General features: G+C 35.4%; 10 protein-coding genes and 1 long non-coding RNA gene across 29 annotated transcripts in view; 6 read left to right on the top strand and 5 right to left on the bottom strand.

The window, feature by feature from the left end:
• Positions 1-2,320: 2,320 nt before the first annotated feature.
• LOC140991779 (auxin-responsive protein IAA13-like) lies at positions 2,321-10,500 on the bottom strand. Of its 2 annotated transcripts, none has more exons than XM_073461939.1 (5): positions 9,951-10,500; positions 3,654-3,946; positions 3,126-3,261; positions 2,733-2,794; positions 2,321-2,633 (listed from the first exon to the last, which is right to left on the bottom strand). In XM_073461939.1, exons 1-5 carry the CDS (start codon positions 10,316-10,318, stop codon positions 2,584-2,586), a joined length of 909 nt encoding a protein of 302 aa, XP_073318040.1. In that variant the 5' UTR covers positions 10,319-10,500; the 3' UTR covers positions 2,321-2,583. The 2 variants fall into 2 exon arrangements, with proteins under 2 accessions (XP_073318040.1, XP_073318041.1); XM_073461940.1 differs by having other exon boundaries at positions 3,654-3,943; positions 9,951-10,494.
• Positions 10,501-15,686: 5,186 nt separating this feature from the next.
• LOC140991768 (pre-mRNA-processing factor 39-1-like) lies at positions 15,687-24,892 on the bottom strand. 8 transcript variants are annotated; one of them, XM_073461925.1, is made up of 16 exons: positions 24,746-24,892; positions 24,080-24,141; positions 23,903-23,980; positions 23,661-23,798; positions 22,624-22,727; positions 22,162-22,391; positions 21,387-21,554; positions 20,352-20,715; positions 19,745-19,888; positions 18,200-18,352; positions 18,014-18,130; positions 17,522-17,602; positions 17,197-17,346; positions 16,515-16,811; positions 16,259-16,357; positions 15,687-16,037 (listed from the first exon to the last, which is right to left on the bottom strand). In XM_073461925.1, exons 2-16 carry the CDS (start codon positions 24,123-24,125, stop codon positions 15,948-15,950), a joined length of 2,259 nt encoding a protein of 752 aa, XP_073318026.1. In that variant the 5' UTR covers positions 24,126-24,141; positions 24,746-24,892; the 3' UTR covers positions 15,687-15,947. The 8 variants fall into 8 exon arrangements, with proteins under 8 accessions (XP_073318026.1, XP_073318027.1, XP_073318020.1 ...); XM_073461926.1 differs by having other exon boundaries at positions 23,661-23,786; XM_073461919.1 differs by having other exon boundaries at positions 23,903-24,141.
• A 201-nt stretch (positions 24,893-25,093) lies between these two features.
• LOC140991915 (large ribosomal subunit protein uL14x/uL14z/uL14y-like) lies at positions 25,094-27,064 on the top strand. Of its 2 annotated transcripts, XM_073462082.1 has the most exons (5): positions 25,094-25,159; positions 25,252-25,505; positions 25,796-25,800; positions 26,443-26,479; positions 26,848-27,056. In XM_073462082.1, exons 1-5 carry the CDS (start codon positions 25,098-25,100, stop codon positions 26,928-26,930), a joined length of 441 nt encoding a protein of 146 aa, XP_073318183.1. In that variant the 5' UTR covers positions 25,094-25,097; the 3' UTR covers positions 26,931-27,056. The 2 variants fall into 2 exon arrangements, with proteins under 2 accessions (XP_073318183.1, XP_073318182.1); XM_073462081.1 differs by lacking the exons at positions 25,796-25,800; positions 26,443-26,479 and having other exon boundaries at positions 26,848-27,064.
• Positions 27,065-27,650: 586 nt separating this feature from the next.
• Positions 27,651-31,647, top strand: LOC140956388 (protein PHOSPHATE STARVATION RESPONSE 1-like). Of its 2 annotated transcripts, XM_073413119.1 has the most exons (8): positions 27,651-27,868; positions 29,076-29,611; positions 29,693-29,855; positions 29,952-30,028; positions 30,120-30,159; positions 30,249-30,306; positions 30,558-30,627; positions 31,090-31,647. In XM_073413119.1, exons 1-8 carry the CDS (start codon positions 27,850-27,852, stop codon positions 31,363-31,365), a joined length of 1,239 nt encoding a protein of 412 aa, XP_073269220.1. In that variant the 5' UTR covers positions 27,651-27,849; the 3' UTR covers positions 31,366-31,647. The 2 variants fall into 2 exon arrangements, with proteins under 2 accessions (XP_073269220.1, XP_073269219.1); XM_073413118.1 differs by lacking the exon at positions 27,651-27,868 and having other exon boundaries at positions 27,875-29,611.
• Positions 31,648-32,945: 1,298 nt separating this feature from the next.
• On the bottom strand, positions 32,946-39,943 carry LOC140956387 (probable inactive histone-lysine N-methyltransferase SUVR2). Of its 4 annotated transcripts, none has more exons than XM_073413114.1 (12): positions 39,815-39,943; positions 38,361-38,591; positions 37,985-38,020; positions 37,794-37,829; positions 37,037-37,658; positions 36,290-36,448; positions 35,232-35,980; positions 34,871-35,136; positions 34,428-34,494; positions 34,278-34,328; positions 33,797-33,893; positions 32,946-33,303 (listed from the first exon to the last, which is right to left on the bottom strand). In XM_073413114.1, exons 2-12 carry the CDS (start codon positions 38,547-38,549, stop codon positions 33,281-33,283), a joined length of 2,295 nt encoding a protein of 764 aa, XP_073269215.1. In that variant the 5' UTR covers positions 38,550-38,591; positions 39,815-39,943; the 3' UTR covers positions 32,946-33,280. The 4 variants fall into 4 exon arrangements, with proteins under 4 accessions (XP_073269215.1, XP_073269217.1, XP_073269218.1 ...); XM_073413116.1 differs by having other exon boundaries at positions 35,232-35,977; XM_073413117.1 differs by having other exon boundaries at positions 35,232-35,968.
• Positions 39,944-40,581: 638 nt separating this feature from the next.
• On the top strand, positions 40,582-45,193 carry LOC140991838 (BRCA1-associated RING domain protein 1-like). 2 transcript variants are annotated; one of them, XM_073461998.1, is made up of 13 exons: positions 40,582-40,812; positions 40,917-40,970; positions 41,057-41,127; positions 41,301-41,396; positions 41,481-41,863; positions 42,068-42,322; positions 42,472-42,572; positions 42,802-42,988; positions 43,098-43,207; positions 43,603-43,699; positions 43,878-44,043; positions 44,126-44,244; positions 44,744-45,193. In XM_073461998.1, exons 1-13 carry the CDS (start codon positions 40,724-40,726, stop codon positions 45,044-45,046), a joined length of 2,031 nt encoding a protein of 676 aa, XP_073318099.1. In that variant the 5' UTR covers positions 40,582-40,723; the 3' UTR covers positions 45,047-45,193. The 2 variants fall into 2 exon arrangements, with proteins under 2 accessions (XP_073318099.1, XP_073318097.1); XM_073461996.1 differs by having other exon boundaries at positions 41,481-41,866.
• A 1,309-nt stretch (positions 45,194-46,502) lies between these two features.
• On the top strand, positions 46,503-51,079 carry LOC140991862 (BRCA1-associated RING domain protein 1-like). 2 transcript variants are annotated; one of them, XM_073462026.1, is made up of 13 exons: positions 46,503-46,698; positions 46,803-46,856; positions 46,943-47,013; positions 47,187-47,282; positions 47,367-47,749; positions 47,954-48,208; positions 48,358-48,458; positions 48,688-48,874; positions 48,984-49,093; positions 49,489-49,585; positions 49,764-49,929; positions 50,012-50,130; positions 50,630-51,079. In XM_073462026.1, exons 1-13 carry the CDS (start codon positions 46,610-46,612, stop codon positions 50,930-50,932), a joined length of 2,031 nt encoding a protein of 676 aa, XP_073318127.1. In that variant the 5' UTR covers positions 46,503-46,609; the 3' UTR covers positions 50,933-51,079. The 2 variants fall into 2 exon arrangements, with proteins under 2 accessions (XP_073318127.1, XP_073318126.1); XM_073462025.1 differs by having other exon boundaries at positions 47,367-47,752.
• A 2,442-nt stretch (positions 51,080-53,521) lies between these two features.
• LOC140956330 (protein NPGR2-like) lies at positions 53,522-57,557 on the bottom strand. Its single transcript, XM_073413043.1, is given in 6 exon segments — positions 53,522-54,071; positions 54,186-54,339; positions 54,893-56,103; positions 56,812-57,064; positions 57,290-57,478; positions 57,480-57,557. Coding segments are annotated over 6 exon segments (2,190 nt in total). The 5' UTR covers positions 57,546-57,557; the 3' UTR covers positions 53,522-53,754.
• A 160-nt stretch (positions 57,558-57,717) lies between these two features.
• Positions 57,718-58,317, top strand: LOC140956331 (uncharacterized). Its single transcript, XR_012171442.1, has 2 exons — positions 57,718-57,781; positions 58,114-58,317. It is a non-coding gene; the product is annotated as an uncharacterized lncRNA (long non-coding RNA).
• Positions 58,318-61,694: 3,377 nt separating this feature from the next.
• Positions 61,695-66,936, top strand: LOC140991124 (succinate--CoA ligase [ADP-forming] subunit beta, mitochondrial). Of its 2 annotated transcripts, XM_073461074.1 has the most exons (13): positions 61,695-61,785; positions 61,902-62,049; positions 62,589-62,699; positions 62,864-62,975; positions 63,396-63,460; positions 64,350-64,427; positions 64,837-64,911; positions 64,994-65,146; positions 65,297-65,431; positions 65,541-65,705; positions 65,942-66,064; positions 66,414-66,485; positions 66,571-66,936. In XM_073461074.1, the coding sequence occupies exons 2-13, from the start codon at positions 61,948-61,950 to the stop codon at positions 66,646-66,648; spliced, it is 1,269 nt and encodes a 422-aa protein (XP_073317175.1). In that variant the 5' UTR covers positions 61,695-61,785; positions 61,902-61,947; the 3' UTR covers positions 66,649-66,936. The 2 variants fall into 2 exon arrangements, with proteins under 2 accessions (XP_073317175.1, XP_073317174.1); XM_073461073.1 differs by lacking the exon at positions 61,695-61,785 and having other exon boundaries at positions 61,792-62,049.
• A 286-nt stretch (positions 66,937-67,222) lies between these two features.
• Positions 67,223-67,472, bottom strand: part of LOC140991123 (long-chain-alcohol oxidase FAO2-like) — a 3,649-nt gene continuing 3,399 nt past the window's right edge. For all 3 annotated transcript variants that reach the window (XM_073461070.1, XM_073461072.1, XM_073461071.1), the window contains exon 3: positions 67,223-67,472. This exon is cut by the window's right edge and continues 1,528 nt beyond it. In XM_073461070.1, the coding sequence (XP_073317171.1) occupies positions 67,261-67,472 (212 nt within the window). In that variant the 3' untranslated portion in view covers positions 67,223-67,260.

The raw sequence follows: 67,472 nt of genomic DNA, 5'->3' as shown, positions 1-67,472 counted from the left end.
TTTTTGCTGAATATCTCACAAACATCACAATAAAATGAAATACGAAAACGTATTGGATGTATTGGACATGAGTTGAGCGAGAGAAACTGAAAACTCTATTATTGCTCAAGTGAAGTATGAAGACTTGTTTTGTACAGATATATACATCCGCTAGTAAACTAACTAACTAAAATCAGTGAACAACTAACTGAGATACTAACTGATAATTAGCTGACTAAGCATTAATTAAAAGCTAATACGCCCCCTCAAGATGGACGGTATATGTCATGAATAGCCATCTTGGACATGAGATTCGATAAGGATGAGAAGGGGAGTGGTTTTATAAACATATCGGCAAGTTGTAGGTGTGACCGGATGGGAAGAAGCTTGATGACCCCAGCAACTATCTTTTCCCGAACAAAGTGACAATCTATCTCGATGTGTTTAGTGCGTTCATGAAAAATCGGATTGTTTGCAATGTGAATGGCAGCATGATTGTCACAGAAGATGACAGCTGGAGAAGGCACAGCAACATGGAGGTCTTTTAACAGCTGCAAGATCCAGACAAGTTCACTCGTAGTTCCCGCGAGCGCTCGATATTCTGCTTCGGCAGAAGATCGAGAAGTGGTGGTTTGTTTCTTGGCTTTCCAAGATATAAGTGAATTGCCAAGAAAGACGCAGAAGCCTGTGACAGAACGACGAGTATCCGGACATGACGCCCAATCAGCATCCGAAAATGCTTTAAGTTGAAGTGATGAAGTAGCTGAAAAGAAAATGCCTTGGCCAGGTGATGATTTAAGATATCGAAGAAGATGATGAACTGCTGTCAAATGGGCGGAACGCGGTTGAGCAACGAATTGACTCAGCTTGTGGACAGCATATGTGATGTCAGGACGTGAAATGGTGAGGTACAGGAGGCGACCAATGAGACGTCTATACATAGAGGAGTCTGGGAGCAACTCTCCTTGATCAGCTGATAAATGAATAGTTGGATCCATGGGAGTGGTAGTTGGCTTTCCAGCAAGAAATCCAGTATCCTCCAAGAGTTGTAACGCATATTGACGTTGACAAAGGGAAATCCCGTCCTTTGAACGAGCAATTTCCATCCCTAGAAAGTACTTCAAGGACCCCAAATCCTTCAATTTAAAATGACTGTTGAGGAAGTTTTTGAGGGAGTCAATGGTAGGCCGAGATGGGCCAACGATGATGATATCATCAACATACACCAACAACGCAATAAAGGATGAATATGTTCCTTTAGTAAACAAGGTGTAGTCTGACCAATCTGCCGTTGCCTTTCTTCTTTGATGATCATAGAGAACACCTTGTTAATTGGAGGCAAAGGATCAATCAACAGAACTTGGCTCCTGACCTGGGAGAATGATTCATTAAGCCCCATCAGAAAGGCTAGCACATAGTCCATCTGATGATGCAGCTCCAGTTTCTTAATTCCTTCACAACAGTTCCCACAAATGCATTGAGGTCTGAAATTGTTGAGCTCTTCCCAAATGGCCTTGAGCTTTGTGAAATATACACTTACAGACGATTCACCTTGACGATGATTGATTAATTCACGCCTTAGTTGAAATATTCTCGGACCATTGCTCTGCTGAAAACGATCTTTGAGATCTTGCCAAATATCCACAGCAGAATCTGCGAAGATGATACTTGCTGATATATCCTTTGAGACGGAATTGAGTATCCATGAAATCACAATGTTGTTATTTCGCTTCCACGAAGTCAACAAATTCGGATCTGAATTATCAGGTTTTGGGATTGATCCATCCACAAACCCCAGCTTGTTCTTCACAGAGAGAGCTATGATCATAGCACGATACCAGGAGGCAAAGTTATCTCCGGTCAGTAGTTGAGAGACAAGAACAAGCCCTGGGCCATCGGAGTGATGTATATAGTAAGGATTCATGGAATCATCAAAATTAGCCATCGCTTGTGCCATTGCAGAAATAAACCGTGAAGTTGGATTAATTCAGCTTCATCGTCGGAGTATGCGGAGCGGCGAGCATCTCAACTTGATCGGAGATCGGAGATCTTCAATCGAGTGAGCAGTTATGCTCTGATACCATATTGGATGTATTGGACATGAGTTGAGCGAGAGAAACTGATAACTCTATTATTGCTCAAGTGAAGTATGAAGACTTGTTTTGTACAGATATATACATCCGCTAGTAAACTAACTAACTAAAATCAGTGAACAACTAACTGAGATACTAACTGATAATTAGCTGACTAAGCATTAATTAAAAGCTAATAAAACGTATAGTAAGATTTAATTAAGCAAACAGAACTTAAATGAAACAAAACAAGCAACCTAAGATGTATCAAAATGAGAAAAGATGCTTTCATTAGCACAGAAAATTTGCCAGTTGTGGTGCAGCAAACCAAAACACAACTGATACATCCATACTTACAATACATAGAAGAAATAAACTGTAGTTATCTCCTGGACAACATATAATACGTCAAAATAGTATTCAGCAAGATATTTAAGTGATTAAAAGCATGCCCGTTATGTCAAAATTATTTGATCATAGGGTAGGTATCTATATCCCGTGTTTCAGTCTGTTCGAAATTCGTGGATTATTGTTAAACGGGCGTTTTCAATTGCCTCAAGTTTCTTTTGTGAGCTCTTGGAGCTGCAACAAAAAATTGATGAAAAAATGGGAGTTTAAAAATTATGAAAATATTACAGGCATGTTCGAGATTCAGAAAAAGACGACATTCGGGAAACATACCGAGTCCATTAGCCTCGGATGTTTTCATGATTTTAAGTCTTCTAACTGTGCTCAGAAACATCCTGTCAATTCAAAGATACTTGGTGAAATTTAATGACCCTGCAGCAGTATATATAGTCTATTCTTCAAGTATTATTTCGACCTAAACAATGCCCCAAAAGTTGATTGGACATGCCTCAGAATCAACAATAAGTTCCAAAGTTCGCCAGACAGGTCTTACTCCCGAACTAAGTTAGAGCTGAGTAAATTTGTGTATATATATGAAAACAATTTGCAGGAAAAACAAGGCAGTTTAAGAATGGTGACAAAGTAACGACGTTTTAATTGTACTGCGTAAGAAGAATGCAGTTCATATCAAAGATCATTTACAAAAACAAGAAGATAGAGACATACTGCCAAGGGACATCTCCAACGAGCATCCAGTCTCCTTCTTTGTCTTCATATATGAGTACGAATTCAGATGAATCGTCCAATAACCTCACAGGGCATCTCGTACCAGCCGTTACAGCTTGCTCCTCCAAACTGGATCCTAGAATAATTCAGAGTTGGCAATTCACAAGCATCCTTAGCACAAACTTGACAATTATGTAAAAAAATTCCTACGTAGTTTATCCCAAAACTAGGATATTAAGAAAATCAACATAAAAGATTTAAAACTTGGGATTAGTTATTGTTTACCAATTTCAATAATATCCATGTTCGTACCAAGAGGAAAAAACGCAATTGTTACTTCTAGCAAACATGAGTATTTAGCGGTGATTTAAAAACATAGGTTAGTCGTACTCAGACACTTTCTGTAAGGTGGAACATTGCTTTTTGGGTGAAAGTGAAAAAAATAAAAGAACCTTCGCCCTCATTTTTTGATGTCATTGGATTTTATGCTAGTTTTTCGTGCAAAACAAAGTACAAGATAGAAAATACTTCTTGGGCCAACTGCTGCACCAGGTCTAAACATGTCATCCAATTTACGAGCCAAAGTCTCATAGCAGCTATGAGCATTCAGATCCACCTTTCGCCCAATCGGGATCCCCTCCATGTTCACCTTAATAAAGAAAGAGGTTCTGGGAAGTCTTTTTTCGAGTGAAATGCTTTTATTCTCATTTTTAGATTTTTCAATGGTTGAGGTGAATTCTTCGACAGCTGGTATTCTTGAATGATTTACCAAGCTGTTCATTCTGTAAGCTCTGATAGGAGGCCACCCCACAACCTGACTGCTTCAACAGATAGCAAAGGAAGAAAGAGTCAAAACTCCATTGGATAAATCACTTGAGTCATTATTTAAGCAGCTGAATAGAGTTCTTTATCAAAAATTACATTTATTATACAAGTTATTTCATGAGACAATATGAAACTTGTTAAAGCCAGTAGATATCTCTATATCTCAGCAGGGCCGTAAAAGATATAAAATAATATGAGAATATTTTATTACATTTCATTAACCAAGTATGAATATATATAGACATACGTTTTCAGCATCCTTCATAAAACAATTGGGTAATAATTACTAAGTGGCTATCAATACACAATAGAGAAGATCAAGGAGAGATCAAGGGAGGAGAATTTGCATCGGATATTGATTTTCCTTTATCATGCACCTCAAGAGGGAGTTCCGTGAGGAGAGTCCAATCTCGTGACGAAGAAGTTGAAATCGAGCACGCGGAAGAGGCTTTGTCCGTGCATCGGCAAGTTGATCAGCAGAGGAGACATGAGGAACTTGGTGAAGGCCACTTAGAACCTGCTCACGGATAAAGTGATAGTCAAGGGAAACATGCTTCATGCGAGAATGGAACACTGGATTAGCACAAAGGTTCATTGCACAAACATTGTCACAGTATATCACGAGTTGTTGTGGAAGAAGTACACCAAGCTCGATTAGTAGAGAACATATCCATCTGACTTCGGTAGCAATAGTGGCAACTGATCTATATTCCGCTTCAGTAGAGGAACGAGCAACACTGCGCTGCTTCTTGGAGCTCCAAGAAATTCGATTGCGAGAAAGGTAAACAATGAATGCACCAATAGAGGTAAAGTCATCTTTGTTGCCCTGAGAATGAATGAAGTGTGAGAGGATAGTGACAATGAAGGACAATACCATGCTCCGGCGTACCACTAAGATAGCGAAGTAACCTCTTAACGGCACATAAGTGCTTGGTGGTTGGTTGGTGCATAAACTGAGATAAATTGTTGACCAAGTACGCAATATCAGGGCCAGTAAGAGACAAGTACTGAAGTCTTCCTACCACAGTGCGATACTCTGAAGGATCGGAGAGATGTGTGCCAACAGTAAGTGTGAGAGTAGGAGAGGTGGCTAGTGAAGTGGCAACCGGAGTAGCCTCGGTCATATTGGTCTTGGTCAACATATCTTGAATGTATTGGCACTGCGATAAGAAAAGCTACTCCGAGAAAATAGTGTAAGGCGCCGAGATCCTTGATTGAGAAGTGATGAGAGAGAGTGGTGATGAAGTCTCGAATGGCTATGTCGTTGTTGCCGGTAACAATGATATCGTCGGCATAAACCAAAAGATATATGGTCCAACCGCTACTGTTTTAGATAAAAAGAGTGGTGTCTGCCGAAGAGTTGCAAAAACCAATAGAGACTAGGTAATGCCGTAACTCATGATGCCAATCACGAGGGGCCTGCTTAAGACCATAAATGGCCTTTCGGAGTTTGCAAACCAAGTGAAGGATATCGCGATCAACAAAACTGGGTGGTTGAGTCATACAGACATCCTCAGATAGAGTACCATGCAAAAATGAATTATTAACATCAAGCTGGCGAAGTGACCACCCTCGGCTTGTTGCAAGACTGAGAATTAGGCGTACAGAGGTGGGCTTGACAATGGGACTAAAGGTGTCATGATAGTCAACACTAAGGCGTTGATGAAAACCTTTTGCAACTAAGCGCGCTTTATACCTTGTCAACAGATCCATCAGATAAACGTTTAGTTCGAAACACCCACTTACAACCGACAAGATTGTACGAAAAATCTGGTGGTACAAGTTTCCATGTCCCATTATGAACCAAGGCATCATACTCGGTAGACATGGCCTGATGCCAATTAGGATCTTTGAGGGCTTGGGTCATCGTGGTGGGTTCAAGATCTGATTGGGTGGATAGTTGAGCGGTGAGGTTGGGTGATAATGACACGAGGTGCGGTTGGGGTATTAGAAATAGAATCAGAACTAGGGGTTGGATTAGTGCTTTGAGTGTGGGCATCGGAATGCTGATGTTCTGATATCATAGTGTTGGGTTCGATGGTGGGATTGGATGCGCCGATTGTGGTTGAGGATTCAGTTGTAATTGTTGTTGTTGGAGTGTTCGTGACCGGGAGAAAGCATACAGATGGACACCAGCTAGATATGGTTTGAGATGATGAATGTCAGGAGATAAGTGAAGATACTGAAAGGGAGATGTGGTTTTGACAAATTTGGCATGTCGTGATGTGTCGATGCGGCCAGACGATGGTTCAAGACACAAATAGGCACTTCGTGTGGTGGAGTATCCAACGAAGACACAAGGTAAGGAACGATAGGCTAACTTTTGGGGAGTATAGGGTCAAAGCCATGGGTAGTTAAGACACCTAATGCTCCAAAGTTTACTCTAATTAGAGGGTTGACCAAAGAGTTTGATGTATGAATATACTATTTGAAGAATTGGAATGGAGAGACGATTGATGAGGTGAATAGCAATTTGGAAGACATAAGACCAATAAGTTAATGGTATGGAGGCATGCGAAAAGAGAAAAAGGCCAATTTCCACAATAGACGATGCCGGCGTTCAGAATATCCGTTGTGGTCAGGTGTACGTGGAGGGGTCGGAAAGTGAGAAATGCCATGAATTGATAAAAAAGATGCAAGAGCTTGATACTCACCTCCATTTTCAGAACATAAGGAGACAATTTTTGTTTTGAAATAAGTTTCAACTAAAGCTTTGAATCACACAAAATACCAGAACATTGGATTTTTGTTTGAATGGATAAAAACATATATATTTTGTAAAATGATCGTCAAAAATAACATAGTATTTAAATCCATCAAATTAGTGGATAGAAGAGTCCAAACATCAGAGAAGAGAAGTTAAAGTGGTGAGTGTGAGACAAGAGATGAAACAGAAAAAGGTAATTTGTGAATTTTATTGAATTGACAAGAGTCAAATTAAAATTAGATGACTCGGATAGTTCGAGATTAAAATTAGACACCATATGCTTATAAATAGACAAGGATGGATGTCCTTATCTGTGATGCCAAACTATAGGTGAAGACTTGGAACTAGAGAATGCAATTATAGATGATGATTTTGATGAAGAAACCAGCCACTCGTACACTTCATCTTTAGCTCGACCGTGCAAGACAGTTGTTCCTGTGTTGAGATTCTTTACACGAAAAGATGAGGGTAAGAACTCAATAGAAGTGTTATTTTGATGACAGAATTCAGAAACAGAAATAAGATTATTTTGCATGTTAGGAACACAAAGAACATTGTTTAACTTGAAGGGGTTAGAGGGTGAAGGAAGAAGTGTAGAACCGCTATGAGTTAGGAGACACGTGCCATCGCCGATCATAATGTCTTCAGGCATAAGGAGTATAAAATGGAAATTTCTAGATCCGAGGTGACATGATGAGAGGCCCCACCAACAAGAAGCCAATTACATGGTGTGGTGTGAGTTGTTTTATGGGCTTGACGTTGCCAATGAGCTGGTGCGCGTGGTTGCAATTGTGGAGGAGCATGAAGAATCGATGGTGGTTGAGCGGTTGGATAAGATTGCTTGAAGAGATTACATTGCATAACTATGTGCTCGGGACCCCAGCACCATTGGCAGCGACCGAGAAAAGATTGAGGTGGTGGGCGGCCATTTCGAGAGCTAGAAAAGGTATGTGCTCATGGTTGTGTGGGTGTAGGAGATCCCAACACAATAGGAGACCGTTGATGACAAGAGCCATAATTTCCTGATCTTGGTCGTTGTGGTGTGGGATTAGCCGATGCACGAACCTGGAAGGAAGAGGAATGATGTTGTTGGAATATGATTTCTTTGTTTATCAATTTCTCATGTAGTTCATCGAGGATATTGAAGTGTCACGCCCATTAACCACATCAATAATAGATTGGTACTCACTCTCTAGGCCTTCAAGAATCTTTTCCAAAAGGTCTTCATGATCCATGGCTTGCCGAGATAGGTTAGCTCATAAGTACGAGCTTTAATGAACTGCATATATTATGAGACGGTTTTGGTGCACTTGGTCGTTAACTTGATTTGTTCCTTGATTTGCTTGATGTGACCCCGAGATGGTCGTGCATAAGTGTTGGCTAAGACATCACATGCCCCTTTGGATGCACATGATTGAGAGATCAAAAGAATGAAATATGATGGAGTGAGATACCCAACAAGTGTTCCAAAATTAAGTTTATCTTGTCAAAGCCATAATCGAAATTCTGGGTTGGGTGATTCATGATTATTGGTAGAGATAGTGGAGGGAGAGGGATGAATTGACCTATCTATGAATTTGTAGGGATCATAGCCAAAAAAGAGGGCTTCAACTTTAAGTTTCTACGCCAAATAGTTGGTAGAAGTAAGTTTGACTAAATTGTTGGTATTGATGATGAGAGCTGTTGTGGGCTCCGATGGTGGGGTTATGATTTGGTCATTCTCGTCAGCCATGTAGTACTGATATGGGAGTCGAGTTGGAATTTCAGAATTTGGACTGGCTCTAATACCATAAAAGACACAAAATAATATGAGAATATTTTATTAAATTTCATTAACCAAGTATGAATATATATACATATATATATATACACATTTTCAGCCTCATGGCACAATCGGAGATTTAACAATAATTACTAATTTGCAATCAATACTAAATAGAAAAGATCAAGGAGAGATCTTGGGAGAAGGATTTGCATCGGATATTGATTATCCTTTATCAGGTCGTACCTGAACATGTATTATACAAGTTATTTCAAGAGACAATATGATATATGGAATTTTGTGTTCTCGAAAACTTGAAACACAAAAGAGAATTTTGAGACTTTTGGTAATGAATATGTATTATTATTTTATCTATTATTTGGCTTCAGCTAACCAAAATTATGCAAGAAATTTAAAAATGACTTTACGTAATGCTCTGAATGCAGATTACACAATTTACACTTGCAATGAATGATGTTCGATCTCAACATTTCACCATATTTTGCATTTTCCTAGAATCTTACTTGCACAAAATTGCAATTTTACTTGTACTTTTTCATTTCATTTTCTAAAAAGATTCCTTAACCTCGATATTTTCTGACCACATATGTCTCGATTCATTCGATGCTACCCTTGCGAGCACTGGATTATCCGGTGGTTTTTTCGTTTGGGATCCACGCTTTCATGTGAAGTCAAGCGTGGACCCATACTTTCGAGTCGAAGTTAGTCATTGAATCTGCAGTGAGGTACAATATCGAAGTAATCCAAATCTTCCCAAGATGGTCACATTCACAGGTTACAGGTAAGTAGTAAATCAGAGAAAAAACAACACAATAGTGCCGTGACAGTTAAAAACAAATATGTAAGAGAAATCTCGTTAGGTAATATTAAATCTTAGATCTCCAAGACTAAGATAAATGATGATATATCTTTCTGTTTTTTTTAATTAAATCTTCCAAAATTAAGTGATATTAAATCTTCCTAGTTACATAATTTACTATTTTGAAAAGCTAACTGTCTCTTTCCACTGAGAATATTACAACAAAATTCAACTATTGCATGCATATAAAAAATTTTGTTGTCATATTGATTGATGCTCATTGCCTCTTCAACTATATATGAGTTTCCATTATGTTTCTAGTCGAAATAGAAATTACATGTATACTAAGAAATTTCCATTGAAATGCAAGGTTGAAACAAAGCTATCAACATATTACACATTATATCAAAACCAATATACATTACCACGGTATCAATTAACAACCAGCAGATTACATTAAAAATATTAGAGGCGCAAATTAGGAACAAATGGAACACAGCAGATAGGAGAAAAAACAACAGATACACAACAGAAACACTTGTAACAAAAAGCATAAAGTTTGGCTCTTGGAAAGACCAAAGACATAGTTGTATGCATCTCAGCAAGAATTCACACAAACATAAACACATCGAACAAATACTAAGACAAAAACACCACTTTTCAAACAAGAAAAAAAATAAAAGCATAAACAAAAAAGTGCCCAATTCATACCTAACTCCAGAGTGTCTGGGAGGGGAAGAGGGCTCCGCAGTTCTCTTTGAACCGCAGCAACCATTGTTTTTATCTTTAATAGTGGACGATGAAGAAGAAGAAGACGATGAACAAGAATATTTATCAGAGAGCACCGAAGGAAAATCTTCGGCCGTCAAGATTCTAACGAAATGATCCAACGATCCTCTCGCCGCCGCAACGGACGGCGTCTTACTCTTAGCCTTTCCACCGCCGCCGCCGCCACCGAAACTGAGGCCGAGACCCAATTCCAACTCGGACCCATCCGGGTAAGAAGAAGACTCCTCGGAAAAAGTCGACATCGATCCACCTGAAATCACACCACCACCAGGAATAACCGTTTTTTGCATCAAAGATTCAATCTTTTCAGCCTGAAAATGTCTGGGAATTCAAGTGGAGGGCTGTCTTTATTTGGCTTCTGTGTTGGAGTCAAGATGAATTTTGGAGTAAAGGACACGGACAGTGGAAGAAAAAGTCGGGGACGAGTGGGGAGAGATGGGGCCCATCTGTCGGCTTTTTCCTAAACAACAGCTATCATAGATTTCTTCGAATCGAAACTCTAAATTCAAGTTGACGGATTTATTGATTTTTAATGATATTTGTTGATTTTAAAAATATATATTTAACTAATATTTTTATATATATGAAGTATAATGTTATTTAAAATATAATTTTATAAAGTTTTAAAAAAATAAAGTGATATTCAACATTTATTTTTTAAAACTCTATAAAAATCTATAGATATTCAAATTTTCAACATACTTTTAATAACTTTCTGAAATTCATTTACATACAAAAATTAAAGCCTAAAGTACAAATATAAATTGTCAAAAATTGTATTTGGTTCAACCCAAAGATTTGGATAGATTTTTAAAACTTCTAACTCATACACAAGCTATTTATTTCTCTCTGTCGCTTCTGCCGCTTCAAATCACATCTCTTCTTATATCTCTCCTCTCATCTATCTTCACCACTCTCTCAAATTTTCAAAGTGTATTTTTATATATATTTTCATCTTTCTTTTTCAAATTTTTCATTTTTTGGTTGATTGTTCATTCAATAATTTTTTATTTTAATGTTATAGGAAATTTTGAATTCTAGAATTGATTTTTTGATTTTTAATTTATGATTTATATAAATTAATGTAATATTCAATAATAATACAAGATCATCCAAAAAATGTCGCTTAAGTTCTTAATAATTGAATAGCCTCACAACAACCGTGATTTTTTAAATTCTTTTGAGCACTTTCAATTAGAATGTAAGCTATGATATTTTTATACAAAATTATATCCACACAATGCTAAATAATATTCTTTTCATATATATATTATCAATTCAAAAACAAAGTTACAGATTAATCAATTTATGTATTTTAAAAAATTTACAAACATACATACAAACCCACATATATACGCATATAAGGATTAAATAATTTAATTTTTAAATAAGTAAATTTATTATTAATATAAATATTGAAAAATTATTTCAAACTGAATATTTTATATATGTCAATTAATTATTGATTCAAAGAAATTAGTAAAAAATAATATGTTATAATTAAGTATAAAATTCTATAAAAAAAATTCACAAAAGTCTATAAAAATTTTGCAAAAAGTCTACATGAATCCATATAAATCTGTTTATAAATTTGTGAGATTATGTAAAAGACAATAAAAATCTATCAAATCCGTAAAAATCTATCATTTGAAAAAATCATTAAAACCATCAAAACATAAACGTGATCCTAGTTTAGCTGTGTAAGAACTACTGTGGCGAAAATAGTTGGACAAACAAATTTTGTTGATAGTTTTATATTTTAATAAAATCGGATCGAAGCATCGGATACTCCCTATTTGGTAAATATACTTAAAATGAATTGATCATTCTAAGTGAAATTTTTTTGTTAAATAAATCAGTAAATATGTTTGTCGACTCGCCGATTGGTAAGAAGACTCGAAGGCATTTGGTAGGGACCAAAAAAAACGAGACTTTACAATACCCAAAGACAACCCAACAACCTGTACGTGGAGACCCCAACCTCACGCAACTCAACACTTAACCTTTAATTAATAAATTCAATCCACCCCCCACCGACTAATTAATTACGAAAACATGTTATATATTTCTACACTTGTTTTTAATAATAATAAAGAAATTTTTTTTCATAGATAGAAAATCAAAATAAGATAAAATGATTGAGAATTTATATAAAATTAAAAGTAATTAGAAAGCATTTTATGAAACTAATTAAAATAAGCTAAAATGACATATCACAAAAGTAATTGTTTTGATGGATATATGTAATAGCAAATTTAACATCGAATCATGATGTATTGCACTGAGTGAGTGGAGGGGGACATAAGAGCCCTTAAGTGTCTTCGTCCTGTTGTTCAGGCTACTTGATATGTTGTAGGATGAGACAGGCCTCAGGTTAAATCCAAGCCTCGCGAGCCTATCTTGAAAAGTATCTGGAATCCAGGAATATTTGCGTAGAGAGTCGAACGAATTTCAAAGAATTCGCCAAGGAAGACAAAGATAAATATGATAACATCACATATATATTGTTGAAGATCGTAATTGGATGTACCAGATCAAAAGGACATGAACTTTCATTAAGAGAATCGCAAGATCAATTAGATGAGTATTGAACTATGTAAAACATGCATATTGTAATTGGGCCCTGGAAAGTAAAGAACCTCGAGTTACGAGAATCCATTAGATGAGTATTGAACTATGTAAAACATGCACATTTCGATATATTTTCCTTTAGGTATTAGATTGAACTAAAGAGATGAGGATGCAAAATCAAACTAGGAACCGAGAGCTATCGCTAACTTCCCACGATCATTTGATTATGATCTCAGAAATATATAATGAACAGTACAAATTTTCGATTATTAGACTGCTTCATGGCTATAAATACATCCTCGTGGAGGAGCTACAAGATTTAACTATCTCATTTGATTGTACACCATTTACAACAAAATTGTCTTCGCTTCGATTTCGGCTATCTGCTCTTGTCAAAGCTCAACACAGATAAATGACGAGGAAAATAGATGCTTCATAGCTCTCCAGTGAAGTTGCTTATTCGAAGCGTGAAGTGTTCCCAGTCACCTTCATGCTTAACATTCTCTCTTCGAGTATCAGAGGGCAAATCTATCCAATACTTCCCGTCATTTGTCTCTCCACAGGGAATATTAGAGCCATCAATATATCAATGGCCTCACGCCGAGAGTTATGGCTACTGAATAACAGTGCTCCGTTTCTGAAGAACCATGAAACAGAAGACGGCAGATAAATCTCATCAGGATGGAAGAAGACTGTGGGACCATAGTGCCGGACCATTGAATGAATATGATCGATATTTATATTTGGCATCGTATGTGGACCCTGATCTAAATTTTTCAAACACGCGACATTTAAATCTTCTCCAAGACCCCAGTAGCTACAGCAGTAGAAAGTACCCACAGACACCCCTCTCCATATATTCCCCAATGAGGAGGTCTCATGCTCAAAACTACAAATGGTGCTTTCAAAAACTGAGAGTGGGTGTTGACTATCAAGCGATAAGCTTCACATCCACCTGTTAAGTCAGCACAAACACATCTGACCTCCTCCAAATCTTGCTTCTCTGACTTGTTGATCACCAAAAAGCCTAATGCTTCATAACCCTCATGGGGTTGGGGTAAGGAATTAAGACTGCAACTGTCATGTGATTCAATCTTAGCTGCTACACGAGCTACAAGGACAAATCCTCGTAGAGGCCTTTCATTCGACTGGTAGTAGTGACCAAAACAGAAAAATCCATCTGGCAAATAAATTAGTTTATAGAAGCTAACACCTTGTTTTCCGTTCAAAGACATATTGCAATTTGCAACGCCCATATATACTGAAACTTTGTCGTTTGGCAAACCTCTGATTCTCCTAATTTAATCGTTGCTGCGGTGCATATTTAAATACTAATTACCACTAAGGAAAAAGAGGAGGCTAGAGTAAGGCCAAAGTAAAATGATCTAGCGTAGCAATCCAAAAAGAACATCACCTCCAATAAATTAATAGGTTTGTTAGCTGAAAAGTAACGTGAAAAAACTAAACAGATATCGATGCATTGTGCCAACCAGAAAATATATAGAAATTCATGTTATTAATCCCTGAAATAAGTGTTGAATCCACAATATTCAAACAAGAACCAAAAGAATAATACTTCACATTGTCGAATATCATTTTCAAGAAGTAGATAATTACAGGAGGAAAAACAGGGGTAAATTCCAACAATGTGCACCTAAAACTTCGATATGAAGACATTTTTTCCATTATCAGGTGTCGAAAATCCCAGAAAAATCCATCACTTTTTAACTCAACATGATCGGGCACCTAATTAATCTAAAAACACCAAAACAATGCTAGAAGGGCACACTTATTTCTGATACATTAGCAAAAATGAACAATTATAATACTAATCCGAAACCAAAAAAAAAACAAGCAAGATTTTTCTTTAAAAATAGTTGACCATATTACAAGGAATTCGATAATTCCTGCTTCAAATTCCGCCGTTGTGAGTGTATATATCTTTCTTCCATTCAGTCATTCATTGCAAGATGTGGAAAAAACAAAACGAAAAAGAAAAATTAACGGAAGATTTTTATGCGGGCCCGAGTCGGATCCCACCCATGAATCATGAAAGTAATTTTTTTAAAAAAATATTTTAATAAATTGAGAGACCGGGGTTTGAAATTTCGGCCCCTCCTTATTTTTTATTATAAATTAATTTATTATTTAAATTTAAAAGATAATACTATTTAATTAAAAAATAAAAAAATGGTATGAAATAAATTAATATAAAAATATTTTAGATTTTTATTTAAATAATAATATTTTTTAAAAATAAAATTTTATAATAAAATTAAGGGGTTGGGGGACTGAAAACTCGGCCACTTCAAATAAAATTACAGGAAACCCCGGTCCCTGATAGAAAGAATGAGATTCAAATATTTTTGGAAAATATAAAAATATTATTAAAATGATTTATTAACATTTGGGAACAAAAATTTAAATAACCATTGCGTGTCCGTGTGTTTAAAATAAATCATAAATTTTATACTATATATTAAGTTTAGGCCAGATAAACAAAAATTACTGTCATCATAAATTTTTTCTATCTCCAAAAAGACTTTTTAATTTTGTATGAAAAATTAACGTTATGCAAAAAAATTAAAAGCTTATTAAAAAAAAAGATAAAGAAGTATGTTAATTTCTTCATGCTCGTTCCAAGTATAAGAACAATAATAAATTTTAGCTCGAATGATTTGCTTTATTTCATTTGATTACTCATGCTTATTCCAAAGCACTATTATTTTCTTTATTTTTTAAGCAATAAAACTTATAAAAGAAACTCACTATACCACGTACAAATAACTGATATATATAAATTATGATGAAAATATATCTTTCGAAGTCTGAAAACGAGACTGCCATTCAACTTGACAAAAAATTTTCCTCAACCATTCGTTAAAAGCTAGCTAGATCCAATATACAAGATGTTCCTATGGCATGACAGTGATGACACCGCTATATGATAATCATATGACTATAATCATGAAAAATACATAATATAAATATAAATATGATAAATCAATATGTTTAGATAAGAAAATAGTTTATTATACAAAACAAAGATGAATAATCAATGTCTTACCTTCTATCCCACGCGGTGTCTAATAGAATTGGATGCTCGTCATGTACCTTAATTATACGGTAATAAGATATTCATCGACATTAAATCACATTACAATTAACATGTCTTCATCATACATTCATCTTTGCAAGTGATCTAGCCGTAGCACCAACAACAATTTCACAACACCTACCATATTCGTCCAGTGTGCAAACAGAAAACTCAAGGTTCTATATCTAACAAAAAGCGTAGAGATGGAATAAGAAACAGAGTAGAACTTGTCGGATATCACCCTTTGTTCCTCAATAGTAAGTGCCGTAATACGTGGAAGGAGCCGCAGCCGGTTGTTGGCCTGCAGGCAATGCTACATTTGTTTCCGGCTGCGCATAAGCCTGAACCAATCAATAGATTGGAGTTTGATATTTCCAGGAAACGAATGTGACAATAAAATACTGACAAAAGCACTGGAAAAGTGGGTGATGAAAGGCGTGTAAAAGGCCAAAGGGAATCGCTTTCTACGTGGGGTGTGATTATTTTCCAAAATATTGTTCATCAGAGAATCTATGCCAGAGAAAAAAGGATATAAATGACAGTACAATACAACACTCACTACCTGTGTTGGATAAGTAGGAGGATATGTTCCATATGCAGCACTTTGGGATGTCGGTATTTGTGGGTGCGTGTAACTCGTTCCGTAAGCACCGTAAGAATCCTAGAAAACCAAAACACGGTATCAGCGGGTTATTTTCCATGCTTCTCAAAACTTTGATGTTGCTCAAGAAAAGACCACAAAATTATAGCACGTAAAATGACGAAGTTTTAGTAAAAACAGTTTCTGGTGACGAAATTTTCAACAATTAAGCAAGCACCTGTTGTGGATAGCCAGGAGTCCACTGTTGTGCCTGAGCTTGTGAGGCTTGAGGCCAAGCCTGAGGCTGCAAACCATAACCTGCTGCCCACTGATTCGGTGTGCTGGTATACGTGCCCATTGCTGAAGGGCCAGATGGTGAAACAAGTGATTTTGCGAGTTTAGTTTTGTCTGAGAATAAAGAATCCTCTGCATAGCGCTTCTTCGACTCAGCTACGCTCTTGTGGGGCAAAAACAGTTTTGTATGTCTATCATCAGCCTTCTTTATGGATTGTGCATCTCCAAAAAGATCCAAGAACTGCAAAAAGTATTGTTCGCAGATAAACTATCAATTATATTTCAATCCACTATTTATAAAGTACAACATATATAATGATTTTTAGTAGATAAATCTAACTTATATTTTTCTTGAAAAATTAGTTGATAGAACCAACTTTTATTTGATTAATTTTTAAATATAACTTAATCATTGTTTTTGTATAAATTTAGTTTCATATAAAACTATATCATGCGTAATTATTTTAAAAAAATATACAGTTAACTACCATATTTTTAATATATATTTGTTTTAAAATCCGGTTAGGGGAAATTCGGGATATGATTGAAATTTTGAAATTTTGAGTTGTTTAAATATGAAATATTTTTTATCAGGTTTTTTATTAATTTTCCCAATTATTTATTACCTCCAAGAAAATGCTCGACATTTCCTCTCTTTCCCCAAGACTTGCAACACTAGGGTTGGTGGGATTCGGCACTATGAATTTATCAACCAAGGAATCCAAGTAATCAATTCGCTTTGGAAGTGTCTGAATTGATTCTAAGTGGATCATTGCCTGCAATATTTCCACATTGAAAGAAGATGAGAACTCCAAACTGGAGAAGACGTGAGACCAATAGACAAACAAGTGTCTTACATATGTACATGCAGTCGTTCGATAAATGTGGAGAGAAAATAAGGGGAGAAATAATGAAGGACCAAAATCAAAGAAAGCCAGAAAAAGGGAGAACCTCCAAAAGGGGCTTTGACAATTGCGCAATCTCCAGCCCTTGATCAAGAATTTCCCTCGCCTCATCCACTTTTCCACAAACCTTCCAGAAAATATAAATGCATACGGGGAGTCACACAGCCAACAAGAATGGCATTTCTTCTTTCATATTTACAAGACCATGACCAATAAATACGTAATATGTAGTTTACCACTTTAAACAATGATAAAATCCACACACAAAGGCCCAATCAGAGGATGCTTAAGATAGTCATAAAAACAGCTGAGTTAACACTCAAAACATGTTACTTAGAGAAACACCAGTTTCCCAATTTTAGCCGTCAATAAAAGAAAGCACACATCCAAAAATCCCAATAACTGATTCCTCAAACAGAAGAACCGGCATAACTTAAAGCAGATCAACCCAAGTTTATTCTTACAAACGAGCACTAGACATCTCATAACATGAAATCCAACAGTCTAGCAGAAAACAATTAAAAATTATAAAACATACCAGGAACATAAACCGTGAGTACTGAGCAAATAACAAAGGTAAAGTCAGTGAGTGTTCCTTTCCTTTCTCGATTGCAATTGCCTGCTCATATAAAGAACAAGCATCTTCTAGGTTTCCCTGTGAAAGAGTTACAAGTAAACAAATATAGCTTTATACAAAAAATAAAAAAACTAATCACAATCTTACAAGGCGGTGCTCCATGTTTGCATGCTTAATTATTGCTTCTTGAAGTCCAGGTGAAATCCCAGTGTGCACAAGTTGATATGAAGCTCGAGCTCCAGATATGTCACCACGCTTTTCTCTAAATCGTGCAGCAAACAGATGGATCTCCGGTTGCCTCTGTTAAGGCAAAACATGATTTAAGCAACAAAAGAAAAAGAAAAGGAATAATTTTTCCAAGCAACTATCTTCTCTAAACACGAAATACCGATTCACCATCAAAACATTCTTTGAGATACACCATCCTATCTGACAATTTGAAGCATGAGTAATGTTGATAGTATGGAGCCGTATATAAAGGAAGAATAAAGTTCCCATCATTGTAATACTTAACAGAGGCGACACTACATAAACTTAAAATCCTAGTAACTTCTATTTTAGATCACCTTTTCAAAATATTTTCTTCAAATCGACTCAATGCAGTCATATCTAGTGTCTTTCAAACCCCTGAAAAAGTTCAATTTAATCTCATCTTTTACACATATAACAGAAAAGCATATAAGAACATCAACTTGGACACTAAAAAGAGCAGAGAACCAGAATGTTTCAATTTGGATTTTTCAATTTGAAATCCAAATTTCCAATAAGCTTCATACACAAATTCAGATATTTGTTCCGGAATTCCCAATCCATTACACCGAATGATAACGGGGGTACTGTTGCGGATGCTTTAGGTAATCTGGTATTCGAGAATCGGTGGTACTAGCTTTTGCAGAAGACTTGGTTGATTCTCATATGAGAGGTCTACATAAATAAAATATGTTTCTTACTTAAGAAATTCAACCACCTCACGTAATTGCTTTCTCCTAACACCCCCTTCTCATCTAATATCTGATTTACATTTAATAATCAGGTAGAGATCCACCAAACAACCCCCCACTCAAAAGAACACAGCAGTTTTGCTTCAAAGCTCATCTATAAACCGTATATAATAAAATATAAGCTTGTAGTAGGAGTCATACATTTCTCAGAACATCTCAGGAAAAAAATAAACAAGTCACCAAAAAAGAACAATGTATGTCTCAACCAGTTAAACAAGAGGCCCAAATTTCATTTATTCGCATCTCAAGCAAGGATACTAAGAGCTCTGAATAAATGAAGTATTCTAGCATGATCAAACATTTATCACAGCTGTCGCCAGAGAAGCAAGAAAGTTAAAATGCAAAAACTGCTGTATTCCTGCAAAATCCTATCAACTTGGTAACCTTTGCAGTTATTATACATATAAACAAGGGCAACACATGGATCACATTATATTTATTGAATTTATGACAACATTTAATCGTTTCTACCTCTTACCAACAAGATGTAACTATGAAACAAATATCATATAAACAAAAGAGCCCATAAAATAAACTGATACATTCTACCTATTTCAACTGAAAGAGTTTGATGTCACCTTTTACCATAAATGTAAACAATACACGAGATGAAACCTACCAGCCTTTCTCAAATGGAGATTTAACCATATATAAAATTTAAGTATGAATATGCTGTTATTGAACCACATACCTTCACGAAGACCTGAGTAGCACGAGCAAGGGCATTATCGGCAAGCTCCATACTGCCACTAGCTTCCATACACAAAACATACCGTATCCAGTATTCAGGATAATTGGCACATGCTATAAGACATCTTTCATATAGCTTGACAATCTGAACATAAAGATAAAATTCAAAACCAACTTATTCAAAGTCACGTAAACGAAAAGAATAAACAAGTACTACAGAGAAATGCACAATTAATATTGAGCCGTTGAAGCAGGAGGCCCTCAAATACGGAGGGGGACCCTCTTTGCCTGACAGGTAGATGGTTAGGAAGATAAGAACACACCTGCATGCATAACATAGGAATTTTAACACAAGCATATTGTCATACAAGGTATCATGAATCCAGAATTTTGACTCGCAGTTTGAGGTACTAAGCCTTACAGATAGCAAAGGAAGGCTCATGCTTTAGATCAAGTTCAACATCCCATTTATGAGATGCTTCTCCAACAAATTATCCAATAAAGCACACGACACGGCAGATATTACTTCACTGTAAGTAAATTTATAAAAAGGACAACTCAAGCTACGTGGCGAGTAAAAAAATTCTGAAAAAACCAAACTTGTATACCTTATTGAATTCATCTTCACCTTCAACAAAATCAAGATAGTCATGCCAGTTTTCGAGCTCTGCAGCATTTAGGGGCCGTACATGAAAGTAGGGCCTCCTAATAGCTGTTTCGAAACCAATTATCTTAAAATCAAACTCTTTAGCCCTCTTATATATCTCTTCCCTAATGGATATGTACTTCTCCAACTCCTCGGCATCTTTTAAGTTTGCGTTAAGAGGCTTAAAAGACTGTTCCAAAGCACCAGTGGGTATCTCTCCCTCATTTTCTTCACTATTAGTTTCTGAATTTGTAAAAGCTGTGGCAGCAGCTTCCTCAGCTGTTCTCAACTCTGATAGAGGCCTATTGGCAACCAACTCTTTAAAACTGTAACATCACAAGCTAAAATCGTCAGTGCTATGAAGAAAGTATTAGAATGATTGTAATAACGCATACCGTCCATGCGAAAAAAACGTGTTATCACCAGTAAAACTATTTGACAAAGAAACAATCTGTTTTCAGATAAACACAAGAAGCAGTTGGTTAAAATTAAATGGAATGCCATTGGCACTCCCAAGGCCTTCTTTTCCTAGCCAGGGTGAGGAAAAGGCAAAAATTGAAAGGAAAGAACTGGCCAAAGTGGAACAAGGGTATGGACATTTTTCAAAAAATGACTACAAAACATACCACTTTGTTTCTTCTCAATCTGGGTAGGTATAAAGAAAGGGGCACTAATACGGGTGGGTACAAAAGATGCTTACAGGGGCTAGAATGAACCAGTGGAAGGAATTTAGAGCACAAAACAAAAGAATGAACAAACTTACACCTCACATCATAAACTAACCTACACAACAACAAATCACAACCCACCAAATACTACTTCAAATCTCACTTCTTAACCATAGAATGGTATCAGGGCAAACAAACAGCAAAAAAACAAAGATGTTACGTGGTCAAAACTCAAGAGTAAAATGAAAGTGATAACATAGTCGAGACTGAGGATGTTAAAGAAATATGAGTTTAGAGAAGAGAGCAAGGCCTGAAGTTTAAAATATTACCCCTCAAAATAGCGATCCAGCTGCTGATTTGGAACTCCTAACACCCGTGTGTATAATGTTGCAATACGAGGCCAATCTTGTTGAGAAATTTCATACTCAATGAATTTGTCCCAAAGAGGAAAGCATAAATAATCACTTCCAACATACTCTAAAGCTCTTTCAAATAACCTGGAACACCAACAGAAAGGAAGAAGTTGTGTTATTCCATAAAGATGCAGGTTAATCCATGATCGACCACATAAGCATCTAAGAGGTATGGTGTTGCGGGGGTGATAATTCACTCAAAGAGCACTTGACAATTCTGAGCTAAGGACAAATGACACTGCATTTACCTTCCTCAAAAGAATCTTACACAGCTCGTCAAGACTCAAGGGAGTAGTCATGAAGGCCATCTTAGCCTTATTGGGGACCATCTTCCTGGCAGCAATTGTATATTGATGCACCTCATGTGCCATGGACAAAACAGCAAAAATTCACGGAGAAGAAAATTACTACAGCAGAGCCCTAATGAGAAGTATAACCGAAGGGGTGATGAGGAAAAGAAAAAAATCGTGATAGCACTTAAAGTAGCCACCGATTCAAGGGTTAACACAAGCAGTTGTTTATCTGAAGTGTATTCTCAACAAACCTTTAAACCTTACACTTCAAAAATGGCTGTTGCGTACAGGCTGAAACCACGTTAGAAAGCAATAAATGGTCACTTCAACAACGAAACATCAAGGAATCATGGATAACCACACAAGCTAAACGTGAGTAAACTGATCCTGGAAATTACCTTCTGATAGCATCTGGATCTCCATAAGTGCCGACTGCAAATACACAATAGTGCAACCACATGTCAACAGAGTAGGTTACGCTTTGAACAGCTCGTTCATAAACCTCCGCAACTTTGTCCATTGAGATTAGGCGTGCCTCATGATCAGCATACTTCTTCCAGTAACCATAGCAGAGAGGAAATTCCGTTAAAAAAGCATCATATACTTTTTGAATCTTCAAAATCTCTCCCTAAAAATTAAAATGAAGACATGCAAGAGTTCAATTTGCTTGAAATAGCTGGAAAAGTAGAAAAAAATAAAAATAGAGGCCCATCGAGTATTATTAAGAGGCATTCATGCAATAGATAAACATCATATTCATTGAGAAAATTTTACAGTTCAATTCTTGTTCAAATCAGTAGCAAAGGTAAGGAAAAGAAATGAGCATCAAGAAAACATAAACTCCAGTCCATCAGCCACACCTCTGCCACTCTCTCTGTCTCTTCAATCAGGGAAGTCCAAGCATTAAAGTCCAAGGAATTAGCCTTCACAATGCTCCACAATCTTTCTTCTTCTGCACTTAGACCTGGCATAAATTCTTTAACATCATAAGCAACAAATTCAATAGAGAGAGAAAAACAAAGAATTTTTTTAATAATATTCTTGACCCTAACACTGCATTATAAGGAAATAGTTTGAAAATCATAAAGTACGCTACCATAAGTAAACATGATTGTTCCACATGCATGAATTGAAAAAAAACCACTGAGGTTCCAAAATCATATGGAATTTGTCAAAACAAACAATCAGCATCAGTTTTGATTATCATAGGGTTTAAGTTAAAAATGTCATAACTCATAAGGGGTGATAACAAAATTCAGTAAAGACAACAAATACATAATACATCACAATATTAGTTTTTCTCTTGTATGATACTACCACAGTATAAGTTCAATGACTGATGCAGTTCAATCTTTTCATTCTACTATAATTAGTGAATGAAAGTGATATTTCCATTTTATCAATGCTTATCCTTAATGCAATCATTGGTATCTACACAGAAATCAAAGACAAATTGCATCAAGACCCCTGTAAAAATTCAAAAAGCAAAAAACCTCGTAAGAAAAAAATATTACGTTTTATAACCCTGTGTTTTGAAAAATCAGGCATAAAACCCCTTACAAATGGGATAAATGTGCTTGAATTGTTTTAACAAAGGGGTTAAATGTGCTTTATTTTTAAAAAAATGGAGAATATATAAGCCTATTAAAATTTTTTAACTTCCAATGTTGTTTCAAAGGACATGCAATGTGCGACCTGACAAGTATATGGTGTCTTTCAAAGCTGTGATTTAAATTTCAGCAAAGGTGAGAAAGCGTGAGGGAATCCATATAGTCATATACTACTTCCTCAGTGTTATTTACAACCAGGAGCCAAAAACCCCATGTGAGTCAATCGATCAAAATGAAAAAGATAGGATCGACAAGGGTCTAAAAAGCAGAATGGACACCAGAACCACCTAGAGGTTGATTCAACAAAGCAGATCCAATACCAGCATTTGAGGTGATCCCGTTTTCCATGACATTAGCTTTTGTCGCGTCCTCTGCTCCATTAACACCATTAACAGAAGAACCATAGCCAGTAGCTTGAGTTGAGTCTATAAAGAATTTGCAAAACCAAAAAAACGTTAATTAGCATCAAAGGCCATTAAATTAACGACTTGCTGCTCAAAAGTTTTAGAAGCTGTAGGTTTTGCATTACCAACATCGAAATTGGAACCACGAGCTTCATTTGGAAGGATGGATGAATCAAGTATGCCTTCCGAATAAGGCAGATTCTCTGGAACATTCACATTTTCAGTAGTTTGAACAGTGGAAGTATCAGCATCCGGTGCAGAAGTGGTTTCACTCAGATCATGGTTATCTATAGAAGAATAACCAGTAACAGCAGATGTCCGTGCCACCACAAACTCGCTGTCTCCCATAGTAGAAACCAATAGCCTACCAAGAAGTAGATAAATACAAAGGAATTACATATAAAGGGGAAAACATTCAGGCAAGAAATATTGAAAACATGACAGCACCGACACAATCCTGAAATTATTCAGTTGATAGTAGCAGAAAATTCACAAAAGCGTAAGTAAATAGCTAGTATTAAGTTCACTACACCATGGTCTGGGGTTGTTTCTTTCGTCCGTATCAATCCCAAATACCACGAAATATATCCAATGATTCGTGCCTAAATACTATGCTAATATTTCCATGGAAGCAAAAAATCTCTATCGTAAATCAGAATCCAATGAAATTCGGTATTTTCCGAACACTACACGTGTAATATTCGAATTTCAAGTGTATAATATGGCTTTCCCATGAGATAATGACATAGCAATATAACCAAAGTTCCCCAATTCCAATAGAAAACCCAATACCACGTAATTGCAGGAAAAAAACTAGGGACAAAACTGCAAAAAAAGGCTTAATCGAAGAACCCTCTCATTAACTAAATAATAATGCTGAAAACAAAATAAAAAAGATGCATAAAGAACTACAGCCAAAGAAAACACGCATGCAACACCGAATAATTCATACAGCACACTAAAACAACCTGAAATCGCGAATGAAGCCGTCCACTAATCACCCAACTTTAGTTACGCAAATTCTTGTGTTTTCTTCTGCTGAGCAGATGTTTCGTATGTGTTGAACTTTGAAGACAGAATAGAAAATTAGGGCACGGATGCCTTCTTTCTTTGTTAACGAATGGATTTCACTTTCTATTTATTTATATAAAATAATAATATATTAAATGACCGTGGCCATATATAATGAATGGGCTCAGCGAGACGGCCCAATACCAATCTGATATAATCCGTCAATTCGAAAACCGGGTTGGGCTCTATTTTATTTTTTCTAAATCCACATGTAAAGTAATTAATTATCTAATGCGAAATTTGATAGCCATGAATTTGGGCCTAATGCTTCCTTCTTCTTTCCCGGAGAGGGCCGATATCAGAGAAGCGAGGTACGATTCCGCCTATCTAGAGCCGTAGTGAATCTCTGTAGTTTTCGATTTTATCCTGAAATATAATAATGTCCAGCGGGTAACAAGTTCAGGATGTCACTTGGTCTGCCCGTGGCAGCGACGGTTAACTGCGCTGACAACACCGGGGCCAAGAATCTCTACATCATTTCCGTGAAGGGGATCAAGGGCCGTCTCAACAGGCTCCCCTCTGCTTGCGTCGGTGATATGGTTACGGCTACGGTCAAGAAGGGTAAGCCGGATCTCCTGAAGAAGGTGATGCCTGCAGTTATTGTCCGCCAACGCAAGCCGTGGCGCCTAAAAGATGGCGTCTTTATGTACTTTGAAGGTTCGAGTTACCTTTGATTCGTAAATCGTTTGTGTGCAGCTTTATCATTAGTTAAATTATGGGTATTCGGTTATTCTTAGAAGAAGGTCGATTGGATAGCTTGTATGGATACGAGATGGGTATAAGCGATTGGTTCTTGGAATACTATATTTTGATATTCATGTGATTGGAAATACACGAACCAATTTCTATATATGTAATTATATACATACGTGATCTTCTAATGCCATCTTCTTGATATTTATCCTGTCTGTTTTATTGCCAATGGCAGCCATTAAGTTGTTATGTAGATAATGTTTCCTGTCGTTCCGGTGGCAGATGGAGCTGTTGTCATCTCTCATAATTTTTCTTCCCTAACCTGAACGTTTCAGTTTTCCATGAAAGGTCTTTCTCAGGCCTATAATCCTATTCGTTTCCTTTCTCCCTAGGATACCTTCAATTTGATGCTCTTTGATCTCTGATGGATGTTCGTTGAATAAAAAATGCTTCCAAGCCGTTGTTTCTTTAGAAAACGGAAAGCATGGTCAGATTATAAGGTATTTTTTTTGTACCAGGAAGCTAGATACTAGAAATTTGACCATGAAAGGTGTCCCAACTCATTTTTCATTCTTGATTTTTGAGCATTTAATGGCGGATGTTCTGATGACCCAATAGTATTATAGTTGTAATAATAATAATTGGCATATATTTTTTCCCTCCTTTGGAGGTATAATGGGCTTGTTGCTATATTATTTTGCCAACAACTGCGCAGACTCGTTATTCTTAGATAGTTCGGTGCTTCAGTGTATACATGCGCTATCCTTATTTTCTGTACCTTGAATCTATTTTTAATTGATCTGTGTGCTACAACAAATTGGTTTTGTATGGGTTCATAATGCTTATTTGTTTTTGCAAATAATACTTTTTTATGATTATATATGCACATAATGCAGTGTAGGGGGGTCTCATTGTTAATCCCATAGGCGAAATGAAAGGTAGTCCTTCAAGTAGCCCCTATTTGATCTGGTTGAGTAAGAATTTTTAGCTCAAGCTCTGAGTCAACAAATTTTAAATAACTCAAGCTGCACAATTTATCTAAAGATCCTTTAATTTCTACAAAATCAAGTACTAAATATGTTATTTACACTTGTAAACTTGTTACTTAGATAAGCTTTTAAAAATGAAAAAAAAAATTATCTCTTGATAGAGTTAACTTGGGTTGAGACGTTAAATCCAAACTCTACTTGAAGTTGGATAAAATTTGATTTGTGTGTAGCTTTGCATGAGCCATGCATTCCTAGTTTATCTGCATTGCTGAATAGCAGGTAAAACTTTCTTCTATAACCTGTATCTCCTTTTGCAGGGACTGCTATCACTGACCCAATCGGAAAGAAATGTGCGGACCTGTGGGCTCGAATTGCCAGTGCTGCCAATGCCATTGTTTAAAAGTAGATGTTGGGTTTTGAAATTCTCGCGCTTTGAAATTTTAAACCAATATTGTCATTTTGGGTTATTTTCTTTGAATATTTTTTATTATCCTAGTTAATTTACATCTGCTAAAAAGTCTCGATCTTTTGCCATTCCTTTTATCTGTTAAATTAATTTACATCTGCTAGTGCTAGATGTCCCTAGAGCCCAAAGTTTGATATAATATGGGTGGTGATGTCCTACTGCTATTGGAGCGAGAAAAAGTTGGTAAGGAAAAATACCCACACACCAGGGATTCTAGTACATAAGCGTAGATATAATTTTTTTTAAAAAAAAACCTTAAATCATGTAAGTTTTAGCAAGTGACTAAGAGTAAATTTTCCAAGAAAAATGTTGCATCCACGTCAAATCTACAGCCCAAAAAATATTTAAACATATAATTTGATTAACTAATACATATATGTTTGTGATTCTATAAATTTATTATTAATGATGGAGAGAAGCAACAATTGTGGTTATAATTAATTACTTGTTTGGCACATATATAATTTAGGTGGTTATTTTAACCAAATTATAATGGGTCATGTGCTAGTTTAAAAATCTCTACTGCTTTATATGATTTTAGAATTGGGTTCAAAATTTAGTGTTATATTTAGAAACACGTCCATAAACTTAATAATTTTATATTTTTTATCATTATTCTCCTAAAAAAATATGAAATATTTCCTTTTAAGATAACAGCGACAGGGGACGCGCGTCGCCTGACAAGCATAAAGTTTGAATAAGAGAAACCCAAATGGAACAGAGTTGCTGAAGAGGCGCAGTAGCCACTCGCCGATGATTTCTTGCATACACTCCGCACGTGCGAATAATTACCACACGTGCACGAACAACTGCGTTTACTTTATTCTCAGCCATCATAGGATAAGGGTGTATAATGATTTTTGTTATTCGAGGTAATAATCATTAATCATAAGCTTTTTTCTGATTTATATCCTGATTTGGGACAGCCTTGTTAATATAATTCTACTTTCTTTGGAGTTTCAAGAATGACCCATGTCGATTTTTCGTTCATTTTTTAAGCCCGTTTGTGGGTTCTTTAAATTTTCGAATTTGGATGTGTATAATTGATATTCAATGGAATTCTCTTACATGGTCTCAAAGATATATTTTTTTTTGTGCAACATTTTTTTTTCAGCAGTTTTAGCCTTTAAGAATATACTGTTTCTTGATTGCCTTTATTTTAGTTTCGTTATCTTGTGTAATTAATTCAGCTGATTTTGTTTTGTTTGTTAGTTGTTTAGAATCAATATAGTAGATTATAGTTTTCTTTCAAGTATAGTGTCTGAGGAATCTATTGAATTAGGTAACTTGCGATAATTATCTGTGTAGAATTATTAGTTATTAATATGTTTAAAAGTTCAAACCTGTCCGTACTTGCCTCTATCATATGCTCTTCCCAATGTCAGCCAGTGTTGTTTTGTTGGTCATTGGAGATCTGTGTTTAGATTTCCAACAAATCGCAGTTCACTGCTAGGAGAAGCAAAGTTCATGAACTCGAGAATCACTTCTGCACTGTTGGTACTCGGTAGTCAAGATTTAGTTCTTTCAGTTGTGAAAATGTCGCATAAAGACTTAGCACAACCGAGAGACCGTGAAGCCATATTTAGATAGAAACGATCTACACAGGATACGGTTAAAACAGTTTTTTGGTCTGGGAAGATTTGTCACCATGTTGCCCTGTATAATAGATTTTGCCTACAATTTTAAGTCGCGTTTCTTCTGAAGTATGGGAAACAAAGTTATAGGTTTAAATTTTGCTTACAGCTCTATTAAAAGGTATATCATGAGCTAGAAGATGAAAGTATGAAATATTATCAGCTATTTGTTTCCGCTTGACAATATGAATGTACCATGCCATGGCATGTGTAGAGAATCATTAGGTTATTTACACTCAAGTGCCTCAGGTTTCGAGACATGGAACCACTAGGATTTGAGGAAGCTTTCCTTTGTGCAAGTTAAAGAGGTGACCGAAGATACGGAGTTTGCTTCATTTCACTGTGAGGTTTCTGTTATTTATGCACAAGTTGATGATGGAAGCAAAACCAGCTTTATCTATTCAGAGATCAGGCGGAAAACAACTAAGTAACTTCGGATTTCCAGGGGCTGTAACTTCTTTTCCTAATATTCTGAATCATAAAAAAGAATCATATCCCAAAATTTCTAACTCCCAGCATGTATCTCTTGAGAAGGACCTGATGCAACGTCCTCCAACTGTTGTTTCACCATTTTCTTCTAACAATACCACTGTTGGGCATATCTATTCTTCATCTTCAGGATTCTCTACCGATCTTCAGTTTTCATCTGACCAAAGACAAGAAAACCATCGCAGACAATCTCCATTCATTTCTCAATCAACAAGTGGTGGGAAATCAGTTGTATTGCCTCATCCTGGTGATCCCGGAGTTCTGCAATCCACCGCATCAAGTCATTTCAACCATCAAAGTGACTCACGGTGTCCCCGTTTTCTTGATGATAATAATGGAGACCCCATTGTCTACCAATCCGAGGATCTCGGAAAAATAAATGAATGGAAAGATTGGGCTGATCAGATTATAATTGATAACGATGAGTTGGCTTCTGATTGGGATGGGCTTCTTGGCGGTACAAGTTTTGCAGATCCAGAACCAAAGTTTGAGGTCAGTCTCTGTGCATGAGTTTTTCTGGCACTTGTTTAACTTTAGTGTGTTTGACAGTCCACAAGTTGCTCAATGCTGCAGACCAATAAATCCGAACAGATCCCAGCTACACCCAAAGATACTTGCGCCACCCCTGGTCGATGTTCCTCGGGAAATGCTGGTCCCACAAAACAGAGAATGCGTTGGACTCCAGAACTTCACGAGATCTTTGTTGAAGCTGTTAACAAACTTGGAGGCGGTGAAAGTAGTTATTCTCGTCTTACTGAAGTTCTTAAATTGGTACAAAATAATTGGCCTTCTACAGTTCCACTCTTTTAGCCATTCTATTTTTCATTCACAGGAGCTACTCCGAAGGGCGTACTAAAGCTAATGAAAGTTGAAGGCTTGACCATTTATCATGTAAAAAGCCACCTACAGGTATGTATTTATTGTAGTGAGATATATTGTTGAAACCGGCATTGGTAGCATTTCACACGCAGATTAATATGGAATGTTTCTTGAACTATAGAAATACCGAACAGCCAGATATAGACCAGAGACAGCAGAAGGTGTGCCTCAAGTTCTACCTTCTTTGTCTGAGCTATAAAATACTATATTCGTCAACATCTAACGAGAGACCAATTTTGTTCCTTTGCAGAGTCTTCGGATAAGAAACTTACTTCCATTGAAGAGCTGTCATCCCTGGACTTGAAAACGTGAGTATTGCAATCTATGTTACTGCAATAGGAAATACTTTTCTTGGGGTATATTTTGTTTTGCTCCCACCTGTTGTGTTCATCACAAAATTGTTCCCAATGTTTCCATTTGTTGGGACATGTCTGTACTTATCAGAACCATGCAAATCTTGAAAATCGGGTGCTTAATATACTCATAAGTTCTGGATAAAGCCAATTTCCACACCACATGTTTATTTGCTGATTTTTATGCATCTGTGCTCTTGAAAAAGGGGTATTGGGATTTCTGAAGCATTGAGGTTGCAGATGGAGGTCCAAAAACGGCTTCATGAACAACTTGAGGTATGACTTTGTGCTTTGCAAAAATGATGCTAATAGGAGTGCCTCTCAGTTTGTCGCTCAGCATGTATGACATGCTATGGAACTTTGAATGAATTAACACGAGCCTTCGATGATGAAGCCAATGATTAATACGCCTACCATGTTGGTGGACACGGCTAATTGTAAAAGGCCGTAAAGCAAATCATCTCTCACTTGCTCTGAGCTAGATCCTGTATATTCTAATAACATTGGGTAAACTGAGTAACGTCTATTCCATATGTTTATTCATCAATGTCATTACTGGGGTTAACATACTCAAGAAGCTGATAAAATAACTTGTAATTGATCTTTTACATTCTTGATTGGTAACCTAAAAAATTGATGTTTTACTTTAGAAGGAATTGAATTGTGCCATCTCTGGTAAACATGAGGCGACACTCTGGTCTTCCCTTCGAAGACTGACACTGATTTTTCTTTCTGCAGATTCAGAAAAATTTACAGCTTCAAATAGAAGAACAAGGGCGATGCCTGCAGATGATGTTTGAGAAGCAGTGCAAGTCCAGTTTAGACTTGCTAAAGGGTGGTTCGTCAACCAGAGACACGGATAACAGCAAACCAGGAGGTGGCTCGATTAGCTTGTCCACAGAAGAGCAAGAAACTGCGCAACCATTAATAGAGCAACAGATTCCAAAAGCCAAAGTTACGAGGAGATGCGATTCTCCATTATCAGAAAGCGCAAAAGCTCCTCATGATCTATAAACTCACTGATCCCCAGTTTCCCAGTAAGATTCCAGTGGTTTTCTTGTTCCTTCTACCAGACACAGACTCTTAAAACGCATTGGCTTCTTTACAGTTCGTTCATAGACAAGGTCAGAATCGCTGAGAGTTAGCTTTGTAAGAATTCTTTTAACCACTAATGATTGCACACTATTGGTATTGGCCGTGTGAATATGTTTTAAAACAATTGGTTTTCTGACATTGGAAATTTTAGACAGTTTGTGTTGCTCTATTTTTATTCTTCTTATAAAAATACATTTGTTATTACATGCATGTTATACATATTTCTTGAATGATCTCTTTATTGTCACTAAATATACCATTTGAAAGGGGCTCCAGCTATATACAAAATAAAATTAATTATATGTTTTACATAAAATCTTGTTTCAAATATATCTTACTCAGATTATCTAGCATTTAGTAGTTATATAATAAGACGCGGGAGATAAAGTAACTAAATTTATTATCTAAATTGATTTTATGAACTAGCTTCAATCTTCATATCCAAAACAACAAAAAATAATATATTTAATTTAATTTTTTTAATTACTGGTTAACAATTAAAAACATGGAAACATCGAGAATTTTACTTCTTTAACTCGATCACCCTTACTTCATTATGCTAAATATAAGGAGCACCTTAAAAAAATTCCCTTGATCTGTATAATAATGTTCTAAATTTTAGAAATTTGTTGACATCAATCTATATTTTTATGAAATAATGGTGTAATAAATATAAAATATACATACTTTTTACTATAACACAAGCCTGAAAAATGAATGAATGATATGAAATTTGCTTCAATAATATTTAACCAGGGGCCGGGATTTCAAACTTTATACTTTTTTTTTTAGTATTTTGATAAATATTATTATTTTTCCATTATTTAAATAAAAAAAACCCTAATAATAAATAATAATAAATCACGTGAAATAAAATAGAAATTATTATTCCTATTAATTTATATCAATGGTATTATCATGTTCTCTTGTTGGTTAATTTCTGTGCGATTGTGCTTTACCCCGTGTGGCTGAAGGAAGAGTACAAATCCCTGTAAGAAACATCATGAAATTCTATATTTACTTTTGTTTGGCAATGATGGCTTTGAAATTGACTCGTACATGCATGCTGTACACTCAAGCATAAATCATGTTTCCCTACTGTGAGAAATTTGTCAGTTTCCCTATTTGTATCGACCCTAGTGGCTCGGGGAGGTAAGCCTTAGTACGAGCTGCTAATTCCTGCGCAACAAAACGCATGTTTGGCCGTGTCTCTGGATTATCTCGCGTACATGCTAGTGCAATGGTGACCACAGTCCACAAACACCACTTCCTCTGCTATTAACAAATACTGTCTATAATTTTGGATAAATTTGATATTAATCGACTAGATCAATTTAAAATATTCCGAAACTATATACATCAGATTTCTCGGTGACTATCATGGTGAGTGCCAGCTCTAACATGTTCATGAGAAATAACATGTCAACAAAGAATAATTAATTTCGTTGAAGTTACAGTAAAGGATGTCTCCACCAACTTAAATCTTAAGAAAATAGATGTAAACTTTTAACAAATAAACAGTAAAGGATGTCTCCACCAACTTAACTGGTATTAGCCATGATCCAGTTAGAGATGGTTTCACACGAATTTAGAAAAGGTACTCTTACAGTACTACCAATGGATCAGAGAATAAGATTATCTTTCTGCCATTCATGGCTCAAATGTAACATGATATCTAAGTTACAACCTCAAAGAAGAGAACAATTGTCAGTCAGCTCGATGTAACTTCAAAAGTTGCAGCTACTACACCTTCAAAGCTAATCGCATGGTTATGCTATTAATTGATTTGCAACAAAGGGCAAGCTCGTAATGGCACCCCAATAATAGCATGTGGTCATCTTCTCGAAGATCTGGACCCTAAGACACAAAACGGGTGGTTAGGAATTATTAATGCCAATAACAAAAGTAAAAAGATATTCCCACAATTACAAACAAAACTCGGAGGACATAATTTGCAAGATAGCATACGTGATCGTGTGTAGGTTCAGTTCCAACATGTGTAAAAAGAAGATCATCCCCTCAAATTAGAAAAAAATGAACTTTTCTTCATTTTTTTTTCTAAAATTGCGAATAGCACTCTTCCTCTCCCCGAGTTCCTAGATCTACCCCCAATCGTGTGACAAGTCGAGTTAACCCTGGATAGGTGAGCAATAATAGGTCTTGAAGAACAACAGAAGGAAACGTGTACCATCTTGCCATTTCACGAAACTAAAGTTTTTCAAACCACAAGGAAAACAAATTAAGATGGTAACAAGCATGGTATCCAACACATGCATGGACAATCATTTTACATACGCAAATCTGCTTTATATAACTAAATAAATAAGTTTCCCTGAAATGTAGTACTTACTACTTGAGCGTTTTATGTTGCGGCAAAACTTGCTGCCGCATTGACAATGAAATGCCTTTATAGGATGGTCATGGTCATCAAAATCAATACCATAATCCTGCAAACAGGCAATACACTTCTTAGTTAACTAATTACTGAATACACTAATTAATGTTTACTTCATGAATGTGCAACTACCGTATTCAAATACATCTTTAATGTGCAACATTATGGTCTGAAGCAGGCAATTAAGTAGACCATAAACCCTACTTCCCCACGAGCATTAAAATTGTGCCTTTTACGTGAGTGTAATTGAGTAAAATACCCTAAGGCACCCTTTAGTGCAAAAGATAAGATTCCTCGTTGTTAAAAGTTAAAGAAGCATATGCCATCATTCACTTATAACATTATCATGAAAAATAAATAGCATTTCCAAGACATGCCTCTATGAAACTGAAAATTTTAAATATAAAGCAAGACCACGTAATGAAAATGTAATTACCCAAGTAAGTTCTTCCATTGCTTTCACTTTTCTTGTAGTAAAGAATGCAAGCTACATTGAGAGAAGAAATCCAGTTCAACTTCATTAGAAGACTTGACTTTAACCAACATAGATAGTGGGACAAGGTGTAGAAAAAAAGTGATCACATACGTGATAATAGTGGTGATCAGGAGTCTCCACTTCCACAGGTATCTCAACCATGTTCGAGTCATAACATCTAAAGACAAGAGGGAAATTAAAGATCATCTGCCATTGATATCAGAACCTGAATCTTTGAAATGAAAACTCTAACTGAAGCTTTCCTGTTAACTGGGACAGGGGAAGGGAAAGAGACGCAAGGACACACTGTTTGTAACGCAACTTGCATAATACAAGTTGATATAATCGAATCCAATGGTCATCAAAATAACAAAATAATAATTGTAGTATACGAGCAACTTCTTATAAACTAATATTAAGATGCTGCACTGTTGAACCAAATCTAGACGCTACAATCACTTGGAAAAATATTAAATAGAGATGAACCGATTGAAGGTTTTTTAAAAAAAAGAAACTATGTCATCAAATGCATACTTCTTAATAAATGAACTTACCTGTGATTGATAAACCTTGCAACATTTCCATAGTAAGTAGCATCCAAACAAAGAGCTTCTTCATCTTTGAGTACTTCTTCTGCACCCCAATCAGCATCAAGAAGAACAGGGTATGAATGTTTCTCCCCTTCAGGACTACGTGAAACACGATCAAAGAGCTCTGCATTCGTTAAAACTTCTCCAACATACTCACAAACAAATGCACCTTTTGGTAGGTCCTCCAGTGTACGTAGACCCCACCCCTTAACTTCAGATATCATAAACACCTAGGGAAACATGACATGGAAAACACCAAAAAAACTAATGAACCCCATGAAAAATTTTCAATAGACTGGAGCTAGGATGAGAGAGAACACACTACCTGTAATTTGCGACTTATTCCTCTCTGTACCACTCGATTTCCACACAGTATATTGCAGCCACATTTCCACCAACATTCTTTGATGAACTTCCTCACTAGATGCCCTTTGCAAGGTTCAATGACATCTTCACTTTTTGATCTTTCAAGAACGCATTCCTTACAGAAAAACTGGCAGTGCTTCTTCGGATCACGATTCATGGAAATACACTCATTAAGAAAGTCCTCTTTAACAAGGCCATCGGAATTGTATGCAAATTCACCTCCAGTTTCATGTGCACAGGCACAGGGAGTGGATAACAACAGACAATCCCCAGAACAAGTACCACAACAGTTGTTATCTCCCATACGTGCTAGAGAGAAATTCAAATATGCATTTTGAAAAACTGCATTTTGGGGTATGTAAAAGAATGATGGAGGACGCTCATCATTGACTTCATTCACTGTTGTGATTAAAACTTTTTCGAGTCCCTTGGCAATATCCAAAACCTCAAGTGAGCTGACAGTGTTTAGAGCCACTAGCGGCTGATGGGCAACCTCCAAGCTCAAATCATTCATTTCTTCAGTACAGCTCACTCTGTTTGATCCACAGTCATCAAGACTTGCCATCTTCTTTAGGGTTGTTACATCATCCATGCTAGTGCAAGTTGGAGGAAGTGGTAATGTATTGGGAAGAGGCACTCCAGAATCAAACTGAACAACTGATCGACTAACAGAACTAAAACCCAAGCATCCAGCACCTAGGCCATCTGCTGCAGAAGATTAACACAGTAGACAATAGTAGGAGTTAAAGCCATGATTCTGGTACTCTCTAGTAGATTTGGATCCTAATTTCTGAAGCTACCATCAATTTTTTTCGGAAAATTCATAAAGTTTGACTAGAGATCTTTGTATGATATGAGACATCTATCCACCACCAATGCTGTAATAGATTAAGATCAATTAGACAATTACATTTAGGCTTTCCGCAAGCCAAATCACAGATTTGAGAGACAGACTTGAGAATATTTCACTTTTCCAAAAAACAAGGAAGCAAATCATCAGTTATGAAGGGCACTCACCTGGGATCGTTGCCAGTGCTCCATTGTTTCTCAGTTCATTAGCAGCAACATTCCCATCAGCGGCGTCTATTCTTTGAGCAGTATGGGATACTGAATGTTCAGGGTGGTCATCTGCAATGGTGCCATTCATACTCAAAGCACCTCCTTCATTCAATGTATCTGTGAATTTTGAACCATGATCGTAAGAATGACTAGTAGAATACAAAATCATGTAATGATTAAGTAATAAAATAGCTGTGCAGGAGAGAACATTAAATGGATCCTGAAAGGGTCGTGTGTATGCTTGATTGACAAGATTTTTACAAATATAATGCTATCATGTAAATCCAATATGGAATCTGATTGGCATAAACCAAAAGCCAACCAAGAAGCATATTCCTCAAAATTCAACAGGTGAAACCGAAAAATAAAATGTATAAAGCAAATGGTCAGATACACCCAAAAAAAAACTACGTACTAACTCCATTTCATCGAGTACAAGCAATTAATATACACTAATGGCAACAGCAAGTGAGTCAAGACCTAAGATATAAACAAGAAACACCCACAAAAATCTGGGAATCAAAAGAAACGAGTTTTCAGTTCGCTGTCTAAGGGAGACCTGCTAAATGGACAAAATGTTACTTACACACAGATAAGTGTTGGTTTGTCAAATCGAGAATATTAACGACAATTCAATTTCAATCAACAAAAGATAGAAAATTTTGGATGCACAGACTGTGAACAACCAGAAGAGGAAAGGTATACCTGGATGGACCTTGGCCACAGGAAACCCTGGACATGGAGTGTCATCAGCGATTGGCTCATCTTTAGGCTTAATCAGAGCATGATTGGCATTGCTCTTTTGTTTAGGCAAGGATGATAAAACAATGCCACAATTATTAATTTGGTCTTTTAGGCATCCAGCATCAGATGAACTTCCAGAAACTGCAATCTTCCCCCCAGATTGCAAAGAGACAGATCCCTTTCCTCTGTCTCTCAGCCTCATTGGATGAGAAGGTGATCTCCTTTCTGTTCCCAACGAGGTATTTTGCTGAATTCTGCCTATGTCACCGAGCTGACAGGGATCATATTTCTCGTTGACAGTCAAGGATTTGGCAGAAGTATGTTGCTCTTGTTTATTGGAACCAAGTGATTGACATGTGTCAACTGGATCCACTGTACCGTGTGAACCATTTGCCTTTGGAAAATGGTCTTTATGTAGTTCATCTGGTTCTTCTTTTGGCTTGACAAGTGGAGTTTTGGGTACATTAATATTAGAAGTACTTGAGGAGGAAGTTTGACCATCTCGATTTCTATGTCGCAGTCTTTTTAAAGGCCGTTCAGGCTCTTCAGAAGCCTGAGTTTCTTCCTCCAAGCAATCCTCTTTCTGTTCGAGAAGTACACCAGCATAACAACATATTGAGTAAAATAAGAATGAATAAAGATATTAGTTATAAAAATACAACCACCAATCAGAGTTGATTTATATTGCATGAAAATAATTAAAGATTAAGTTACTCACTTCACCATTCACAATCTTCTTCGGATGCTCTGCGGCCTGACAAATGGCACAGATCAAATTATCAAATCATCAGCACTAACAAACCTTTTTTTCTGTATATATAAAACACAAAATCACAATTACATTAACTAAAATCGAAAAGCTAGCTCTGAGGACTGATAAGCAGACTAATTATCGAATCAATCACATACTTCGCTATTCAAGATCTTCCTAGAGCACTCTGCAGCCTGAGAGATCAGAAAAACCAATGTCACCGCAGTTCGATCAAAAATAGAAAGATCAACAGCAGTAAGATTTTAACTAAACAAGAATAATACGAATACAAAAAGAAAAAAAAAGAGAGAAGAGAGAAGAAAAATGAAAGAAAAAAAGGATTTTCAGAGTTGTATTGGACCTTGTGCGACAATCCTTGTTTCTAGTTCTTTTACATAGCGATGTCCACTATTTGCGGTACTCAGCCACGTAAGGATACGAAATAAAGAAACATAAAATGTACTATTGCATTAGGTGTCTCAAGAAGTGATAGAAATTAAGGGGAATACACAGTATTCTGTCTGAAGCATTTACCTCTACTTCATCTCTCTCAAAAATAGCATCAGCAAGGGCTCGATAATTTTCCTCTTCAATAAGCGTCCAATTTTTATCAAACAACTTTAGCAAACTTTTCAATACCGGCTTTACCTTATCCTCTGAGATCCCAATACTTTTCATAGCACGAAAGGCATTTGCAACCTTTTCTTTTGTCTCTTTGCTCATTTCAACAGATTTTATAACTCAGAAACTGATTCTTTACTTCCCCTGTAATCCATCATTTGTTATCAAATTGAAAGATAGTTGGAAAACGAAAAACTAAAAAAGAATTACAACCACATCTTAATCAAAATATAAGCTTTTCAACAACTGATTAAGAAAATAAAATTGCAAGTTGATGGGAGGTGAACTCCAGCGCAGCAGATCACAAAATATTTCAACTTTTCTTACCAAATTGCAATCACAACCAATGATAAATAGCAAATTTTCGCACTTGATGTGTGCATTCATGTTAAGTTTTAATTTGAAGTGTAATTTCATATAAAAAATGTTTATATAAATTGTAATTATGTTGCTGTAATTTTTGGTTCAGCTTTTATTTTGTTATGATATGTTATAGAAATTTTAAATATTAAAATAAAGTTGCCGAGAGATGTGTTTTCGAAATTTCGGGGAAAAAACAATTCGAAACATCGAAGAAAGATAGCTATTCATATAGGGTAATTTAACAATAATACATAAAACACAACGAGTGACAAAGTGGCTAACTTTTATGGTGCTCTTGCTCAGGATAGTAATGATAGGCTAAGTGTTGGCATTGAACAAACAACTTACTTTCAAAAGACGAATCTCGATTAACAACTAATCTAAGAACAACAATTTTTCCCACGGCAGGAAACATAATAACATTACTTTACCTTCAGTTGTGATTATCACCTTTCCATATTCAAATTCAAGAAAATCCTTAAACATATGCTTATTTGCATAAAACTGAAAGCAGGTTTTAGGAATCTACAAAAAACATGTTCACAGAAAGATAAACAGAGATCATACAAATGTACCTCACAAAATTTGCTTCTTGACGTGTGTACATGCGTATTCTCAAATTTAAAATTTTATTTTATTTTACTTTTTTTAAAAAAAGGAGAAAATGGCCAGTAAGCTTTTTCCTACGGACAATGGCGGACACGAAGTTGAACAAAAACAACACTTTCCTCCACCAAAAGAAAGATAACAAACACGACAATGATAAAATGTAGAAAAAGAACATAAAAACCTAAAACCCGAAAAATTAGGAAACATAGATACAAAAAGTTAGTACAGAAAACAAAATTATCCGAAACTCTATTTAGTCCCGTAAATTCAACAAGTGAATCCCCCTCCAACAGCGCAGATTGCGCCAGGTGAAGGTACAGAAAAAGGGGAAAAAAGCAGCAAAAGCCGAATTCGTTATCGGACATACAATGCATGGCGGAAACGGAAGTTCTTACCAGGCAGGCAGGTACTGGCGATTATAGCGGAAATAGGGCAAGCAAGCTCTAACGGGTGAATGTCACTCTGACCACGGAGAATCCAAATAGCATATAAAAGTGTGGTGCACTCCACGCGCCTAACTCGCGTTAGCGAACGATAAGAAAGAAAAAAATTGTATAGGAAATAAAATAAAATAAATACCACAACATGTAATTAATAATAGTACGTATCATTCGTGGAAAAAACTTGTGTTTGACGATTTTATATGTTGTATTTTATGTGACGGATCTCTTATTTAAATTATCTATGAAAAGTATTATTTTTTATGTTATAAGTATNATATAGATACTATATAAAGTCAATTAATTTTTTTAAAAAAATCACATATTTAATATTATTAAATTATTTTTATCCAAATAATAATTAAAAAACTGTAACATGACTTTATAAATCAATTCGATTTATTAATAATCATGATTTATATACGTGATAATCATTATTTTATGTACGTAAGTTATTGTTGGTTAGAGAGAATGTTATATCATATGGTTAAATATTTGATTTTGTTGTAGAACGAGCGGATAATTATTCATGTTTCGTGATATTAATATTATGAAAATGTTAGTAACATAAACTTTTGGATATAATAAAATCATGCTTTTATGAAATCAATTCACAAAACTAACATGGACTAAATATTTTTTTTTTTTTTTGGGAACTATGAACATACTCTTGAAATTGGTTGGCAGAGTGCTATTTTTCGAAGTGTTTACAAAATCCACCCGTCCACCTTCTTCACCACCTTTTCAAATCCTTTTCAACTGTGATTATGCATAAACGGAAGAGCGATACCGAGCTTCATCATTTCTTTCCTAAAACATTGCTCCAAAGTCAAAGTTCCTAATCGAAAGGGGAGAGCAGAAGCAATGTCGGATCCTCGGAAAGCCGCGGGGTCTTTGAATCCGTTGGTTTTTAATTTCCGGAAGCTTGGTCTTGAGCTCAAATGCCCTTTCTGGTAAATCTCCATTTTTTAGGTTGTGGGTATCATTTTGTGTATATATCTAGGTTAGCGGAACAATTTCTCAGGTTCCCATGATTTTTCCTCACGAGTTTTGTCAGTTTGAATTTGCTGAGGAAGCCGACGTTGCTTCCATGCAATCATATTTTCTGCAAGTAAGTTCTAGCTTCCCTCTTTTTTATTTAATTATTCCTTGAATGCTGAAATATTTTATTCTCAATTTTTTCCCCGGATTTTGTAGTGTTTGTATCCCCAAGTCTAGCCAGTTCACTGCTGACTGTCCCTCATGCCAGCAACAATTCACGGATCAAGGTACCAGATTTTTCAACAGTTTGTTTTGCAGATATTTTATCCAGGATTTCAGTATAAAGTCTACATTTTGGGGAGTTAACAATTCGTTTGCCTGGTGTTTAATTGCATACTACTTATTATTGTTTCTGATTCCTTGTGGGTTATTCATTGGAAAAAATTGATGTGTTTTGCAGAAATAAGGCCAGCTCCTTACGTGGATAATTTTGTTGCCATTTATAAGAATTTGGATGCTGCTTTCAGCTCTACCTTGTTGCCAATGTTTTCTGCCGGTAAATATGACTCTTAACTGTAAACTGGTGGGTCACATTGCTCAGACTATTGTATGTAATATTACTGATTTGTTATCATTGCAGATATGAGAACTCCGATTTTAATATCAAATTCTGCAGGCCAATTGAGGAAGGAACTCAGTGAAATTGCTCCAAAAAATAAGCACTCTGGTACTTCGTTGGAAGATGAGCTTGATTTGATGAAAAAAATTGAAACATGTGGAGTATCAAAGGATGGTAATTGTGAGAAATTTGATAGGAAATTTGAATGTAGACTGGCACCGAAATCAGATCAGAAATCTCCATTGCATCGATGTCCAATGGAGAAAAATGTGGCAAATTTTCGCTCTGTATCTGAAGAATCAGAAATGAATCATGCCCCAGAATTAACTCCAGGAAGCTCACCCTCTGATGGTGGTAACAAATATAAGGAAGATTGCAACACCGATCCAGGCAGTGGAAATGGGGTGGTTAGTTCAATTCTTAATTTTTCGCACGAGTTTCTGAAAAGTATCTTGCCTCTAGAACTCAATGAGTTAAATCTAGTTTCCAATGGAGGTTGGACTTTGTTTATGAATGAAACCGCTTCATACTTAATCTTGGCCTATAAAATATAAGCTACTTATTAAGAATCTTTTTTCTGTAAAATATTTATTAGTTAAAATCTCCAGTTTACAGAAAAATCTGCAGCCAAGAGTTGTGCCAAAGATGCTCTGGTTACACTTTCTGGTGAAGTGGATAATAAAACTGATCCAATGGACACATTTCATAAAAAGGAAATTAAGAGACAAAAGAAGCTATATTGTGGTTCGTCTGATGAAGTTACTCGGAGTCGTGAGTATAACAAAGATTACACAGTACTTGATGTTGCATCATACATGGATGGAAGCACTTGTGCGTTTTGCCATTCATCTAAGATAACAGATGTAAGTTTCATTTCAATATGGATAGTAAGTTTGGACCTAGATCTTGCCACTTTTCTCTTTGTAAGATTACTGCTTATGTCATTGTCATACATTTTGTGATAAGATGTAAATATGCTAGCGTAATATTCATATGTTAACGGGTGTTGCAGGGTAGTGGACCTATGCAACATTGTGGAGATGGAAAGGAAGTTGCAAGAGGTGAAACTACTCTTTCTAAGGTCATCGCTGCCCACCGTAAATGCGTAGAATGGTAAGTGTGATTTTGGCATGCATCAGAGCCTTAATTTCTGTCAAATCTTTGTTTTTTGGAACCAAACCTCGATTTCTATAAGAATAACAAAAGATAATGTGAAGTTTTGTTCTCCAAATATGCTAGCATTGAAAAAAATTTGTCTAATGACGTTATACGTCTCCTTTATTCTTAACTGTTGTTTGAATGGATAAATGTCTGTCAAATTGAGAAATATTCTGTTGTTCAGGTCCCCTAAAGTCTATTATGTTGGAGAATCTATTAAAAATTTGGAATCTGAATTGGAGAGAGCTGCTAAGCTCAAGTGCAGCAGCTGTGGTGTAAAGGGAGCTGCACTTGGGTGCTTTGCAAAATCGTGTTGTAGGAGTTACCATGTTCCATGTGCAGTCGAAATACCAGATTGCAGATGGAATTGTGTGAGTATCCCATGCCATCCTTACTCTTTCTTTCTTTTTTTGTTTCTTCTACGAATTTATTATATTCGCTCGTTTTGACCCGTTATCCTATAATGTTATGGGTATGTAGGATGAGTTTTTAATGTTATGCCCAGCTCACAAATCTATGAAATTTCCGAGTGAAAAGTCCAACTCTAGAAAGCGTGAACGTGGAGAAAACCAATCCTTGTCCACTCAAAGGTATGGATATTTCTACTGTCATCGTTTGTTGATTTAATTACTCTTCATTATTTGATACAAGTATAGGACTCAAATACAAACCACCATGCATGTAAATCTCTGTTGCCATTTGTTATTTATATTACCTGAAATTTCACCTTCAACCTCTAGCTTTTCTATGACTAAAAAACAGTTACCGAGTTCAAGCCAGGAGGTTTTAGCCAGATGCGTAAAACCTTTGGCTAATATTTGTACTGAATACTGTTTAAAAGAAGGAATCCGCTGGACATTTAGATGGGTGACTGGTCCGTTTGTTCTTTCTTAAATTGAAATGGAAAATGCGTTGTAGTTTCTCTGAGGGTTGAAGTACTAAAATAATGGTGATTGATAGATCATTTTTGTCTTCTTTTGTACAGATCCATTGAACAATCCTTTTGGTCACTTGACTCACTTTCTCCTAGTGGACCTCAACAATGGGTTCTTTGTGGATCTGCTCTGTCCTCTGAAGAGAAGGTTAGTCTCTGCCAAACTTTGTATCGTACTTTTCGGTTACAAACTCAAGTAAAGGTTTCAGGCCTAACTATTCGGATTCTATTTCATTTTGTTGGTTTGATCGTATTCTCACTGAATAACATACTGTACAAAAAATGTTCAAAGTAACTAATATCTTATATTGGTTGTTGGCTTTCAGCATATGATGATCAAGTTTGCCTCGATTTTTGGCGCTGAAGTTTCCAAGTCCTGGAATTCAAATGTTACCCATATGATCGTGGCCACAAATGAAAAGGGGGCATGCAGCAGAACTTTTAAAGTTCTCATGGCTATTTTGAACGGAAGATGGGTCCTTAATATTGATTGTGAGGATGATACATATTCTACTTAACGGGCTTACAATCTTGTTTGAATCATACTATTAAATGTCGTACATCATTGTTTTAGGGGTTAAATCATGCATGGAAGCAAAATATCCTGTGGATGAAGAAAATTATGAAGTTGAGCTGGACAATCGTGGTGTTCTTGATGGCCCACGAACTGGAAGACTGAGAACATTAAATAATGTAAGTCCTTCTAATGCGAGGAGAGTAGTAAGTAGTTCATTTGTTACACTTACTTTTCAGTTTTTTAAGGCATGAGTAAGAGAAGTGAGCCAACAGTCACTATTATATTACACAGAAGCTTATAAGTCAATCCATGCTTTGACGTAGAGCTGTGGTTGAAACATGTAACATTCTCCTCATTGTTATTAACCCAAGGGATTTGTATATTTCTTAGATAACTAAATATATCTGGTGATGTGAATCAGGAGATTCCATCGTTATTTCTAAATCTGTGATGATAAAAATGAGACTCTGGACTCTGGCCAGTAGCCACCGCCTAATGAGCTATGACTCTGGGTCAGTACACTTAATTTTGGGTGTCAAGATTTGTAAAACCAGCTACCTTCTACTTCCATGTATTTTTTTCAAGTATCTTAGAAGCTTGGATTATAGTTAAGATGTAATCTTGAGTGTCAATGTGGCATTACGGATTGATATTATCATATTTGTCGTTGTGCAGGCTCCAAAGCTTTTTGATGGTTTACGGTTCTATTTTCTTGGGGATTTTGTTCCCGCGTACAAGAGCGGTCTTTTAGCCTTAGTTATAGATGGTGGAGGAACCGTTATTGAGAGCTTGGAGCTTATAGCAGCACAAAGAGACAGTCCTGAGATAGTTTCTAGATGTCTTGTTGTGTATAATGCTCAAGATGAAGCGAATACCAGAACCGCAGAAGCCGGTGATTTAGCCAAAGACAATGATGCTCGTGCCATTCCACACACATGGATCTTGGAATCCATTGCCGCACACAGATTGTTGTCTTAAGATTCTATCAAGAAGTTTTAGCTTTTGTTCTTCCTCTAAAGTGTCAATTTATGATGGTGGCTTATTCAAAGTAAGCTGGCCTCATGAACATGCATATAATTTATTGCAGTATCGTATTGTATTTAAATCATATTTAACAATTTTAGTCCAACGAAGATCTATTTATATAAATTTCCATGTTATAATTTGAGACTATTCAAACGTAAAATAGAAAAATATGTTCTTAAAAAAATTAATCTACTAAAGTATAGTAAATAAGGATTTCAAAATACAAATATAGACGGTTATGTATAAAGAGAGAGTTTGTGCGTTTAATAATAAATAATTAAGAGAAAAAATAAAAATCTAACAAAAAATTTAATCGCTAAACTTCCATTTTTTTATTTTAACACAACACTTTTGGTATTTTAAACTTTAAAAATGTCATTAAGTTAGTTATTTCTGTTATCTTCGATCATAAAATTAGGTTGTGTAAATTAACCAAAGTGGATTGAATTTTTAGCTTTTGTGCGGAATATTTCGTTACAATAAACCTAATATTAAACTTAAACCTGATATTGAAGATGGGCTATATAAGTCATGCAAATTTTAGTTTTTCATATCCCAATAAACCATTACCACTTGTGAATTTTTATTTTGAAGAGAAGCTGTGTTTCAAAGAACTACTGTTTTTACTTTTGACTTCTTTCTTTTCTGAGTAATCATTAAAAATAATTATCTTATGTATTTGATGGAATAGGTAAACATGAGATCAAATAGTTGCGATTCGATTCCCTCTATCAACACTTTTTCGATCGAAATTATCGTACATGACTTATTGTGTACGATTTATCCAAAAAACATGATTTGTAAGTTATTACATTAAACTTGATGTATTACTTAATATACATACATCCGAAAGAAAGCAATTACAGATCCCCTAAAAAAATATAATAATTTGATCACATGTCCATGTACATCATTTGTAAACTACATTTTTTTTTTATCAAAGATGGAAGAGAATGTTGTGAGAGTTTGGTACCAATGAGCCAATTTGTAAAGTACGTGTTACATTAATAAATAAATAATGGCTCTTCCAAAAAATTTAAAATAATTATATGATTTATGAAATCTCAATAAAACGAAGATGGAATGAAATAATAAATTATTATTTGTTAAAATAAAAATGATAAAAACATGTGTGAACATATTATTGGAAATTTAAATTTAAATAAATAAATTCATAACTTATAATTGTCCTGAGNGTATTATTTTTTATTATGAATATCGATAGGATTGACTCGTCTCACAAATAAATATCTGTGAAACCGTCTCATAAAAAACATACTCATCATTTAAATTATCTCGTCGTACCTGTATAGTTAATATGGGGTTTTATTATTTTTTAAAATTAATTTGGTTTATATTATAAATTATAAATAATATTGTTATATANCCACCTTTTCAAATCCTTTTCAACTGTGATTATGCATAAACGGAAGAGCGATACCGAGCTTCATCATTTCTTTCCTAAAACATTGCTCCAAAGTCAAAGTTCCTAATCGAAAGGGGAGAGCAGAAGCAATGTCGGATCCTCGGAAAGCCGCGGGGTCTTTGAATCCGTTGGTTTTTAATTTCCGGAAGCTTGGTCTTGAGCTCAAATGCCCTTTCTGGTAAATCTCCATTTTTTAGGTTGTGGGTATCATTTTGTGTATATATCTAGGTTAGCGGAACAATTTCTCAGGTTCCCATGATTTTTCCTCACGAGTTTTGTCAGTTTGAATTTGCTGAGGAAGCCGACGTTGCTTCCATGCAATCATATTTTCTGCAAGTAAGTTCTAGCTTCCCTCTTTTTTATTTAATTATTCCTTGAATGCTGAAATATTTTATTCTCAATTTTTTCCCCGGATTTTGTAGTGTTTGTATCCCCAAGTCTAGCCAGTTCACTGCTGACTGTCCCTCATGCCAGCAACAATTCACGGATCAAGGTACCAGATTTTTCAACAGTTTGTTTTGCAGATATTTTATCCAGGATTTCAGTATAAAGTCTACATTTTGGGGAGTTAACAATTCGTTTGCCTGGTGTTTAATTGCATACTACTTATTATTGTTTCTGATTCCTTGTGGGTTATTCATTGGAAAAAATTGATGTGTTTTGCAGAAATAAGGCCAGCTCCTTACGTGGATAATTTTGTTGCCATTTATAAGAATTTGGATGCTGCTTTCAGCTCTACCTTGTTGCCAATGTTTTCTGCCGGTAAATATGACTCTTAACTGTAAACTGGTGGGTCACATTGCTCAGACTATTGTATGTAATATTACTGATTTGTTATCATTGCAGATATGAGAACTCCGATTTTAATATCAAATTCTGCAGGCCAATTGAGGAAGGAACTCAGTGAAATTGCTCCAAAAAATAAGCACTCTGGTACTTCGTTGGAAGATGAGCTTGATTTGATGAAAAAAATTGAAACATGTGGAGTATCAAAGGATGGTAATTGTGAGAAATTTGATAGGAAATTTGAATGTAGACTGGCACCGAAATCAGATCAGAAATCTCCATTGCATCGATGTCCAATGGAGAAAAATGTGGCAAATTTTCGCTCTGTATCTGAAGAATCAGAAATGAATCATGCCCCAGAATTAACTCCAGGAAGCTCACCCTCTGATGGTGGTAACAAATATAAGGAAGATTGCAACACCGATCCAGGCAGTGGAAATGGGGTGGTTAGTTCAATTCTTAATTTTTCGCACGAGTTTCTGAAAAGTATCTTGCCTCTAGAACTCAATGAGTTAAATCTAGTTTCCAATGGAGGTTGGACTTTGTTTATGAATGAAACCGCTTCATACTTAATCTTGGCCTATAAAATATAAGCTACTTATTAAGAATCTTTTTTCTGTAAAATATTTATTAGTTAAAATCTCCAGTTTACAGAAAAATCTGCAGCCAAGAGTTGTGCCAAAGATGCTCTGGTTACACTTTCTGGTGAAGTGGATAATAAAACTGATCCAATGGACACATTTCATAAAAAGGAAATTAAGAGACAAAAGAAGCTATATTGTGGTTCGTCTGATGAAGTTACTCGGAGTCGTGAGTATAACAAAGATTACACAGTACTTGATGTTGCATCATACATGGATGGAAGCACTTGTGCGTTTTGCCATTCATCTAAGATAACAGATGTAAGTTTCATTTCAATATGGATAGTAAGTTTGGACCTAGATCTTGCCACTTTTCTCTTTGTAAGATTACTGCTTATGTCATTGTCATACATTTTGTGATAAGATGTAAATATGCTAGCGTAATATTCATATGTTAACGGGTGTTGCAGGGTAGTGGACCTATGCAACATTGTGGAGATGGAAAGGAAGTTGCAAGAGGTGAAACTACTCTTTCTAAGGTCATCGCTGCCCACCGTAAATGCGTAGAATGGTAAGTGTGATTTTGGCATGCATCAGAGCCTTAATTTCTGTCAAATCTTTGTTTTTTGGAACCAAACCTCGATTTCTATAAGAATAACAAAAGATAATGTGAAGTTTTGTTCTCCAAATATGCTAGCATTGAAAAAAATTTGTCTAATGACGTTATACGTCTCCTTTATTCTTAACTGTTGTTTGAATGGATAAATGTCTGTCAAATTGAGAAATATTCTGTTGTTCAGGTCCCCTAAAGTCTATTATGTTGGAGAATCTATTAAAAATTTGGAATCTGAATTGGAGAGAGCTGCTAAGCTCAAGTGCAGCAGCTGTGGTGTAAAGGGAGCTGCACTTGGGTGCTTTGCAAAATCGTGTTGTAGGAGTTACCATGTTCCATGTGCAGTCGAAATACCAGATTGCAGATGGAATTGTGTGAGTATCCCATGCCATCCTTACTCTTTCTTTCTTTTTTTGTTTCTTCTACGAATTTATTATATTCGCTCGTTTTGACCCGTTATCCTATAATGTTATGGGTATGTAGGATGAGTTTTTAATGTTATGCCCAGCTCACAAATCTATGAAATTTCCGAGTGAAAAGTCCAACTCTAGAAAGCGTGAACGTGGAGAAAACCAATCCTTGTCCACTCAAAGGTATGGATATTTCTACTGTCATCGTTTGTTGATTTAATTACTCTTCATTATTTGATACAAGTATAGGACTCAAATACAAACCACCATGCATGTAAATCTCTGTTGCCATTTGTTATTTATATTACCTGAAATTTCACCTTCAACCTCTAGCTTTTCTATGACTAAAAAACAGTTACCGAGTTCAAGCCAGGAGGTTTTAGCCAGATGCGTAAAACCTTTGGCTAATATTTGTACTGAATACTGTTTAAAAGAAGGAATCCGCTGGACATTTAGATGGGTGACTGGTCCGTTTGTTCTTTCTTAAATTGAAATGGAAAATGCGTTGTAGTTTCTCTGAGGGTTGAAGTACTAAAATAATGGTGATTGATAGATCATTTTTGTCTTCTTTTGTACAGATCCATTGAACAATCCTTTTGGTCACTTGACTCACTTTCTCCTAGTGGACCTCAACAATGGGTTCTTTGTGGATCTGCTCTGTCCTCTGAAGAGAAGGTTAGTCTCTGCCAAACTTTGTATCGTACTTTTCGGTTACAAACTCAAGTAAAGGTTTCAGGCCTAACTATTCGGATTCTATTTCATTTTGTTGGTTTGATCGTATTCTCACTGAATAACATACTGTACAAAAAATGTTCAAAGTAACTAATATCTTATATTGGTTGTTGGCTTTCAGCATATGATGATCAAGTTTGCCTCGATTTTTGGCGCTGAAGTTTCCAAGTCCTGGAATTCAAATGTTACCCATATGATCGTGGCCACAAATGAAAAGGGGGCATGCAGCAGAACTTTTAAAGTTCTCATGGCTATTTTGAACGGAAGATGGGTCCTTAATATTGATTGTGAGGATGATACATATTCTACTTAACGGGCTTACAATCTTGTTTGAATCATACTATTAAATGTCGTACATCATTGTTTTAGGGGTTAAATCATGCATGGAAGCAAAATATCCTGTGGATGAAGAAAATTATGAAGTTGAGCTGGACAATCGTGGTGTTCTTGATGGCCCACGAACTGGAAGACTGAGAACATTAAATAATGTAAGTCCTTCTAATGCGAGGAGAGTAGTAAGTAGTTCATTTGTTACACTTACTTTTCAGTTTTTTAAGGCATGAGTAAGAGAAGTGAGCCAACAGTCACTATTATATTACACAGAAGCTTATAAGTCAATCCATGCTTTGACGTAGAGCTGTGGTTGAAACATGTAACATTCTCCTCATTGTTATTAACCCAAGGGATTTGTATATTTCTTAGATAACTAAATATATCTGGTGATGTGAATCAGGAGATTCCATCGTTATTTCTAAATCTGTGATGATAAAAATGAGACTCTGGACTCTGGCCAGTAGCCACCGCCTAATGAGCTATGACTCTGGGTCAGTACACTTAATTTTGGGTGTCAAGATTTGTAAAACCAGCTACCTTCTACTTCCATGTATTTTTTTCAAGTATCTTAGAAGCTTGGATTATAGTTAAGATGTAATCTTGAGTGTCAATGTGGCATTACGGATTGATATTATCATATTTGTCGTTGTGCAGGCTCCAAAGCTTTTTGATGGTTTACGGTTCTATTTTCTTGGGGATTTTGTTCCCGCGTACAAGAGCGGTCTTTTAGCCTTAGTTATAGATGGTGGAGGAACCGTTATTGAGAGCTTGGAGCTTATAGCAGCACAAAGAGACAGTCCTGAGATAGTTTCTAGATGTCTTGTTGTGTATAATGCTCAAGATGAAGCGAATACCAGAACCGCAGAAGCCGGTGATTTAGCCAAAGACAATGATGCTCGTGCCATTCCACACACATGGATCTTGGAATCCATTGCCGCACACAGATTGTTGTCTTAAGATTCTATCAAGAAGTTTTAGCTTTTGTTCTTCCTCTAAAGTGTCAATTTATGATGGTGGCTTATTCAAAGTAAGCTGGCCTCATGAACATGCATATAATTTATTGCAGTATCGTATTGTATTTAAATCATATTTAACAATTTTAGTCCAACGAAGATCTATTTATATAAATTTCCATGTTATAATTTGAGACTATTCAAACGTAAAATAGAAAAATATGTTCTTAAAAAAATTAATCTACTAAAGTATAGTAAATAAGGATTTCAAAATACAAATATAGACGGTTATGTATAAAGAGAGAGTTTGTGCGTTTAATAATAAATAATTAAGAGAAAAAATAAAAATCTAACAAAAAATTTAATCGCTAAACTTCCATTTTTTTATTTTAACACAACACTTTTGGTATTTTAAACTTTAAAAATGTCATTAAGTTAGTTATTTCTGTTATCTTCGATCATAAAATTAGGTTGTGTAAATTAACCAAAGTGGATTGAATTTTTAGCTTTTGTGCGGAATATTTCGTTACAATAAACCTAATATTAAACTTAAACCTGATATTGAAGATGGGCTATATAAGTCATGCAAATTTTAGTTTTTCATATCCCAATAAACCATTACCACTTGTGAATTTTTATTTTGAAGAGAAGCTGTGTTTCAAAGAACTACTGTTTTTACTTTTGACTTCTTTCTTTTCTGAGTAATCATTAAAAATAATTATCTTATGTATTTGATGGAATAGGTAAACATGAGATCAAATAGTTGCGATTCGATTCCCTCTATCAACACTTTTTCGATCGAAATTATCGTACATGACTTATTGTGTACGATTTATCCAAAAAACATGATTTGTAAGTTATTACATTAAACTTGATGTATTACTTAATATACATACATCCGAAAGAAAGCAATTACAGATCCCCTAAAAAAATATAATAATTTGATCACATGTCCATGTACATCATTTGTAAACTACATTTTTTTTTTATCAAAGATGGAAGAGAATGTTGTGAGAGTTTGGTACCAATGAGCCAATTTGTAAAGTACGTGTTACATTAATAAATAAATAATGGCTCTTCCAAAAAATTTAAAATAATTATATGATTTATGAAATCTCAATAAAACGAAGATGGAATGAAATAATAAATTATTATTTGTTAAAATAAAAATGATAAAAACATGTGTGAACATATTATTGGAAATTTAAATTTAAATAAATAAATTCATAACTTATAATTGTCCTGAGAAACCAATCAAGAGATACTTATGAGTATTAAAATGAAGTTTATTATAATTATAAATAAATAAAAAGCTAAAATTATTCATCAAACCAAGTTAAAATCACCCATTTAAACCGCCATTTTTCAGGCCACAAAAACGAAGACAACGGCACTCTTGTTTGAACTGAAATATCAAGGTGGATGAAGCTAGTTTACTTCACACAAGAGAGGAAGAATACAAAGTTCTTTTCAACATAATCTATAAGGTGACAACTTGTATCCAGCAATGGATTCCAAGATCCTTGTGTGTGGAATGGCAAGAGGGTCATTTTCTTTGGCTAAATCACTGGCAGTGCCTCGCTATTTGGTTCGAGTTGAGCATTATACACAACAGGACGTGAAGAAACAAACTTCTTCAGGATTGTGACTTTGTTCTGCTATCTGCTCCATACAATTTCAACACCATCTGTAACTAAGGCTAAAAGTTCGCTCTTGTAATTAAGCTGGAACAAAATCCCCAAGAAAATAGAACCGCAAACCATCAAAAAGCTTTGGAGTCTGCGCATCAAACAATGTGAAAACGTCAATCCTTAGTGCCACAGCCCGCATTGCCACTCAAGATTAGGTCTGGACTATAATCTAAGTTTCTTACAAAAAATATCCATAGAAATTATCGGTAGTCTTACATATCTTGATACATCCTGCCATGGCTCGCTCATTAGGCAATGGCCAGAGTCTCATTTTTGTTTAAGCAAATATTCAACCCCCTTGGGTTTATAACAATGAAGACAATGTCATATGCCGGTCCCACAGACAAATCATGAATTTATCCAATCTTTTAAATTCGTAAATCATTTTATTTACAATGCTAATAACTATTATTACTTATTAATTAATCAGTTATTAAACTAAATTTAAAGTGATATATAACATAGAAAAACGAAAATTTATGATCTAATACTGAAATAGTATTTATAGAAAATTTTTTAATGAGTTTTTATCTAATGTCTTCACTAATTAACCACTAATTTTGTATATATATAGTAATAATTGTGCAATGGGCTCAACCAACCCACTAAATGCAACTAAAGCCATAAATGTATTTATAAATATATATTTACTCTTATGTCCTACCTGATATTTATCTTTTTACTTTTATCTTCTTATATATATTTTAGAAAAAGTATGAAGTTGTTGATTCACTACTTCGCTCTATTATTCACAATTGCTAGGTAGGTGATGGATAGATATTCAGCTCATATTAACCAAAAATTTTAGGCATCTGGCTAAACCATCTTACCAAAAATCTTAGGCATCTGGCTAAACTTTTCTTCTGGTTCTTCCCCAGACTTCTTCCTTTCGAGCACAGTCAAAGTTCCTACTTATATTTATACAGTTATTAAACATCATTGACTAATTCACAATCATTCACGAGCCCTCCACAAATTGTCCATCATTCTATGCGTGTTATTTATACTTCATTTGGATTCCAACACATCAATTTTATCGTTGCTAGTCACCTCAAAAATATGAATATTTATTACACTCTTCATCAGTATCTGTGCTTCACTCGATCGTACACAACAGGCATTGGTGGACAGCCACTCATCTGAAGGGCTCTACTGGAGCAGTCTCTTCAAGGAACGCAGCAGCTTTAAAACATTCAGCAGCTTCTGGAGCTAACGAACTACCTCCGGTTTTGTAAAGCAGGCCAAGGTTATACCATGCGGAACTGTTCATCCTGTCATGCCGTAGAGCTTCTGTCAAAAAGCTTCGTATGATCGCAGGAGATAGGCAACCGATCTTTCTCAGCACTGCAGCCTTGGAGACTAGACTTGGGACGTGCGTTGGATCAACTTCGAGGGCGAGTTCATAGGATTTTAGTGCTTCTTCGTGCTGGCCTTTTGCTTCGTGAAGCAAACCTGTTTTTATGACACGGAAATTGGACTGTTGACCAGCTGGTTCATGATCAAGTATGAATATGCAACAGAATGGGAATATGAAGGAGAAAAACTCGAAAAGCAAGCATTTTATACCAGAAGTGTGCAATCTAGAAGCACAAAAAGTACTTATGGCTTTGGATTTTGAAAGACAGATCTCAGCATCTTGCCACTGGGACAAACTTATGTAGACGGAAGCCAAATCATGCCATGTTTCCATCTCTAGATTTTTGTTATGGTTTCTTCTGTCCTGTCATTATGAACATGAAGGATCTTCGTCAAACCATAACTTCATAGCACATACACACCGAGATGAGTAATGTTTGCACCAAAATTAACAATTTTGCAACAGGATGGAAAATGGGGAACATAACAAAGATCCCACATAAAGGTCTAAGAGCAGACTACGTACAATGGCAACTACAATGCCAATAACAAGTTGACCAAGATAAACATATCAGTTTTCAAGCAACATGCGAGTAAACATCATGTCTTGTAACCGGTCCCAATATGAGTCCGCAAAATAGTAGCAAAACTCTTGCGGGAAGTTAATCAGGCAATAAAAGATTTGGTTGACTTGGGTTATCAAGTTTTGCAAGTTTGATTAAGCATTATGATGGCATACATCCTCTCTTCAGCTTTTTAAATGCTGAGAACCAGAAGGGAACCAGATATTGGCTCATTGAGCAACTAAATATCATAAGTGTCAATTAACCCATTCAGGTCCAATTTAAACCTTTTTAAGTTAAAAATATAACGAGGCATGAATACATAAATATGCCATAGAGAGAGGTGCAGCGAACCTTCTTTTTCTCCGAAGCAAAGCTTTTACTCTGAACTTGAAGGACAGCAAAAAGTCGAGAAAAAGTTTCAATGGCCTCCTTCATTAGACCCTGGGCAATTTGGAGCTTCGCTTTAGTTCTAAGCAATTCTCCCTGATTCCATACTCCAGTTTGATCTAGAGCAGCATTAATGATTGTTTCAGCATCTAAATAACGTTTATCAGCAGACAATATTCGACTCAACAAGATCCATCCTTTAAGATTAGATCCCCCTTCCAATTTAACCAAGTATTTGGCGTGATGAAGTGCTGAATCCAACTTTCTCTGTTCAGCATACTGTAAACACAGTTGATAAACAGAGATGGGGTCATTCAGTTTAGTCATTCTTCCAGCAATTTCGAGAGCTGCAAGAGCCTCAGATTGTCCTTCAACCCTCTCACTATCAGACAGAACTGATCCAGATTTTAACGAAAGAGAGATGCCCAACATGCAATTGGCAACACCAGCCAACCGATCACATCTCCTATGCGAGCCTTCAACGGCTCTGCGAGCAAAACTAATCCCATCTTCTATGTGCTTTGAGATTTCCCCACATATCTTTGAAGCAAACAATAATCCTCGTAAATATGTGGAATCGGAGTGACTTTTCAATAATTTTTGCCAACAATCCAAAGCATCCAAGTCATCGCCTTCTGAGTGATGACAGAGAGCTAAGATATCATATCTTTCTTTCCGATCTAAAACTCCAGGAAGCAGCTCTTCCAGTTGATTAGCCAAAGCCCCAAGTCCACCTGATACGGATAATGCATAGGTAAGGTGATCCAAAATCGAAGGATCCAACTCAATCTTCATCAGAGAAGCTTTTCTTAAAAGAATTATCAAAAGAAGAATTGCTTCCTCAATATTGTTTTTGGGAACAAATGAACTGTCTATCTGTGATCGTAGGTTTGGGGGAATTGCTTTGGCTCCACTGTACAAGAGAAAGATTGCAAACTCCTTTTGAATATTTGCTATAGTTTGCGCATCAAGATTCCACTGATGAAGAAGGGCCCGGCGATATGACAAGATAGATTCACGGGGAGACTCAACAAGTTTCCACAATTCTGGAAGCAGCATGACAGCCTTAGTTAGCATCTCCTGCAATTTACAGTCAGCACCAAAGTTTTCAGGTAAGCCTGCTGGTAATGAAGATTCAACAATGTCCAGAATTACTGAGCATGATTGAGCAGCTTCTGCAAAAGGCGATCGGAAACACAAATCAAAAAGCCATTCACATATGCAGGTGTGCCAGACTCAAAGAATGGTTGTCTGCACTAACTGTGAGCCTACAATACCGCCTCTTCCCATAGTCAAAAACAAAATGTGAAGAAACAAGGACTTCTTAAGTAAGAACACAAGCTCCAGGGGGAAGGGACAATATCAGAACTTCTACAAGTACTGAACCGAACCAACAGGAAAGTCCAACAGGATATTACTAAATGCCACATCAGCCATAACAGCATAATTCCTATGGCCAAAATAATTAAAGGACAAACTAGACGTAGGGAGTCCCACTGACCACTAATTTTAACCATTATAGACAAACTCTCAATAGTCAAAAGCCTGAGGAACAGAGTCAATCCAGAAGCCATATGATCGAGAGACTAATAGATTATTCATATGTTGATCACCCATTGCAATGCACGTGCCAAGACCCAAGAGGGAGCAAATCACTACTGCCTTTCTTCGAATATTTAGTTGACACAATTAATATAACATTAAGAAAAAACCCGACAGGGAGCATAATAAATTCCAAAAATCTTTGAAAACTAATGATTTTACGAGAATTCACGAGAAAACAATGAATGATGTCCTAACAAGAACTGCATGACAAGGCAGAATGCAATAAATTTGTATGGAGGATAATAAAGATAAGATTCAATAATACACAGAAAAGTTACCTTTATACCTCCCAAGGGCTTGAAATGATTTTGCTTTTAGAAAAATTGATTCCAAGAGTAAACTAACAGCGTGTATGGACATTGCTGACGTTGCATAATTTTGCAACCGTCTCTTACGAGTTTCCCCTCTTGCAGCAATTGTGATTTTCATCTTTGGTGTCACTGCAGCAATATCTATCCCTTCAAACACACGCAAGGCAGCTTCGAAGTTTCCTTTTTGATACTCATACCTCCCCAACAAGGCCCTGGCTTCCTGATAATTATAATTTTTAAGTTAAGATCATACAAGATTAGAATGAGTTCTGCAGGAACATAATCAAAAGAAACAGCAAATCATGAACTCTAATGATAGAACAGATAAAAGATAAAAACCAAGATAAATATTATAATCATAACCAAGACCGTATCAAATGGAATGAAATTGGGCCAAAAAATGAGGTCTGAAGAAAATTTTATACGAAGAACATGAGAAAACGACCTCATAATTTAAACAACCATTTTCACGCAATGATGTTTCAGCTTCTTCAATATTGCCAGTATCAGGTTTATGTTCAGTTTCTCCAGCTTGAGATGAATATACACTGGCAGAACAATCCTGGACAGCTACAGATTTAGAAGGGATCATTTCATCTACTCTTGTCTGTTCTCCTGAGCAGAGACGCTGCATCAATCTTCCCCAACTGAACTCGAATGTGTTCCAGTCGCCTTTCTTCAATCTTATTCTCATTCGTCATGTTGTTTCAGCCCCCCTAAAACGCTTAAACAAGCAGATTTCCAGTACTTACAAAAATTAGCCCGCTTTTGGATATAACATCCTTGAACGAATAAACACTATAAAAGAATTCTCCTTCTTTAAATTATATTATATAATCCAGTAACTTAAAATAAGTAATACTTAAAAGCACCGTTTGAAGTTAAAGATAAAATAATAATATTGAGATAAATAATTTAATATGATAAAAATATGATAGTTAAAAATAATTTGTTTGATTTGATTTAATTGATTAAATTCAAGATGAAATGATATATTATCAATTTGTCTTTTTAATAACTAAAAAATATTGATAATATTAATTATTAAAGATTATATTGTAATTCAAATTCAATTATTTGATTGATTTAAGAATAATAATTAGTATACGGATAAATAATTCGATGAAACAAATATGTGATATAATAGATAAATTATCGATTGATTAATAACATTTGAATCGATGCCAAACACGATTGCAAATGCTGCTGTTGGAACAATAAACCAACAGGTTACAGCTACAAATCTCATGGCCAAGTGTCACTTTTTAGAATACTCACAACTTGCTATAACTAGGAAACTCCAAACAGAAACCAACTACTTAACCGACAAAACTTCCAAATTATAATAGGCAAAGAAAGCCCATTTCAGAAAACGGAAACTATCGCTCAGTTAACTCCGCAGGAACCCAACCCACCAGCCGTTGATCAGCAAAATTAACAACCCATACACCCAAAACAGAAATTTTAAATTTTTTTTTAAAAAAAAACAGAAACCCTTGTGGTTAAAATTTTCTAAATTCAAGAAGTAAAACCCCATATAATAAATCATCAAAATACAAAGATCATTCAATCAATAAAGCAAAAAACAGTACGTAGACGTCATATATTACTTTGACAGCTGAAAGCAGACCGCAAACGATTGAAGATTGAAAGCCAAGGCACATACACACCAGCCCACATATTACCAATGAAAATCCCCAATTTTATCCAAATGCGGGGTACTGATAAAGAAAACCCTTCGATCAAACAAGAATCCAACAAAGCTTACACAAATGGGTATTTTCTTCGCCTTTCTTTTCTATACAAGAAATTAAAAATAAAATCGCAATTAAAGTTCCTGTACAAATTGGAGGAGTTTGGAGTCGAAAACCGAAAACAGGGAATGGGATCTTCGAAGGATAGCGTCTGACTGAAGATATGGGGACTGCTATATCGTAGCTGGCAATTGGGGATTGGGGCAAGGAGAGTTCTACGTGGGGCCAATTAGAATTTCTTTAATATTTTGAGGTCATAAATGCTCCACTTTGCCACGTGTATAGCTATTGTGTAGCGTGGGTAGAGGTGTTTATCGGTCGGTTCGATTTTTTATTTCGATTTTTGGTTTTAGAAATATATAATACGATATCCGAACCATTTTTCTTCGGTTCGGTTCGGTTTTCTACCAAAACGGTTCGGTTAATTCGATTTTAGTATAATTATTTAAATTAATAATATAAATATATTGTAAAATATAATAGGTTAACTTTTTACATGTTTTCTTAGTAAAATATTTAAATATAAGATCTAAATTAATTAAACAAACAACAATCAACTAAAAATTGTTCATAATGGTTCTTCATTCACTAAATATTATATCAAAATATATAATATAAATAAAAATATAAAAAATTATTAATTTATTGATATTTCGATTTTTTCGGTTTGTTCGATTTTGTCATATATAATCCGAAATCGAACCAAATAAACTTCGGTTTTAACATTTATATCCGAATTACAAAATTCGATTTTCGGTTTGGTTCGGTGTTCGATTTTTTCGGTTTGGATTTTCGGTTTTTTCGGTTTTATCCGAAATTTAAGCGTGGATCATCTTAAATTTTTTATACGTATACATTTTGTGAAATTGTATATAAAAAAATATTAATTTTTTTAATAAATATAAATAAAACAATTCACCTTACGAATATAATATGTGAGAAATATAATACGTGCATGAGATCATCTTATAAACAATTAAGATATATAAAAAAAATAAGAATAAAATATATCCTTGTTTCCAAGGACTTCTAAATTATATTTTGTACTAAAATATAATATAATCTATACATTTAGTCCTCATACATGACCAAATATTTATATAATAATGAGACAAAGTATATTTGAAGTTATTTAATTAAATTAATAGGATATTAATTAAAAAATATCAATGCATGAGATGTATTGATTTGAAAAATAATTTTTGAGAAAATATAATTCTGTGTCAATTGATTTGAGCCAAACTTCCTCCATAAAATTAATTTGTGTCGTTTAGAAAACACAACTGAAACATAAATTTTTGGAGAAACGAAAACTGTATCAATTATGAATCTTGCAATGCCAATCTGATCTTCCGACAATTATTATATATTTTATATTGCAAGAAAACAAATTATAGAAACACGAAATCACATACTTTATAGGTCCTGGAAAATGAATGTTGATTAAATAATCATCCCGATTAATGGATATATCCAACCCGAAAATGCACGTCTGCCTTCATTCCGACCACTTTCTGCATGATGGAGTCGAGGATTTATATGACAATCCAAGTTGTGGATCATATAGCAGTTTGGTTTGCGTTCAAGAGAACCATATCCATTTATTTTCAACGTGAAATTTCAAATTATTCTTAAACTATTAAAATAACTAGGAATAATATAATAATAATTTGGAAAGAATTTTTAAATTTTTATATTTAGCTATATATTTATGTTCGGAATTAATTACCCTTCAAAAAACTGGCATTGATTTCGTGTTATCTTTGATGGCCATCCATGTTCATAAACATGGCTTTGTGCACCTTGACGTACGTACGGTGCTGTTCCCCTTATTATCGGAAATCGGATTCATCCTCAGATAATTATAAACGAACTCCTCGTAATTTATTGGATTCTTTCCTGATGAACTCAACCAGGTTTTAATTTCTATACGGGTTAAAATTTTCTAAACTATGGTTGAGCTAATATTAACGAATGAAGCCCTCGTACTACCAAAAAATAAGACAAAATTTTATGTATAAAAAATATCGAAAAAAATAAACTAATGGGACTACCGCCTGTGGCTCCGCCGGTGTCTAGCATGACTCCTGCTCTAGGGACTAGGGTAATGCACAAAGCTGCAGTATGGATTAAATATATTGAGTAGTTGGATACTGGTTTTTGTTACAAAGATATTTAATCATATTAAATTAAGAGGGGAAATAATATTTTATTTATGTAAATCATGTATTTTTTCATTTTTATCATGTTCTCGAGATTTACGATATTATCCACCAATATTTATTTTTCCGATTTTAGTCGATTTACAGTTTTATACACTAATATTTTAGTAGACTATGATCATGAATTGAATGATATTATAACAAAAATAAAAAACTTACAAATCACATAATAAAAATGTAATTTCCTTGCGGGTATATGTAATATATGGTCAATAATTATCAAATAAGATAGATATTTCATCAAAAACAAAATAAAACAAAACAAAACTAATGTGTTATACAATTTTTTTAAAATATTTTTTTGAAATATATTATACTATTATTTTAAACGAGTCAAAGGTCAAAGACTCGAAGCCAACTTACGGGCAACTTGTTCAATATATCAATAGAAAATATATATATTTTTTAAAATATGTGCTACTAAAAATTGGTATGAAAGTAATAGATTTGGTAACTTTCACTCTAGTATCTAATCTAAACAAAAATTGTTTATTGTTAGTGTCATCTTTGTCTCCTCATTTTTATTTTCACCATGCATATGATTTTTTTAATTGAATATTGAGAGATAAGATTGAATTTAATATCGATGTCGATAAATGATCATGTAATTTCATAGAAATGTTTAAGATGATAACTAAACAAGTGCGTATTTATTTTATAATCGTTGAAGTATGTATATCATGTTTGAAAAGTGGGTTAATTTTGTGAGGTTAATGTCTGAATACGTGAAGTTCATGACTAAAATGAAGATCATAAATTAAATTTGTTCATAAAAAATAAATTAAAAAATTTCTTAGAAGAACGAACAAATTTAATTTTCAAATGATATGTTATACTATATAATTAAAATTGAAAAATGACAATTTCCCAACTAGAAAAATTCAAAATTGTATTCTTAAACGGCCAATTGCTGATCCAATAAATTTGAAAGCTGAATGGTCAACGTGGAAAAATAAGAGTATAAGGTACATTCTTTTACCTCCGGCGCAGTCAGTGTATTTTGTTCCGGCGCCGCTGCTGCTTAGGGTTTTTGATTGCGTTACTTTTTCCATTATCATCTTATTGATTATCCTTGTTCCAGTTCGATCTCTGCTTAAGGTTACATAAAGTTGTGAAGAGAAGAGGAAATGGTGAGAGGATTGCTGGGGAAACTCGCTAGTCGCTCTCTGTCCGTTGCCGGAAAATGGCAGCAGCAGCAGCTCCGCCGTCTCAATATTCACGAATACCAGGTACGCTTTCTCAATATCCCGCCTGCGCCTGAGGGGAGATTATGATTTCGTTTCTCGTTTTGAGCGTGATCTGCTTCGATGTATGTGTCGCTGGAATAGCACGTAGTAAAGTTTTTTGTTTTAATTAATTTGTTTATCTATTCCATTTCCTAGATTGGTTTGGGAATATATGTTTTGGTTCTATGTCTCAGATTGTTTTTACTCCTCTTTGCGACTTGTACAACGCAAGCACTTGGATTTAATAGAGGGGGAGGGGGACGATTTGGTGTCTTTTGGAGGTCCAAATTGCATTTTTACAGTGATAAGTTCAATAAATTTGAATTTTTTTTATGGAGCAAATGCCATATTAGACCTGGTGTCTGGTGAGACGCCTCGTGACTTGTACAATATATTCGTTTTCATATATTCATGACGCCTACTGATTTTGTGAATATAGGAGCCGTATTTTTTCTAATGTTCAGGTTAATCTTTTATTTTCTGAGCATTTGTGGTCCTGTACATTCGATTAGTTAATCTACCTATTGTGTAAATTATATTAGGGAGCTGAATTGATGAGCAAACATGGGATTAATGTTCCAAAAGGTGTAGCAGTTGGCTCAGCTGATGAGGTCAAGAAGGCAATGCGCGACATGTTCTCCAACCAAAGTGAGGTGCGGATACCAAATCCTTATCCTTGTTCTTCTTATGTTATTTATGGTTTGAACTTTGAAGTGGGTAAACAGATAAAAAATGATGGCTTCTAATTGCTTCAATTAGGTTTCTGGATAATAAGTAATTAGAAGAGGCAATTACCTGTTTTTTTTTTGTGATATAGGTGGTGGTGAAGTCACAGATCCTTGCTGGTGGCCGAGGGCTGGGAACATTTAAAAGTGGTCTCCAAGGAGGAGTGCATATTGTGAAGGCTGAACAGGTTGAAGAAATAGCTGGTACGAGAACAATATGTTTTGAATTATATAAGGCTGTTAATTTCAAAATTTTAATTTATGTATCGGCAGCTACTTATGCGTGATTTAACTTCTTGAATCTTGAGATATGTTTGGGGGATATGTCAAGTTGTTTGAGGTATGAAAGTAACCTATTTCGCATAAGTTGTGGATGCTACATTCCACCACTTATTTTCACAAATTCTTCAAGAAACTGTATTAGGGATGCTAGTAGGTTCATCTGTTCAGGTTTTTTATAACTTGTGTACATGGAAAAAAATCCTTGAGTTTCGGTCACAACACCTTTTTCATCTGCTAGCAATAAAGTTTTGTTTGAATGCAGGCAACTGGAAAACTGCCCCAAAATATTTACTTGTGTGCCTCGCTGAATCGACATCCCCTTACAAAGCTATGTTTTTACAGGGAAAATGCTTGGACAGATACTTGTAACTAAGCAAACAGGTCCTCAAGGAAAGATTGTCAGCAAGGTTTGTCTTTAAAATTTGTTCATAACTTCTTATTAAGAAATGTGTAATGGTACATGTTGACATGCTCTGAAAATTACCAGAGGCTACAATTTGCATCTTCATATTTCAAGCATATAATTGTTATCAGCACAGTGTTCAGTGCTACTTTCTGTTAACATCAATTGTAAATATAATTCTTGTTGTCAGAATTCAATTTCAATTTCTATCTGGTTTTTGTTTTAATGATCATATTTGCTTTAGAGACCGTCTCATTTTACATCTCTATTAACTATTGTCTCATTCTTTTTTCAGAATCAGGAAAGATATTTTTGCAAAACATTTACTGAACAAAACTAGTCAACTGCGTAAATCTTGAACTTATTTTAGTTTTTTATGTGATATTTCCACCGATCTTGCTGATATTTGAATCAGTTTAATGGTAATTTGCACATGTACGCAGTATTAAAAAGATGCCTTCAGGTAAATAATCACCGGCAATAATTAGTGGGAATAAGGTTTATTTATCAGTGGAACATCATATATGGCATGATTTTGGCTTTTAGTATGTAGTTTTATCTTTCGTCTGCTGCTTGCTTTAAACTTGGTTGCACATTTTTATAAGTGTGATATTGTATTTGCTTGTTATTATAAAACATTGGAAACTATATATTCTTTCTCTCTCTCTCTCTCTCTCTCTCTCTCTCTCTCTCTCTCTCTCTCTCTGTGTGTGTGTGTGTGTGTGTGTGTGTGTTGTATTTCTGAAGAAATTGTTTATATGATCTGCTTTTCTTCTTCTGTTCAAGCTTGCAGCATTAGTGTTATTGGCAGTTTTTTTGTCCACTGAATTTAACTGTTGATAAGGTTATAAGTTAGTATATGAGAAGCAAATCAAAACTTTTCTTGATCGCAGGTTTATTTATGCGAGAAGTTGTCGCTTGTCAATGAGATGTACTTCGCCATTACTCTTGATCGTAAATCTGCTGGTCCTGTAAGTTCCTGCATGTGATAGATCTTGATTTTCCTTTTAATAATTCCACATTGTGATTCCTTACTGTTAGTTGCTTGCATTCATGGTGCAAGTCAGCCACTCAATCTTTTATAGATCTTTTTGGGGATGTATTGGCACTGTTGTACACTGAAGTTTCTTGTCAGTTTCAGAAATACAAAGAATTTCTAGCTCAGAAAGCAGAAAACTTATCTTATATTGCTGGATAATGTATTATAATTTCATTGGAACAATCTATGTATATTTGTATATCAGTAGTCTGCTGTATGAATCGATGCCCTTTCCATGCTAACATGATGATGTTTGTTGCAAAGATGGGAAGTGGACTCAAGTGAATCCATAGTTGGTGCATTAATGTGCTGAACTGTACACCGAAATCGATTTTTTGCAGCTTATTATCGCCTGTAAAAAGGGAGGAACTAGTATTGAAGATCTTGCTGAGAAACATCCAGAATTGATAATAAAGGTTAATACCTTAACTTATTATGATATCTGGCTTTGTTGTGGCACATTTTAATATTCGATTCTTTTGTTCTTCCCTGAACCAGGTACCTATCGATGTTTTCACAGGGATAACTGATGAAGATGCTGCCAAGGTAGTTGATGGGTTGTCTCCCAAGGTGGCTGATAGGACTGCTTCAATTGAACAAGTGAAGAAGTTATATGAACTTTTCTGTAAATGCGACTGCACTTTGTTGGAGGTGATTGAGTTAATTTCCTCTTTTGTCAAGTGTTCTATTTTAGTGTTATAACTTAATATAGTATGGTTTGCATGCCTCTTGATTTATAATGATGTCAACTTGTGTAAACTTCCTTTTATATCTACCTTTGAGTCGTCAATTTTTAAACAGATCAATCCCATTGCTGAGACTGCTGATAACCAGTTGGTAGCAGCTGATGCTAAACTCAACTTTGATGATAACGCTGCTTTCCGACAGAAAGAAGTATTCTCTCTGCGGGATCCAACCCAAGAGGATCCTCGAGAGGTATCAGCCAACATCTTTTCTCTAACTAGCTGGCTTATTACATTTAGTACAATGAAGCAAATGGATATCCATACATTGTTTATTCATTTATATTGCATTATTTTATCAGGTTTCTGCAGCAAAGGCTGACTTAAATTACATTGGTTTGGATGGGGAAATAGGTTGCATGGTGAATGGTGCTGGATTGGCCATGGCTACCATGGATATTATTAAGCTACATGGAGGAACTCCTGCCAATTTTCTTGATGTCGGAGGAAATGCCTCTGAAGGACAGGTGAGGCGTGATTTATTTCTTGTTCTATATATGATGATTTCTTTTGGTTTCGAATTGGTGGCAAGTTATACATAGATATCCTGGATTGTGATGATTGGTTTTCAGTCATCTAATCGTGAGATTGTAGTTTCAAAGTTTTGACAAATTGTACAATTTTCATGGCTGACATCCTCTATTGTTTTAATTATTGTTACATGACTATAAAGTTGACCAATTTAGTTGAATATCTTGGACAGGTCGTGGAGGCTTTTAAAATTTTGACTTCAGATGAGAAAGTGAAGGCTATTCTTGTCAACATTTTTGGAGGAATAATGAAGTGTGATGTAATAGCCAGTGGAATTGTCAATGCTGCTAAACATGTAAACACTTGTGTTGATTGGGTTTTCCGTGGGAGATATCGCTTCTTTATACAACCCTGGATTGAAAATTATGTTACTTGCCTCTTTGCTTTGCTTTCCACTTAAGTCTTTCTTTGACAAATATCTGAGGTATCAACGGATGTGTTCACCTTTTTTATATGCTGTTTAAGGAAAAGTGTCTGTTTGTAGCATTACACCCCTGAATGTGAAAGTTGCAAAAGTCATGATTATTTTTTACCTCTGTTCATACAGATATCCCCATAAAAGGTCTTTTTTGGTTGCTATTTTAACTTTTCCATCTTTGATTAGATCATCACAATTTTTACGAATTCTTATACTTCTATTCAAGGTTCAACTGAAAGTACCTGTAGTTGTACGTCTCGAAGGCACCAATGTTGACCAGGGAAAAAGAATTCTGAAGGTGAATTTCAAAACTTATCTTAGATGTGCTATGTAAATGATCTAACAAAACTTTACTTTTTCTTCCAAAATATTCGTGTTTTCAGGAAAGTGGAATGGCTTTGATTACCGCTGAAGATCTGGACGATGCAGCTGAGAAAGCAGTTAAGGCCTCAGCTCCTTGAAGACATTTTGTGTACTTTTGCCTATATCATGAGAGGTCGCTCCTTTCCCCTTGGCATTTTGGAGTTAAAATTCTTATGTATAAATTGAATCATCGGCTTGTTAGATGCACTGATAAGACTTCCAAGTAGGATATAACCTCCATTGACGAATGGAGACGGCTTTAATCGTTCTTGATTTCATATTAAGCAGTCCTGGTATTTGGATGTACTGGCAGCATTTGGTGTGGGAAAACTGTGGACAGCATTTCCCCCTTATTTTATTTTGATAATAAACTGTCAATGGGTGAATTTCCTGCTCTGTTTTGCTATTTTTTTTGGAATGATATCAAACAATCATTTTAAAATGTGTGAACTAAAAACATTACGATTATATATATACCGCATACCACTGTTGCTCAGAATAGAGAGGTGAATAGGGCCAAAAAATAATAAGCAATACGGATAAAGAAGTCATGCTCGGAAGGACCTAACACAAGCCTTTTGATATCTAGTAGCAACCAATCCTCTCATTACCATAATATTGGGTGCAATATCTACTTGAATTAGGTCAGAAAATTTTAGAATAAGTTTAAAATTCAGCACAGTTGTCTTCGTGGATTATGTTTTTTGCATTTAAAAGGCTTTCCCTTTCGTCAAGGACTCTGCTAGTCTAGTTGAGATACAGTATGCAGTTGATTGAATAGTTATCATTGGATTAACACCAACTGCAGTAGGGAGAACACTTCCGTCACACACAAAAAGCCCCTTGGCTTCCCAACATTCCCCATTTTCATCAACTGCACCTTCTTCCTCGTTCACGCCCATTCGACAACTGCCCATTTGGT

Source organism: Primulina huaijiensis, chromosome 13 (genome assembly GCF_012295235.1).
Source record: "Primulina huaijiensis isolate GDHJ02 chromosome 13, ASM1229523v2, whole genome shotgun sequence".
In the NCBI taxonomy this organism is placed as follows: Eukaryota; Viridiplantae; Streptophyta; class Magnoliopsida; order Lamiales; family Gesneriaceae; genus Primulina; species Primulina huaijiensis.
The sequence above is the reverse complement of the archived record's forward strand: the minus strand, read 5'-3'. Positions and strand labels throughout refer to the sequence as shown.

Bases quoted from the DNA above. Each gene is read 5' to 3' on its own strand.
- LOC140991124 (XM_073461074.1), top strand. From the start codon at position 61,948: ATGGTGAGAGGATTGCTGGGGAAACTCGCTAGTCGCTCTCTGTCCGTT. The intron at 62,050-62,588 runs GTACGCTTTCTC...AAATTATATTAG, and splicing joins TCAATATTCACGAATACCAG to GGAGCTGAATTGATGAGCAA. The intron at 66,486-66,570 runs GTGAATTTCAAA...TCGTGTTTTCAG, and splicing joins AGGGAAAAAGAATTCTGAAG to GAAAGTGGAATGGCTTTGAT.
- LOC140991768 (XM_073461919.1), bottom strand. From the start codon at position 24,125: ATGGGAGACAGCGAGTTTGTGGTGGCACGGACATCTGCTGTTACTGGT. The intron at 22,392-22,623 runs GTGTGGCTGATG...TTTAATTTTTAG, and splicing joins AGACAGAGAGAGTGGCAGAG to GGAGAGATTTTGAAGATTCA. The intron at 18,353-19,744 runs GTATGTGGTTCA...TTGCCTTAACAG, and splicing joins CTACTCAGGTCTTCGTGAAG to AGGCAACCGGAGATCCATCT.
- LOC140991862 (XM_073462025.1), top strand. From the start codon at position 46,610: ATGTCGGATCCTCGGAAAGCCGCGGGGTCTTTGAATCCGTTGGTTTTT. The intron at 47,014-47,186 runs GTACCAGATTTT...TGTGTTTTGCAG, and splicing joins GCAACAATTCACGGATCAAG to AAATAAGGCCAGCTCCTTAC. The intron at 48,209-48,357 runs GTAAGTTTCATT...CGGGTGTTGCAG, and splicing joins ATTCATCTAAGATAACAGAT to GGTAGTGGACCTATGCAACA.
- LOC140991838 (XM_073461996.1), top strand. From the start codon at position 40,724: ATGTCGGATCCTCGGAAAGCCGCGGGGTCTTTGAATCCGTTGGTTTTT. The intron at 40,813-40,916 runs GTAAATCTCCAT...GAGTTTTGTCAG, and splicing joins GAGCTCAAATGCCCTTTCTG to TTTGAATTTGCTGAGGAAGC. The intron at 41,867-42,067 runs GTTAGTTCAATT...TAAAATCTCCAG, and splicing joins CAGGCAGTGGAAATGGGGTG to TTTACAGAAAAATCTGCAGC.
- LOC140956388 (XM_073413118.1), top strand. From the start codon at position 28,991: ATGCACAAGTTGATGATGGAAGCAAAACCAGCTTTATCTATTCAGAGA. The intron at 30,029-30,119 runs GTATGTATTTAT...CTTGAACTATAG, and splicing joins ATGTAAAAAGCCACCTACAG to AAATACCGAACAGCCAGATA. The intron at 30,307-30,557 runs GTGAGTATTGCA...CTCTTGAAAAAG, and splicing joins TCATCCCTGGACTTGAAAAC to GGGTATTGGGATTTCTGAAG.
- LOC140991779 (XM_073461939.1), bottom strand. From the start codon at position 10,318: ATGCAAAAAACGGTTATTCCTGGTGGTGGTGTGATTTCAGGTGGATCG. The intron at 3,947-9,950 runs GTATGAATTGGG...TATCTGTTGAAG, and splicing joins CCCAGACACTCTGGAGTTAG to CAGTCAGGTTGTGGGGTGGC. The intron at 2,795-3,125 runs GTATGTCTCTAT...TTGAATTGACAG, and splicing joins GTTGGAGATGTCCCTTGGCA to GATGTTTCTGAGCACAGTTA.
- LOC140956387 (XM_073413114.1), bottom strand. From the start codon at position 38,549: ATGAGCAAAGAGACAAAAGAAAAGGTTGCAAATGCCTTTCGTGCTATG. The intron at 35,137-35,231 runs GTAGTGTGTTCT...ATGTTTCCCTAG, and splicing joins GAATAAGTCGCAAATTACAG to GTGTTTATGATATCTGAAGT. The intron at 33,304-33,796 runs GTAAGTACTACA...TTTGTGTCTTAG, and splicing joins CAACATAAAACGCTCAAGTA to GGTCCAGATCTTCGAGAAGA.
- LOC140991915 (XM_073462082.1), top strand. From the start codon at position 25,098: ATGAATTTGGGCCTAATGCTTCCTTCTTCTTTCCCGGAGAGGGCCGAT. The intron at 25,160-25,251 runs GTACGATTCCGC...TAACAAGTTCAG, and splicing joins GCCGATATCAGAGAAGCGAG to GATGTCACTTGGTCTGCCCG. The intron at 26,480-26,847 runs GTAGTCCTTCAA...CTCCTTTTGCAG, and splicing joins TCCCATAGGCGAAATGAAAG to GGACTGCTATCACTGACCCA.